At 33.4% G+C, this 72,089-nt stretch overlaps 3 protein-coding genes across 4 annotated transcripts; 1 reads left to right on the top strand and 2 right to left on the bottom strand.

Annotated features, from left to right (window-relative positions):
• Positions 1–26,940: 26,940 nt before the first annotated feature.
• On the bottom strand, positions 26,941–27,537 carry LOC139843021 (secreted RxLR effector protein 161-like). The gene is made up of 2 exons (XM_071833108.1): positions 27,178–27,537; positions 26,941–27,081 (listed from the first exon to the last, which is right to left on the bottom strand). The coding sequence occupies exons 1-2, from the start codon at positions 27,535–27,537 to the stop codon at positions 26,941–26,943; spliced, it is 501 nt and encodes a 166-aa protein (XP_071689209.1).
• Positions 27,538–29,901: 2,364 nt separating this feature from the next.
• LOC139904049 (beta-amyrin 28-monooxygenase-like) lies at positions 29,902–51,389 on the top strand. The gene is made up of 4 exons (XM_071885984.1): positions 29,902–30,108; positions 36,648–37,401; positions 50,732–50,928; positions 51,090–51,389. The coding sequence occupies exons 1-4, from the start codon at positions 29,902–29,904 to the stop codon at positions 51,387–51,389; spliced, it is 1,458 nt and encodes a 485-aa protein (XP_071742085.1).
• Positions 51,390–51,576: 187 nt separating this feature from the next.
• Positions 51,577–62,638, bottom strand: LOC139839806 (auxin response factor 19-like). Of its 2 annotated transcripts, none has more exons than XM_071829967.1 (13): positions 62,272–62,638; positions 62,061–62,179; positions 60,458–60,556; positions 60,290–60,346; positions 60,034–60,189; positions 59,517–59,601; positions 59,328–59,418; positions 59,061–59,225; positions 58,815–58,940; positions 58,311–58,386; positions 56,437–58,215; positions 55,981–56,171; positions 51,577–52,037 (listed from the first exon to the last, which is right to left on the bottom strand). In XM_071829967.1, the coding sequence occupies exons 1-13, from the start codon at positions 62,327–62,329 to the stop codon at positions 51,899–51,901; spliced, it is 3,141 nt and encodes a 1,046-aa protein (XP_071686068.1). In that variant the 5' UTR covers positions 62,330–62,638; the 3' UTR covers positions 51,577–51,898. The 2 variants fall into 2 exon arrangements, with proteins under 2 accessions (XP_071686068.1, XP_071686069.1); XM_071829968.1 differs by having other exon boundaries at positions 58,815–58,937.
• Between the last annotated feature and the right edge of the window lie 9,451 nt (positions 62,639–72,089).

The raw sequence follows: 72,089 nt of genomic DNA, 5'->3' as shown, positions 1-72,089 counted from the left end.
TATCTCCATCCCATTTTTCTGTTCGAAAATTCAAGGAACCTTTTGATCGTATCCTCATTAACAAACAACGGAAATCGCGTGAAACAATTCCAATCCCTCAAAGATTTTGAGGTTAAAAATTGTTTATTTCATGTATATAAATTGATTTGATAAGGAGTTAATTACATCTACCTTAAATTAATGCATATGATTATTAGGTAATTTGTGTAGCTACTCTTGAGAAAGATCACTAAGTTATTTGAAACTTGATTTTTGTATGCTTTTGAGTTTTGTAGGCTAAGAAAGCAGACAAGAATATGAAGGAAGTGACTCACAAAGTATATTTTGATGTCAAGATCGCTGGAAAACCTGCTGGTAATGAAAAACTTCTATTCTAGGTTCAACTCATTAAAAATGTTATGTATACGCGTACGTACAGATCTATGTTACTTTTATATGATATATAGTAGTGTTTGTGAGGAACGATATGCACAAATATCATTGCTTGAAAGAAGTGTACTAATGAATGCACACATGGTTTGAAACCTTTTGTGAGGTTATCAAAACGCCAACCAGTAGGTTATCTTGTGATGCTTCAAAAAAAGTATTCTCTAAGTAGTAGATTATTATAGTTTTTACTGATTAACTAAATCACCCAACAATATCATTGCCTCAATTTGCTATTTTAGACTTTGGAGACTTTTTCTGTTAGTTTTGTTGGAGCTGTTTAGTTGTTTTAGGAACTTAAATTTACTAATTTAGGATAGGGTTAGTATAGATAGTCTGATATTGAATAATGGACTTCAAGAAAATAGTACATTAGAGCTTATATGCAAGGCGCCTAAGGCACCTCTTTATGTCAAGTTTTCCCTAGAGTAACCACAAGGTGTTATGTTTAGTGCTTAAAGGCACCTAGCTCCCTGGCACATTTTTTTAAAACCAAGTCAACAAATCCTCCTAAGAATGCCTTTCGTTGTATAAAATTGTGTGCTATTTGAAACATTTATTAATAGATATTGTATGTACTTATTTCTCAGGAAGAATTATTTTCGGTCTCTTTGGAAAAACTGTACCAAAAATAGCAGGTATGATTCCGGCAGTATCTAATTATATTTTTTAATTTTTTATTCACTCACTTTTCTTTCCATGTTTAGTTGGGAACAGTTGGCTAGATTGCGAATTCTTACTGATATGAATTCTTTTTACTGCAGAAAACTTCAGAGCGTTGTACACTGGTATGCTGATATTAGTTCTAAATCTTTATATAACACCTGCTACAGAACAGTGTACAAACACGTAATCACCTGTGTTCATTTCTAATTTTCTTTTTGATTATCTCAGTGGAGAAAGGTGTTGGAAAGAGTGGAAAGCCTCTTCACTTCAAGGTGGTGATTTCACACTTGGAGATGGGAGAGGTGGAGAATCGATCAACGGAAAGAAGTTTACTGATGAGAATTTCAAGATCAAGCATACTGGACCAAGGTAAGGAATCGATTAATTTCCTTAATTCAGTGTTGGAGAACTCGGAATTACACGTAGAGTACTCGGTTGCTGGGACTACTTGAACTCTGATCCGCCGATTGACATAACTACGTCATCCTAACATAGACATCTTCTTTTTTCTTTTCCTTTTTTGATGTTGTTGTATCAAGATATATTATTTCACAATTTGGAAATGCACCTGTAAGTTTTTACTATAGTGTACAGCTACCGGTTACTAACTTCTCTAATACAACCCGTTTGTTCTTTTTACACTTTTTTTTTCTACTGTTAACTATACTGTTTTGACATGTTTGTTCATAAGCTATCCAATGTTATCAACAACTTCACAAGTTAGTCTTTTTAATTTTTATGTGTAGAGATCTTTTTGCACTTGAGATTATACTGTAAAAGTATACTCAAATGCCTTTATATCTACTACTCAGTGAAGCTACATAACCATCTGTAATTTTACTTTTTAATAGTGTTTTTAAATGAACATACCATGCTATCTTACAAAATTTTTAACATGTAATGCTCATCTTCGCTCATGCCTACTGAAAATATAAAAACATGTCCAACTCATTTATCAAAACTTATTAAGAGGCAACAAGATTTGACAACTACATTGCATAGTAGTTGAATGTGTTAGAAGTAGCTCATGTTAAAAAGTTGCAGTTTTGCTTGCTCAATTGGGTCACCGCTTATGATATATATGGTGTGTATAATGAACTGCATACTTGAAGCTTATATCATTTGTCATTTTATATATCACATATTATTACTTTGAATACAGATGCATTGCAGTTGGTCTTGTCATAACGCAAGTCGGTATGTTTATGACTTATTATGCAAATTGTCTATCTAGGACTTTGGAAATATGTTTTAACAAGTCGAAGGAGCCATTATTGACAAAGTCAATACTCTCATTGCATTGGTACTTCACCTTATAATTGAGCTACAAAACTTATTTGAGATACTCATAATAAGTTTTTTAACGCACGGGCTCAATGGATAAGCAGATGATAAGTAAATGTGGCAAAATGGGCGGGTTAACAGTTCAAATAGAGTTCAGGTTGAACAACGTTTGTTTTTGGTAGTAGTTGATGCAAAAACAAAGACATTAACCACTTTTTACACATCAAATTTACATGAAAATATTAGTGATTAATTAAGTTATCATTAGCATGTATTTGCGTGTTAAAATGGTGAACAAACTGCTGCTTTTTATCAAGTTTTGGGCTAAAGAAGGGATGCTTGAAGCTTAGATCATAAATGTTTCCAAAATAACTTTCCCCGGTAAGCACTTTTAGTTCCGTTGTATGGTAAACAGGAAACATTTACTGATAAACATTAATAAAACGTTAACTAAAGTTGTTTAAACGTTAACTAAACCTGTTTTATATGATTATCATTTTTACCATAATACCATAAGTTATTTTACCATATGCTTGTATTTTTTCTTATGCTCTTGATTGTCGAGTAAATTTAATTGAGATATGAAAGTTGAATGTTCTATTCTAATTTTCACTTTGCAATTTAGACTTTACATAGCCTGTTGTCATATTGCAGTTTACTCATTGGATACCTATATCTAACATGTATGACTTTTTTAAAACTATTGTGCACGGGCTCTTAAAATAATCGATAAAATTTACAAGGTTGTTACATGAAGTTTTGGGCACATGAAACAGACGCGACTTTTTGGTTGATCTACCATCCATATGCAAAGTTTTATGTTTATGGGTTTTGGTATAAACTTATTTGGCATTTGTATGATTTTTGAAAGTGGCACTCGGATGTACATTAATAATCCCTCCTAGGTTGTTTTTGGTCATTTTGTGGTTGTCATGTAATCATCATTTGTACTCTCTTTATCATATCATTAATTGATATAACATATACATTTTCAATTTGTTTGATTAAGAGTTGCCGTGCAACGCACGGGCTCTTAAAGGCTAGTTTATAATATGTTACTGTTTATGAGCGTGTCATAACTAAATAGATAACAGTCATGGGATAGGGATATGTTATGGGTTCGATCCTTAGGGATACTCCTGATTTCTTTAAACCAATTGAACACTAATAGTGGTGGTATATATTGACCATATAAGGAGGTTTTACCGGCCCGCTCAATGAAATAAACGCTCGATCACATGGCCGTATGGATTGTGGTTCGATGTTCCCTGGTTAGCAGTTCGGGTTTCTGCCCAAACGTATGCATGAGTAACAAATGAGAGTATTCGATTTCAAAATTGTCGTTCAAAAAAATATAGCGAATTAAGAGAACTTAATTTTCAATAATCATAAAAGGCAAAAATTTATATATAAAAAAAATGCAAAGAAAAGAATAAAGTTATGACGATGGAAATTATGAGGCTCGAGTAAGGCACCTGTGAAGAGGTTGTAAGAGCAAGTAATTATGAAAAGATAGAAGAACTTGAAAATTTTAAAAAAGTAAGGTCTTGAAACGTAATTATAAAATCAGAGGAAAAATCTATAGTATTATATATATATATATATATATATATATATATATATATATATATATATATATATATATATATATATATAATCATATAAAACTCTAAAATGATGATATCATCATTAAGCTAGTTATCCTTTAATTTTTATAATGATGATGTCATAATTATATATTAATATAATTAAAAAAATAATATAAAATCTTTTATAAAAGGAAATACTAATCTCTTCTAAATTGTAATTTTAATTTTCTAAAAAATTTTAAAAGGTATTTATTATTACTAATAATTATTATTATTATTAAAAATATAAAGACTCAACTTTGAGCGAACTTTATTTTTATTATTTACTTTTAATATAAAAATTATAATTATAATTATTATAATATTAATATTCAAATATGGATTCTTTTTACTAAATTAATTTTATTACATATGTATGCAAAAATACATGTCTCTATATATTTGTAAAAACAGCGACAAGTTTCTTAGTCAAACAAGTTATTAAAATAAATGACTTTAGCATTTACATTCACTTAATACCTAAAACATGTCATTAAAATGTTTCGTTTAAACAAACCCGTGATTTCAAGTGTCATTTCACTAGTATTTATATAAATCTCTAAAATGATGATGTCATAAATAAGAATTATTAAAGTTAAAAAAATTAAAAAATAAATAGAAAAAATCTAAGCCCCCCATGATAATGTCATTAAAATCATTAATTGTATTGAATTAAATATTATATATTAATTATATAATATATGAAGCGTTATGTATAACCTTATAATAAAACATCCCATGACCATATGTATAATATTTGAAGCATTATGTAAAACCTTATGGTAAAAACCCTCATAACCATACGTACAATATTGACGCATTATGTACAACCTTATAATAAAACACCCTCATGACCATATGTACAAACTTTAAAACAAATTGTACAATCTTTTACAAAACACCTCATGAACACATGTACAAACTTTGAAACATAGTGTACAACTTTCATATAATAATTGTATTTTAACTTTTAAAAATTTTTAAGAGGCATTTGTTAATACTAATTTTTATTATTAAAAATATAAATACTCATTTTTTAAAGAAAATTTTATTATTATTATTATTATTATTATTATTATTATTATTATATTATTATTATTATTCAAATATGGGTATCCTTTACGGGATTAATTACGTTACATATGTATGCGAAATACATGTCTCAATAAAATATTGTAATGTAGGCTTTTATAATAAGAAAATAGTAATTGTGATGAAAATTGGAAAAATGTGGTGGGAGAATAAATGTAGTTCATTTATTCTGACCAAATTAAGTATATCAATATGTTTGTAAAATCAATGACAAGTTTCTTAGTCAGAATCCTTGGTTCTACGGTTCATTAAACTAAATGACTTTAGTATTTACATTCACTTAATACCCAAAACACATAGTGATATGGCCAAGACGGACAGTTATATTTTAGTGTGCAGTGTCGTCAGGCCGCACGCTTTCAGTCGAGGTCTCCCAGCGGGGATGTACCCGTGTTTTAAATTTATAAGGTCGGGGCCTAAATCTACTACTCCTTAGGGTGAGTAAGGGAAGTATGACCTAGGGTCGTTTTTTAAGAAAGTCTACAGAATTGAACCTAAAACCTAATAAAAATAACTAACAAGAAGTAGTTGTGTTTCTATTTTGGGTTTTCTGACTTTCTAAAAGATAACATAAATATAGATAAGTAAAATTTGTATTTTAGATAAGGTTAAAGATGCACATGTTATGATTTCGTTGGTTACATTGCTGAGTTGCATAATGATGGCTCATAGATAGTTGATAACCCTTTACCCATTATATTGGTCCTAACGCCCCTGTCAGAAGACTGACATGTCACTGGGCATAATGTATGCGGTAGGCTTGAAGATTCTGAATGAGCAGCAATGCCTCTTCCCTCGACGCCAGAGTAACACAGCTACTTGTTAACATTAGACGGCTCTTTTATTATGAGCGACCTGATAAGGCAGCGTATTAATGTATCCACTTGATCCAAACTTTCTTAGACATAAGCTAAATTAGTGGGTATCCCTTATCCCAGAGACATGATATGTTTCCGATGCTTTCGTTAACGATTGGTTTATAAAGATCAGTTAGGTCCTTATTTAAAAGAAATCAACCATAAAGGAACGTCATGGACAGACAGTAGTCTCTATGTAAACGTTCGGTTATCCTAATGATTCCAATCCTTTATGGGTTTAAACAAACAGTTTCTATTACTAAAGAATCCCTCAGACAGAGTGCAATGTCTGAGACCGCGTTATGGTGCAATGTACACTTCAACAGTGAGGTCGTTTCCTTGGCCACACATAGCATAGGTATAGAGTACTACAATTGTTGTGCCTCCTCGATATACGTACTATGTTTACATGCGTAGTAACTACTCTAGCATAGCCTGTGGCCGGCCTTGTACTCCTAGTATCAATTAGGGTTTCCATTACGAAAGAACCTCTGTCGGAATCCGTAGGGTAGGTTGCCTTACTACAACCGTTGTGCCTCTGACAAACGCCCTATGTATCCGGCAGAAGTGTCTTACCAAGGGTTGACACAGATAGTGTACTCTGAATCGGGGTTCGCGACTTCCCAATCATAGAGCCGAAAACCACGTTCTATTAGTTGGAAAAGCGATTGAGTTTAATCATAATCGAAAAGCATCTCAAAAATATCTCATTACAAAATTTGTATATTCAGACAGCGTAACAACTACGTCACAACATGCACAAAATATAACTACTCGCTAATCATGGCAATAATATCATCTATCAAAGTAATAATAAATGACATTATAAAAAGATAGAGTCAAGATAAAAGTACCAGTATATTAATCGAGTTCTGAAAGTACAAAAGTGACAACTCCGACTCCAGACAGCTTCTTAGTATAATCTTCGGCGTTCGCCTCCGGGCACTTAATTTCTCTCTCGGAGGTGAGAAGGCATCGAAAGACTATTCTCGAACTAGACTCGAAAACTAACTAAATTTGAGAGTAAATTGAAGAGTGGAGAGTGTGTTGTAAATGGATACAAATGAGCCTATTTATACTAAAATCTGGCCTGGCAGGCCGTCTAAAGTCATTGCAGACCGTTTAATTAGGCCGTCCAATTGACGGTTGGGCCGTTTGATATGGTGGTGGCCCGTTTAATTAGCCCGTTTATATGGCAGGCCGTTTATTTTAGGGTTTTTCCAGGTGTTTGCCGTTTTCGCTCTAGATTCTTCGTTTTTGCTGATTCTTTTTGCATTGCCTTTATAATTACCAAATGTATCAATCAAGCAAATAGATGCGTATTTTGGCAATAAAGTAGATTACTTTGTTAAATATGGGTCTGATATCGGGGTAAAACATGACTTTTTAGCGGATATCACATAGTACTACGGAAAGTAACAAGCAGTCGTGCCAGTTCCCACCCCCGACGTAGGAATATAACCCCTCTGAGCTCGTTCATACCACTGGCCTATGTAGTCAACTTGCAGGTTCGTTAGCCTTATATCCGCGTTTGCTCTTGACTGTAGGGTTGTGCCGTGTATGGTATGATGCTGTTGCGGTGTGAACAACAAGTCCGACGGCGAAATATCCTGAATCCATCTAAATTTTCTGCATACCCTATCTAGGAGATGCATCTCAATCGTAGCCCAAAATAGAATAATGCCACGGTATGTCCACAAGTTAACATCGGCTCTACACTCAACGAGTAGATGGTTGATAATCGTTCCATACGGAAGCCAAAGAAACTTCAACAACATAATAAAATATTAGTTTATTTTAATATCTACATATAATTTATAAACTTTATATGTAGATTTATATATCCTCGTTATATACCTCATTAAGGCGTGTAAAGACCCGACTTTTTCGACTTATATTTTTGTGCTCTATACTTTCACGAATCTGCATATATGTGCGTACTGAGCTAGTTTATGCTCTGGGATCTTTATTCAGGATTAATTACTTTCGTTAATATCTTACAATGTGTTGTTAAGTGCGTAATCACTTAACTTGATCCTCGAATGCTTTTACGACCGTTAGTGTCACTTGTGGTTTGAAACGAGCTATGTACTTTGTACACGTTAAACTTTTATCATAATTAGAATATTATGACTACGTAAAACTAATTGTTATTTTCTAATAACAATTACTTGGCTTGATGGTTTCTTAAGTACGCTTAGTAATTTACTAATGCACACTAGTTGGTCTTATTGGACTTTTTACCTTAATGGACTTAGACCCACCCTACTCTAGTTAATGGACCATTAAATTAGCCCAACTTTAATGGATTTATGATCCATTAAAATGTAGGACAAAAACTCATTAAGATGAGCTAACATACTAGCATTTTTGTTAGCCATTACTACATATGTTGCATGGGATCCCAACAACAAGCACCACCTTTAGATCACCACCATGCAAAAAGCAAAGTTTGTCCCCCCCCCTATCCCCTAAACCCACGGCCAAACCCCCACCTCCACCACTATAAATACAAGCCTTATTCTTTCACTTCACACTTGATACCATTCTCATTTTACACACACTTGCTCTCTAATTTTCTCTCTAGTCTTTCTCACACTAAAATTGTAAGTTTTTAAATTTTCTTCTTCTTCTTCTTCTTCTTCTTCTTCTTCTTCTTCTTCTTCTTCTTCTTCTTCTTCTTCTTCTTCTTTTCTTCTTAATCACGACATCATCATCATCATCATCATAAGATCAAGATTTTTAGCTTTTTTGATCTTGTTATATCTTGTAGATTCAAACTTTGATTTGAATTCTTCAAGAACATGAAAGATCCAAGCTTTCTAGCTTTGAATCTTCATTACTTTTTTGGATCTAAGTTTTATAGCTTAAAACCACTTTATTTTATTAAAAGATCAAAACTTGTGTTTATGATCTTCATGCAACTTGTAGATCTAGCTTTTTGCTTTAAAGATCTTCAAGAACATTAAAGATCCAAGCTTTCTAGCTTAGGGTTTCATTATTTTATTTAGATCTAAGCTTTTTAGCTTATGATCTCATTACTTTTACTAGATCTTAGCTTCCTAGCTTATGGTCTCATTAATCTTGTAAAAATCCAAGCTTTCTAGCTTAGGGTTTCTTAACACTTGAGATCTAAGTTATTATTGTAGATCTCACTTACTTGGAACCTTTCTATGATTTTTGTGGTGATAAAGATCAAGTCTTCATCATCTCATATGATGAAGATGCATAAACGTGTATCAAAAGGACAAAGGTTGAAGCTTTATTGTGTTTATACAATAAAGAGACAACCTTGATGTTCAAAACTTGTAGAAAGTTAGCTTTTACATTTAGTTGTGTGTTGATGGTTAAAACTTGGTCATAATGATGCTAAAACATCAAAGAGTTGTACACATGAGGCTTATACGCAACAAGGATGAGAACCGTGATAAGCATCAAGCACCAAGAAACCCACCGAAGCACTTGTTTCTGTTTTTTGTGGTCTGATCAGACTCCTGGAACTTCTGGAAAGTTAATTTTCAGATAGTTCGGTTCGAGTAGATGACTTTTCATTTAAGACTCGCCAAAATCCGATATACGGTTTAGGATTCATAGCCTTCCAAAGTTTACTACGTCTTTGTAACGACGTGCTGAAATTTCTGACCTACTCGCGCTTTGACCGTCTTCACGGTCAAACGACATCGAGTTAGGATCTGATTTTTGGAGAGCGGTAAACGGAGCCTTGGCCACTGACCGCGCGTCATTTCAGTTTGTATAGAGGTCTTAACGACTGTACGAATTCAGCTATTCGTTTCGATCTCTATTTCTGTTGAAAACTTGCTTTACCTTCTACGAATGATGATGATGATGATACTTAAGACTTAACTTATTTACTTTTAAACCTTTGGGGACAATTTACTGACTTAGTAACCATTGACTTAGGTTGATAACCTTTTGGATCGACCAACTTACTTGTTTGGACCGACTTACTACTTGCTTACATTTGCTTATCGATTTTACCGCACATTCACTGTGAGTTATAGCTCCCTTTCTACTTTACTATTTTTGGGACTGAGAATACATGCACTTTTTATGTTTTACATACTAGACACGAGTACTTAAACTTTATATATGTGTGGGTGACATAACGGCACAAATATTCCCCTTAGCTCGATAACGTTTAACTATTGGTTTTTGAACCGGTAGACGCGAATCTTAGATATGGATCCATAGGGTTTGACATCCCCACTCGGGCTAGTCGCGCTAGCATTTAACGAGTGTTTAATACTTCGAGAACATACGCACTCGCCAAGTGTACTTTTAGGGGGTGATATTAATATTACTTTGTTAAGTTAGTTATCGGGTGCCCACGGATAAGCATATACTTTATCATACGGATTTGAGATACTTTTTTGAATACGAAATCTCGTGGTCTACATTACTTTTTTGTGCACATTAAAACTATAGCTCACCAACATTCGTGTTGACTTTTTAAGCATGTATTTCTCAGGTGCTTAGACGTTGTTGCTTCCGCTGTTAGACTTGCTGTATTAGTCTTGGTGCTATAGACTTGCTGTTACAGACTCGATGTGTTAGACTTCCGCTGTATTGTTTAGAGATGTCTCAATCATGGAACTTTTACTTTGCATTCACAACTTATGTTTCATTTGAACAATGGTTTTGTAATGACCTTTGTGTCATGTACTTATGTTAATGCTTTCTATTCGTAGAAGCATGTTATCCTTGTAAAACATTTGAAGTTGGTAAAGACGTCATCTTTTGTAAAACATTTGACGTTGGTAAAGACATCATCTTTTGTAAAACATTTGACGTTGGTAAAAACGTTACCTTTTCATGAATGTAAAAACTTGTTTTAAAACAGCATATAGTGTTGTAACCGTGTAAAGATCCTGTTGTTGATGATCCGTACACGTTGATTTTGTACGGGGCGTCACATTTGGTATCAGAGCATTGGTTGTAGGGAATTAGGTTGCATTAGTGTAGTGACCCGAACTTTTCCATATTTATATATATTAATTGAGATTGATATTTACATGATTAAATGTTTCCAACATGTTAAGCAATCAAACTTGTTAAGACTTGATTAATTGAAATATGTTTCATATAGACAATTGACCACCCAAGTTGACCGGCGATTCACGAACGTTAAAACTTGTAAAAATGACATGACGATATATATATGGATATACATATGGTTAACATGAGATTATGATAAGTAAGTATCTCCATAAGTATATTAACAATGAGTTATATACATATAAACAAGACTACTAACTTAAGGATTTCGAAACGAGACATATATGTAACGATTATAGTTGTAACGACATTTAAATGTATATATATCATATTAAGATATATTAATATATCATAATATCATGATAATATAATAATTTAACATCTCATTAGATATAATAAACAATGGGTTAACAACATTAATTGAGATCATTAACTTAAAGGTTTCAAAACAACACTTACATGTAACGACTAACGATGACTTAACGACTCAGTTAAAATGTATATACATGTAGTGTATTTAGATGTATTAAAATACTTTTGGAAGACTTCGAGACATATATCAAAACACTCATAATTAACGAAAATGGATACAGTTACTTTCCCATTCTTTTCTTTCACAAGAATTCTAGTCGTATTCTTACCCGTATTATACACAGCTTCAAAACGTACTTACTATGGGTATATACTAATAGGAACTAGCATGGGATTCCACTATTGATTATGTCATGTATGACTAATCAATTTTAACTTCTACCATGAGCTAGTCAACTAACTAGAACTCCTTTTAACCCCACTCACCACTCACCAATTACCACTCATCATTCACTCCATTTCACTTCTAATTCTCTTTCTAATTCTCTCTCAACACACACACACTATTATGAACGTATTTCTCCAGTAGTTAATCATCATCTTCATCAAAAATCACTTCAAGAATCAAGCTATAATCATCATAGGAAGAACACTTCAAAAATCCCTTCAAGTTTACTAATTTACTTCCAAGCTTTCTAATCCATTCCAAGTAATCATCTAAGATCAAGAAACCTTTGTTATATATAGTAGGTTATCTTTCTTATTCAAGGTAATATTCATATTCAAACTTTGATTCAATTTCTATAACTATAAACTATCTTAATTCGAGTAAAAATCTTACTTGAACTTGTTTTTGTGTCATGATCCTACTTCAAGAACTTTCAAGCCATCCAAGATCCTTTGAAGCTAGATCATTTCTTGTCACTTCCAGTAGGTTTACCTACTAAACTTGAGGTAGTAATGATGTTCGTAACATCATTTCAATTCATATATATAAAACTATCTTATTCGAAGGTTTAAACTCGTAATCACTAGAACATAGTTTAGTTAATTCTAAACTTGTTCGCAAACAAAAGTTAATCCTTCTAACTTGACTTTTAAAATTAACTAAACACATTTTATATATCTATATGATATGCTAACTTAATGATTTAAAACCTGGAAACACGAAAAACACCGTAAAACCGGATTTACGCCGTCGTAGTAACACCGCGGGCTGTTTTGGGTTAGTTAATTAAAAACTATGATAAACTTTGATTTAAAAGTTGTTATTCTGAGAAAATGATTTTTATTATGAACATGAAACTATATCCAAAAATTATGGTTAAACTCAAAGTGGAAGTATGTTTTCTAAAATGGTCATCTAGACGTCGTTCTTTCGACTGAAATGACTACCTTTACAAAAACGACTTGTAACTTATTTTTCCGACTATAAACCTATACTTTTTCTGTTTAGATTCATAAAATAGAGTTCAATATGAAACCATAGCAATTTGATTCACTCAAAACGGATTTAAAATGAAGAAGTTATGGGTAAAACAAGATTGGATAATTTTTCTCATTTTAGCTACGTGAAAATTGGTAACAAATCTATTCCAACCATAACTTAATCAACTTGTATTGTATATTATGTAATCTTGAGATACCATAGACATGTATACAATGTTTCGACCTATCATGTCGACACATCTATATATATTTCGGAACAACCATAGACACTCTATATGTGAATGTTGGAGTTAGCTATACAGGGTTGAGGTTGATTCCAAAATATATATAGTTTGAGTTGTGATCAATACTGAGATACGTATACACTGGGACGTGGATTGATTCAAGATAATATTTATCGATTTATTTCTGTACATCTAACTGTGGACAACTAGTTGTAGGTTACTAACGAGGACAGCTGACTTAATAAACTTAAAACATCAAAATATATTAAAAGTGTTGTAAATATATTTTGAACATACTTTGATATATATGTATATATTGTTATAGGTTCGTGAATCAACCAGTGGCCAAGTCTTACTTCCCGACGAAGTAAAAATCTGTGAAAGTGAGTTATAGTCCCACTTTTAAAATCTAATATTTTTGGGATGAGAATACATGCAGATTTTATAAATGATTTACAAAATAGACACAAGTACGTGAAACTACATTCTATGGTTGAATTATCGAAATCGAATATGCCCCTTTTTTTATTAAGTCTGGTAATCTAAGAATTAGGGAACAGACACCCTAATTGACGCGAATCCTAAAGATAGATCTATTGGGCCTAACAAACCCCATCCAAAGTACCGGATGCTTTAGTACTTCGAAATTTATATCATATCCGAAGGGTGTCCCGGAATGATGGGGATATTCTTATATATGCATCTTGTTAATGTCGGTTACCAGGTGTTCACCATATGAATGATTTTTATCTCTATGTATGGGATGTGTATTGAAATATGAAATCTTGTGGTCTATTATTATGATTTGATATATATAGGTTAAACCTATAACTCACCAACATTTTTGTTGACGTTTTAAGCATGTTTATTCTCAGGTGATTATTAAGAGCTTCCGCTGTCGCATACTTAAATAAGGACGAGATTTGGAGTCCATACTTGTATGATATTGTGTAAAAACTGCATTCAAGAAACTTATTTTGTTGTAACATATTTGTATTGTAAATCATTATGTAATGGTCGTGTGTAAACAGGATATTTTAGATTATCATTATTTGATAATCTACGTAAAGCTTTTTAAACCTTTATTTATGAAATAAAGGTTATGGTTTGTTTTAAAAATGAATGCAGTCTTTGAAAAACGTCTCATATAGAGGTCAAAACCTCGCAACAAAATCAATTAATATGGAACGTTTTTAATCAATAAGAACGGGACATTTCAATTAGTGTGTCTTGACCGAGTCGAGTAGGATTCACTAATAGGACTAATCTACAACTTGCTCGTTTATTTGTTTCTGCGAAACTGCTGCATGTTACTGTTATATATTACTGCATGTTACTGCTTATTACTACTACATGCTACTGGTTACCTGATACTACTGCATGACACTACTATCCACTACAGTTTTGTGTACTGCAATAGACTACCTAGGTTATTGTTGATGCTGTTTCTTGCTACATGTCTGCTATTCGCTGTACCGACTTGGGAAATTTATCTTTCCTAGTTCAGATTTTTTTTGAACCCTTTTCCCACTCGTCTAACCCTAAGAACTAGTAATGTAATACACCTGTTACTACCATTCCACCATTCCAAAGATTGAAACATTACTTCATGCAATCTAGAAAGAGTACCCCTCGGACTACACGCCCACTAAAGTTGATCCTCGGAGGAGGAGATGTGTGAGGATTTGTCGGAGTAACCGCACCTCGCCCCACCCCCCGAGCTCACCCTAATTAGCCATATACAATGTATAAACATTAGAAGGTTGTTCAGTTTCCGCAAGTTGACCCGTATCCCGTACGCTTTCATGACCGTCACTTATCTCTTTCATTCTTCACCACTACTCGACGATCTAACGACACTTCTGGACTTAGGTCCCTAACACTCTTAGGCATTGGAGAAGTCGGGAGGGCATCTCCTTTCACAAGGTCATAGTGTCTTCCACTGATGCTCAGCCATACCCAAAGACTTGGGAGTCGCCTCAAGACATATCGTAGTACTACTTACTACACGTACAACTCGACACGAGACCCAGATTAAATTTCTAGAAAGGAACCTAACGACATTACCTAAACCCAAACATTTTGAAGAAATTTCGAGACATTTAGGCATTGATGCATGACCTACAGAACCTACGCACCCACACCGAGAAGCCGTGAGATTAATTATGTAGATTTTGTTTTGAGATAGCATAAATAAAGCACCGTTAGATGAAATTGAGTAGAACTTGAAGTGATCACGTTAAATTGACCATATGGAGTGATATTGGAATAAACGTACGATTTAGTACAATATAATGACACCCGGCCAGCGTGATTATATTGAAGTAAATCATGCAGAAGTTCCAATATTACTACATAAGGAATATGAAGTGATTCAAAGAAAATTTTGGTAGGAACCACTTGAGTATACGCATTATGGTCTGTTAGAGGTAGGGAAAGAATAACCACGTAGTCCAGATACTGTACAAGAAGGGCCTTGATTGCAGAATTGATAACCCGAAAATTTGTTATAGATATAGCCACCCTGGACACTTAAGGAAAAAGTTCTCAAATAAGAAAAACTTTGGACTTACTTGCGGTAGAGCAATCGTTATCTCAGCTATGGAGACTCACATGGATCCTGATTTTAGTTAGGGTACGTTTCGTCTCAACGTTTTATTGTCTCAAAGTTGTTTAATACTAGAGCGATAGAAACCTTATATCTAAGAACCTTAGTGTTATGACTAATAAGCCATTAACAACCATGAGAGTTAAGTATTCTATAGGACAAGCTAATGGTAAGCTGGCAGAGATAGAGGAATAATTTAAGGTAGTACCTTAAAATTAACAGGTGGGTCATCTGGAGATGACCTCATGTCAAAAAAACTTGGAATTTTTAAAGTAGTAGTTAGAAAGGATTAGTTACCTACGCACAAGCAGATGTTATTTGAGAAGATTGATAGAATTTTTCACGGTAGTATAATAAGATTTGGTTAGAATGAACCTTAAGATTAACATAACACCCATCAATTTGGGAAGCTTGATGTAAAAGTTGGAATGGACTTTCGGATTAACCTAATACTTATCAAGTTAGGAAGCTTTGATGTAATAGTTGGAATGGACTGGCTTTCAAGGATAAAAGCGAAAGTTATTTATAGTGAGAAGATTATTCGTATACCTCGCGAGAATGGTGAGCCATTAATAGTTTACGGGGAGAGAAGTAGCCCGAAGCTGAACCTTATTAGTTGCATGAAGGCACAAAAGGTCATGAGAAAAGGGCGTTTTGCTATTTTGGCACATGTGAAGAAATTGGAGACTGAGGAGAATATTGCTCAAGAACGCTTGAACATTCTCGTCTCTCGATTCGAGGTTAAAGAGACCGGACTCCTATATTTCGCCGAAAGAATTTGGGTACCTAGTTATGGGGATTTACGAGGCCTTATTCTAGACGAGACCCATAAGTCACGGTATTCGATTCATCCCGGAGCTGGTAAGATGTACCACGATCTCAAAGAACAATATTGGTGGCCGAACCTTAAAAAGGATATTGCTACTTATGTTGGGAAGTGTCTGACTTGTTCCAAAGTCAAAGCCGAACACCAAAAGCCATCTGGGTTACTTCAACAACCCGAAATCCCACAATGGACATGGGAAGGAATAACAATGGATTTTATCACGAAGCTACCGAAAACAGTAGGCGGTTATGAAACTATCTGGGTTATTGTTGACCGTCTCACCAAAACTGCTCACTTTCTAACCATGAAAGAAACCGATAAAATGGACAAACTTGCACAATGATACATAAAGGAAATTGTATCCCGTCACTTCAGTGATTTAAATTCTATATTAAAGACTACCCAAGAATCTTATTTGATACTCATTCTTACGTGACTCTAAATCCTGACTTATTTCGAGAGATTTCTTATTTGATGATAATTACACCATCATCCTTCTTACTTAGATATTAGCCATATCAGTTCAAAATTTTTCAAAATCAATGGGTGGTTAATTCTCATCCTCATACTCTCCCGTTCGTACATCACTTATAAGCAACAGCTTTACACTTAAGCATTTTTGATCGAAGGACTTATGCCCTACTAATAGTCATCAACCACATTTAAATTCAACAGTTTTCATTACCTCGTGACATTGTTGCTCAAATATCACCCGAAATTTTTTAAAAAAAATAAAAAAATCTTTCACTCGATCCTCATCAATCTTTTTTCAACTTGTAACCTCCGAAATATGAAAATTTTGTTTGCCAAAATTTGACACATACTATTTTACTATGCGATCATCTCGAAGTTTTATAAAAATAAATTTATTCTATTGCCATTCATACAAATTTTAGAAATCGTATATGTTATATATAATAAAGTAAATAATTACTTATTTTTGCCTAGTACATATGAAATTTTACTTTCACTTTTACAAATCAATTCTTTTATTCAAAAGATATTTTACTTAGAATAGTACATGTTGTACATAACTCTAGTTTACTAAGAACTTCGTTTCTTTTCTTACATTGTCACCTTAACGATTTCTATAAAATTTTTGTTGCTTGTTATATAAAATTTTCCGTGTTATTCGTATCCAAGTCATCATGAAGACTTTACAACCGTTGAAATCGAGAGATTCATATGTGTATGTGTGTGTGTGATAAAGGCACTTACTGCCACGTCATGCAGAGCCTTCGGGCATCCACTAACACTTAAACCATTCAAGATTATTGCGTTACCCCAGGGATCTTATTTGCCACACCTGTTGGAACGATGCTCTTTCTTACATAACTCTAAGTCCTGAATTATTCCAGGGGATTCTCATTTAGTGATATTAACACCATCAATATTCTGACTTTAATATTAGTCATAACCTATTTGGCATTTTGCAAAGTCAAGAAGCGATTAACTTCTCATCCTCATGCTCTATCCTTCATACCTCACTTTTTAGCAACGGCTTCGCATGTGAACATTTTTGGCCCAAAGACTTATGTCATGATAATTATCAAAACTACATTTAATTCATTAGTTTTCATTACCTAGTAACATGTCACCCGATGATTCAAAGATTTTTCACTCGATCTTTTTCAACTGGTAACCCCTGAAATACGAAAAAAAAACTATGTTTATCAAAATTTTTACACGTCGTTTATTTGTGCGGTCCTCGCGAGATTTATGGAGAAATGAAAGTAATAAAATTTTTCTGTCACTTATGCGATTTATAAAATCATATATGTATGTATATAATTAAGTTAACAAGTTTACCTTTACTTATTTTGGTTAGTACATACTAAGTGATATCTTCAAATTCTTTAAAAATCGCTCCTTTATTGAGTTGTTTAACTTAAGTCAAATAGTTTTGTGCAAAATGGTACACGTTGTACATACTTCTAAATTTACTAGGAACTTCGTTCCGTTTATATTTTCACATCAAACGTTTAAAGGTTTTTCAAAACTTCCTTGGTTGATTTTATTAAAGGTTTTCGTATTAGACTACACCATGTATGGATCACACTTCTTCTCGCCCTCCGTTAGGGATGAAGCTTACCATTAAGATCTTTGTTAAAAACTCTCGAGCCACTTTGGATGGCAGTTTTATAAAATTTGTTAGGAAGTCTTTGCGCTCATAAAATGTTCCTTTTAAGGTTAGACATGGCAAAAACGCGGGCCGATAAATCAGTTTTCTGAGGTACACTCAATGGTCACCCTATTGTAGGAAAGGCACTAGGTGGGTTTCTACTCTCAATATTTCACGACTAATTATCCAGTATGATCTAGTATGTTGAGGTACAAGAAATCATTTTTGAGATTCTTTTCACTTGGAGTAAACCATTCTTTATGACCAAGGGTTCACGTATCTTCTCATCCGCGCATCCCCTTAAGTATAAGGATAAATTCAGATCAACTCACTCGTTGTACGAAGAGTTCACTCTCGTTCAAAGATCACACCTTTCGTGCGATTTTCTTTCGGAAATGTAATGTAAATTACTTTAAAAATCTATGAATCTTGTTATCCTCTTGGAAGGGACTGCTTAAAACATCTATAACACCAATGTGGTTACTCTATATATTTCTTCCTTCGTTAGTTGCAACTATATGTTGTTCTAGTCGATGTTAACCCTAACTTCAGCATGTAACTGAAGGCATATAGTTACATTATGGAAATGTGCTTTCATTCCATCCAAGGATAAGTTTACATGCAGTATGGTAAACTGGGGGATATCTTTCATTATTCGTTTAGACCGTCCTGAAGACAATATAAATAATTATGGCTTGCATTACATATAAGTTTGATTAGTCACTTCCAGCTAAAATTTCAACTCATTTATTCAAATCAAACGTTTCTTAAATATCGGGTTCTTTATGCCTATGGTCCCCTTCCGAAATTAAGGGGTTAGTAAAATCCGTGGCTAACACTAACCTGACATCAAATCGCATGGTTGTGATCACCATGTTTTCAATTCTATCTGTCAGCTTGTATTGCGACATAAGCGCTCAATATTTTAGATGAGTTTGGTAACATTCATGATGCATTTCATGCATCCAGCTTGCTGAAGATTCCTGTAAGGCTAAAAACATCATCTTTCCTTTTGTGGGTATATATTCAGATGACCATGTTAACAAGAAACAAAATCATTTGTTGATCTTAAGGTCAAGAGACTTAATTAATGGCATATACCTATTCTTACTTTTATACGCCCAAGTACCTTTCAAGGTAAATAGCTCACTTCTGAGCCTACAAGTCTCTCGGAATTTTGATACGCTCTTTCTTCTTCAAATTCGGTACCGTTGTTAGTCACTCCTCAAAATTTCGGGACGAAATTTTCTTTAACGGGTGGGTAATGTAATGACCCGACTTTTTCGACTTATATTTTTGTGCTCTATACTTTCACGAATCTGCATATATCTGTGTACTGAGCTAGTTTATGCTCTGGGATCTTTATTCAGGAATAATTACTTTTGTTAATATCTTACAATGTGTTGTTAAGTGTGTAATCACTTAACTTGATCCTCGAATGCTTTTACGACCGTTAGTGTCACTTGACGTTTGAAACGAGCTATGTACTTTGTACACGTTAAACTTTTGTCATAATTGGAATATTATGACTACGTAAAACTAATTGTTATTTTATAATAACAATTACTTGGCTTGATGGTTTCTTAAGTACGCTTAGTAATTTACTAATGCACACTAGTTGGTCTTATTGGACTTTTTACCTTAATGGACTTAGACCCACCCTACTCTAGTTAATGGACTATTAAATTAGCCCAACTTTAATGGATTTATGATCCATTAAGATGTAGGACAAAAACCCATTAAGATGCGCCAACATACTAGCATTTTTGTTAGCCATTACTACATATGTTGCATGGGATCCCAACAACAAGCACCACCTATAGATCACCACCATGCAAAAATCAAAGTTTGTCTCCCCCCTTATCCCCACCTCCACCACTATAAATACAAGCCTTATTCTTTCACTTCACACTTGATCTCATTCTCATTTTACACACACTTGCTCTCTAATTTTCTCTCTAGTCTTTCTCACACTAAAATTGTAAGTTTTTAAATTTTCTTCTTCTTCTTCTTCTTCTTCTTATTCTCTTCCTAATCACGACATCATCATCATCATAAGATCAAGATTTTTAGCTTTTTGATCTTGTTATATCTTGTAGATTCAAACTTTGATTTAAATCCTTCAAGAACATGAAAGATTCAAGCTTTCTAGCTTTGAATCTTCATTACTTTGTTGGATCTAAGTTTTATAGCTTAAGATCACTTTATTTTATTAAAAGATCAAAACTTGTGTTTATGATCTTCATGCAACTTGTAGATCTGGCTTTTTTGCTTTAAAGATCTTCAAGAACATTAAAGATCCAAGCTTTCTAGCTTAGGGTTTCATTATTTTGTTTAGATCTAAGCTTTTTAGCTTATGATCTCATTACTTTTACTAGATCTTAGCTTCCTAGCTTATGGTCTCATTAATCTTGTAAAAATCCAAGCTTTCTAGCTTAGGGTTTCTTAACACTTGAGATCTAAGTTATTATTGTAGATCTCACTTACTTGGAACCTTTCTATGATTTTTGTGGTGATAAAGATCAAGTCTTCATCATCTCATATGATGAAGATGCATAAACGTGTATCAAAAGGACAAAGGTTGAAGCTTTATTGTGTTTATACAATAAAGAGACAACCTTGATGTTCAAAACTTGTAGAAAGTTAGCTTTTACATTTAGTTGTGTGTTGATGGTTAAAACTTGGTCATAATGATGCTAAAACATCAAAGAGTTGTACACATGAGGCTTATACGCAACAAGGATGAGAACCGTGATAAGCATCAAGCACCAAGAAACCCACCGAAGCACTTGTTTCTGTTTTTTGTGGTCTGATCAGACTCCTGGAACTTCTGGAAAGTTAATTTTCAGATAGTTCGGTTCGAGTAGATGACTTTTCATTTAAGACTCGCCAAAATCCGATATACAGTTTAGGATTCATAGCCTTCCAAAGTTTACTACGTCTTTGTAACGACGTGCTGAAATTTCTGACCTACTCGCGCTTTGACCATCTTCACGGTCAAACGACATCGAGTTAGGATCTGATTTTCAGAGATCGGTAAGATAACTTACAAACGGAGCCTTGGACACTGACCGCGCATCATTTCAGTTTGTATAGAGGTCGTAACGACTGTACGAATTCAGCTATTCGTTTTGATCTCTATTTCTGTTGAAAAATTGCTTTACCTTCTACGAATGATGATGATGATGATACTTAAAACTTAACTTATTTACTTTTAAACCTTTGGGGACAATTTACTGACTTAGTAACCATTGACTTAGGTTGATAACCTTTTGGATCGATCAACTTACTTGTTTGGACCGACTTACTACTTGCTTACATTCGCGTATCGATTTTACCGCACATTCACTGTGAGTTATAGCTCCCTTTCTACTTTACTATTTTTGGGACTGAGAATACATGCACTTTTTATGTTTTACATACTAGACACGAGTACTTAAACTTTATATATGTGTGGGTGACATAACGGCACAAACATTCCCCTTAGCTCGGTAACGTTTAACTATTGGTTTTTGAACCGGTAGACGCGAATCTTAGATATGGATCCATAGGGTTTGACATCCCCACTCGGGCTAGTCGCGCTAGCATTTAACGGGTGTTTAATACTTCGAGAACATACGCACTCGCCAAGTGTACTTTTAGGGGGTGATTGTGATGATCGCTCCAAATCCATATGGACGAACACGTCATTCATCGATTTCATTGCGAGGTATTTGACCTCTATATGATACGTTTTGTAAACATTGCATTCTTTTGAAAAGGCACACCATAAATGAATATTTAAATCAAAGGTTTTCGACATCTGATGATTTCTACATATAGACAATCACCATAAATAATAGTTTACAATAGTAATTCCGTTGACAATGCAGTCAAAATAAGATACATGGTGATGATTTAGTGAATGCAACGTTTCCTTCATAAATATGCCATGTAAGACTCCATGCACATAGCTTATCTGACATATAAGCAAACAGCGGAAGACTTCTAGGGAACCTGAGAATAAACATGCTAACAAGTGTCAACACAAAGGTTGGTGAGTTCATAGTTTTAATGTTTTGCAAAATCTCTACATAAAGGTGGATCACAAGATTTCAGTTGTTTCATCCAGAAACGTTTATCAAAATATTCTACAAGATTGAGCACCCTGGTAGCTAAACTTTAACGTTATAATAAGTACCCCTGTTTTAATATACATGCAACCAACATGTACAATACACGCAAACCAACGTGTACTAAACTCAAATAGCATACGTCTGTTTTATAGTTCAGGCTAGGGTTTCTATACCTAGAACAGACGGGGATGTCAAGCCCTATGGATCCATATACTACTACTACGTCTGTTTTATAGTTCAGGCTAGGGTTTCTATACCTAGAACAGACGGGGATGTCAAGCCCTATGGATCCATATACTACTACTCGCGCCTACCAGTTCTTATAACTGGCAGTTACTAGTTACCAAAGCTAAGGGATTTTCGGTTCAAACTCAGTGTAGAATTTAGTATGTACTTGTATCCATTGTGTTTAAAATAAAGTGCATGTATTCTCAGCCCAAAAATATATATTGTAAAAGCATTTAAAAAGGGAGCAAATGAAACTCACCTTAGCAGCATATAAAGTCGTTCACCAAAATGTGACCGAAACTCGGATTACCAAATAACCGTAGATCTCAACCTAGAAAACATATGTTGGTCAATAAATGTTTATCAAACTAGGTCAGGTCATAGTGTATCATAATCCTAATGCTCGAGATCGACATACAAAAGTTATCCAAAGTCGTTTTAAAAAGTCAATTTTTACAATAGTTCAACAAAACGAGACGTACCTTATATAAGGATTCATTTACTCGGTTGGTAATATTCAAAAATCCAATTTATCAATCTTACAAACAAGTTGTTTAAATATTAATTGCAGATTCAAAAGCAATTCCAATTAACGTTAATCATAATTCAGTTGATCATAACTTTTAATTCGTTCACCGAAATTACGCGGTTTCTAAATGAAAAGTTATTGATTTTTCGCCAGCTTTCCAATGGCATGCATATCATATACCTTTTATCAGTAATATATGTATTTAATTCGTGATTCATCATAAACTGTTTAACTACAAAATTTAGCATACAAGCATGCATAAATATATATACTCGAGCACTAGACATGTATACACTGTTAATATAAAAAAAATAAGATATGAATGCTCACGTATCAATATTGTGATTCAATATTGCAGGAAAGTACGTAGACGTAACGGAGATGATAAACACTAGGTTTGACTTACGAATATTACCCATGAACATTACCCATAACCTCCATGGCAATAGCCCATAATTTCCTTAGCTCTAGCTTGCTCGAAAACTCGTTTTGAAATCATTTGGACATCACTCCGTCGTAATATTTTATGTATATTATTATTTTTGTATCGTAAAAATAATAATACTAATACTATTAATAATAAGATTAATAATAATAATAATAATAATAATAATAATAATAATAATAATAATATTATTATTATTATTATTATTATTATTAATAATAATATATAATATATATGTGTGTATCGAGAGATAGATAGATGATTACACTGGAACCAGAAGTCGAGCTTTTATAGCATGTCACCTGATTTCTCTGTCCATGCGATTGCATGGCTGTAGAGGGTTAATCCCATGCGATCGCATGGGATGCTTTTCCAGCCCATACTTGTTTGTTTACTAGTTGTCGACATATTTAAATATATTATATATAATATATATAATTTAAATTAATTAATTATATATTATATTATATTCTCGTGTATAGGTGACTTGTAATTTTTATTCCGATAAGTCGTACGTCGTCACTTGACTTATGTCCCGGTTCCGATTTTTCGAATGTCCATTCGTACGCTGAGAAAACTGGCTCTTTACGTTTCGTGACTCGTACCTTTGTTAAAATATAGTCTTAAATTATCAATAAACTATATCACTCAAAGTGTATCTTAAACTTTCGAGTGTTTTGGTCATTTACTTCTATAAATCATCGTCTCGTAGTATATACATATACATTTTCATTTTGAAATAGTGTTTTACTGTAGCAAAGTTACTGTAGCAAAGTTTTTTTTACTGTAGTAAATAGTGATTTTCGAAAACACTGTAGCTTTTCGGATACTGTAGCAATTCGAAAATACCGTAGCAAATTAGCGTTTTACTGGTTCATCTTAAACGTTTTAGTTAACTTATCTAAATATCAATCGAATCAATAATCGAATGTTACTATCGTTTACTAAATAACTTGAAATCATATATATATATGCACATTAAGTTATAAATATATTGTTCGTAAATCTTCGAGAACAGTCAAAGAATAATTGATTACATGAATATAGTTCCAAAACTTTGAGACTCAACATTACAGACTTTGCTTATCGTGTCGAAAACATTAAATCATTTAAAGATAAAGTTTAAATTTGGTCAGAACTTTTCGGGTCATCACAGTGATATTTATATTACTTTGTTAAGTTAGTTACCGGGTGCCCACGGATAAGCATATACTTTATCATACGGATTTGAGATACTGTTTTGAATACGAAATCTCGTGGTCTACATTACTTTGTTGCGCACATTAATACTATAGCTCACCAACATTCGTGTTGACTTTTTAAGCATGTATTTCTCAGGTGCTTAGACGTTGCTTCCGCTGTTAGACTTGCTGTATTAGTCTTGGTGCTATAGACTTGCTGTTACAGACTAGCTGTGTTAGACTTCCGCTGCATTGTTTAGAGATGTCTCAATCATGAAACTTTTACTTTACATTCACAACTTATGTTTCATTTGAACAATGGTTTTGTAATGACCTTTGTGTCACGTACTTATGTTAATGCTTTCTATTCGTAGAAGCACATTATCCTTGTAAAACATTTGACGTTGGTAAAGACGTCATCTTTTGTAAAACATTTGTCGTTGGTAAAGACGTCATCTTTTGTAAAACATTTGACATTGGTAAAAACGTTACCTTTTCATGAATGCAAAAACTTGTTTTAAAACAGCATATAGTGTTGTAACCGTATAAAGATCCTGTTGTTGATGATCCATACACGTTGATTTTGTACGGGGCATCACAGGGCGTATCCCCAACAATGCTGAGCGACACGTACTCAATACATGTGTGGGTGTATGTTCGAAGCTCTTTGGTCCATACCACCTACATTAATGAAAGTAACTTATAGAGTTACAAATAATCAAAAGAACTAGAAGTATATAAATTACAAATAATATACCTCACACCATACGGTCTATCCAAAGGAGCATTGGATGTAAAGACTATATCGCGCAAAAGACGTGGCGCAAGACTAGGAATTCTTTCATACCACTAATGTTGTACTAAAAGGATCGTACCATTTATGCCTGACTGGTCTGTCTTTTCAGCTGTACAACACAAATTTCTATATACATGTGCGAGCACCGCACTACCCTAACTCAAACATTCAAAGTTGATGAGGTGATACACATAGTTTAACAGAGCACTGGTGGAATTACCGTCAGAGAATAGAAAGGAAGACAAGACAGCTAACAAATAAACTCTAGCCCGTTGTTGGTGAGATCTATTAGTCTCACCAACGGCCTTATTCAACTCCCGCATAAAGTAGATATTAAGATGTGTCCTGATTTTATTTTATTAGGAGGAACATCAATCCCTAAATATAGGTCAGCAAAATCAGACCATTGAACCGGCGTCTTGTTGTGCCATACACCAGACACAACATCTCCATTTATTGGTAAACCCCATAAAATTTGAACATCTTGCAACATTATCGTTGCTTCTCCTATGCAAAACATATATACGAATATAAATAATATATATACGAATATATATATATGCTAAAAACATTTTACCAATAGGGAAGTGGAAGTTATGAGTCTCCGGCCGCCACCGTTCAACCAACGCTGAAATAAGAGCGTGATCCAATAGTTGGTATCCTATTTTGAAAACCTACCCTAAACCCGTTTGTTGAATATAACGGTAAACCCTTGCGTCTATAAACTCGTCTGCAGCTGCCAGACCTTCCATATAATGCCATAAACCCCGATCCGATCGTCTTGGTTTTTTCAGATCTATCAGGAACACCAACATCTTGAACAGCACCCATAAAAACCTTGTACACTCTGTGAGTTCCTTAGGATTGCAAAAATAATAGTGATTCATCGAGCGGAGTTGCTCGAAGTTGGGCGGGATCCATTGCAAAATGGTGTGTGTGTTTTAAAAAAGTGTATGAAATTGATTGAGTGATGCAAACCGGTGAAGCAGAGGTCGGATTATATAATGATACAAACTGGATTTTCATTCGCCGATTTGTACATGTGGCATATTTTGGTTCGCATCATTTATGTCACGGATTGAGGGAATAAATGATAAGGCGGTTGGTGCGAAAACTGTTCCAGTCAAACAGGCATTTCATTTGCCTTTTTGACAGAGAATCAAACTCCGGACGCTCAAACTGGACCTGTACTCATCAAATAATGCAAACGGGAGACCCTTAGTGAAGATGTCGGCAAACTGATATCTGAACGGAACATGTAAGACCCGAACCTGTCCCTGAACAACTAGATCGCGAACAAAGTGAATATCAATCTCAATGTGCTCGGTCCGCTGATGTTAAACTGGATTGGAAGAGAGGTAGACAGAGCTCACATTAACACAATATACTAGAGTTGCTAAGGTGAGTGGACAATGTAGCTTTCGAAGAAGATTACGAACCCAACAAGTCTTAGCAACTGCATTGGCAACCCCACGATACTCTGCTTCTGCACTGGAGAGAGAGGGCGTGAGTTGCCGCTTAGACGACCAAGAGAGGAGGTTGTTGCCGAGAAAAACGCAGTAGCCAGATGTTGATCGTCTAGTAGTGGGGCAGCCCGCCCAATCAGCGTCAAAGTAAGAAACTAATGTGTTGGAAGAAGATGCATATAACTGGAGACCAAGGTTAGTGGTTCCCTGAATGTACCGAATGATCCTTTTGAGGGCGTGCATGTGTTGCTCTCGTGGATCATGCATGAAGAGACATACCTATTGAACTGCGTAAGAAATATCTGGTCGAATAAACGTGAGATACTGTAATGCTCCAGCAAGGCTCCGATAAAGAGTCGGGTCCTTGACAGGAGGGCCGTGACAAGTAAGATAATCGATATATTGGATGAATCCCAAATAGTACATTAGGGTTTAGATGTTTAAATAGTAACAACATGTTTTTATACTTGATTAGACCACTCACTACGCAAATGTTAATTGTTGTAGTGTTGCTGACATGACATTGTTGTGTGATGGAGGAGGCGATATGGTAAAATGTTGTGTTGTGATGTTGTAAGTGTTGTGAGTGATGTGGTAAAATATACGGAGGAATTGATATTTAGGTAAATAAAAAAGATAGCCAACCAAAACAAAACCACGCTCGTTGTTGAGCCCGTGGGGCGCCCCTACTACAACCACAATGGATACCACCATAAGGCAGAGGCGGAACATAGATTAACCCAAGGTGGGTATCCGTCCACCCTGAATTTTACTGAACAAAAATTTTTACACTAAAAAGAAAAATTTACTAAAAAATAAGGTTTTTTTTAGTGTTCGTCTCTGCTGAATATGAAAGATTTAAAAAAAAATTACACCCACCCCACCTGTATCCGAGTTCAAGTTCTGCTGCTGCCATAAGGGGTAAAAATCTGTCGTTATCATTGTTGTGGCACAACATTGGATTTCATTGTGCCCCATAGTGACTAGCCTTGATATGGTTGATTCTTTGTTGTACGAGGTTGTAAATTTTACTATATACTGTAATATTTTTCATACAAACTCATCATTGTTGGTTTATACTACCTCATTTCCAAATTAAGTGTTCATGTTTCCTTTTCTGAACATCTCAAAATATATGTCAAACTTTTAAGATAAGTGTATTCACAATTCGACAATAACTATCATGATTTGTTTTTAATGTTATCAATAAATTTATAAAGATAAGCTATTTTCTACGTTGTATTTATTGTAAAGTTGTTGACAATCATACGTTAATATAAGTTGAACTCGAGTCGAGTTTGAATATGATAGTACAAACAAGCACAGGCCGAGCTTCATATGTTAAGCTTGAACCGAGCTAGATTAGAGAACTGGCATGAGTGTCTTAGGGGGTGTGCACGTGGAGTAATCGCACTGGACTCGAAAATTTCAAATAGCTCAAAATTTTGAAAGACCCATATATTATTCTTTTAATGATCGAAAGAAAAAAAACATCAATTTTAAAACACTTTTTCACAATTAAAATAAAATCTTGAGATGAAAAAAATGGATATGCTCAAATCACGTTTATTAAGGATGCATTAATTAAGTTTTAAATCATGTAATGATTTAATTATTAAGAGTCGTAACAAATTAACGTTAATAACTATTGATAACAATATATTAGATAGTATTGACTCCAAGAGTTTCACCTACTTGACTCATTTACACCCTAAAAGACTTTGTACAACTTTATTATTTTATTTTATAACACTCAAGTGGAATTCCTAACTGTGTCTTGCATAGTTTTTTTCTGGATCTTCGTTGTATCATTATTTAGGATTGGAAGATTCCTTAATTTGTTTTGGTTGTTTTTCCAGTTTGATGTGAGCGAGTTGCTCTTGGTGCTGTTTGGCTGGTTGTTGGGTGTGTCCTTCAACCACATGTTCTTCGTTGTATCATTATTTTATTCATTTATATACTCATTTACCAAAAAAATAAAAAAATTTGGAACGATATATATATATATATATATATATATATATATATATATATATATATATATATATATATATATATATATATATATATATATAATCAAGAGGGAATCACTTTTTGAGAGGAATTTGGGGAAGTAAATTTCTTTTTTTGAAATTTTTTTCAGGCATTAAGATCACATGAAAATATGAACATTTAAAAAGGACACTTTTTGATGAATGTTATTATTTTGGTGAGAAAACACTCGAAGAAAAAAAATGAAAACATGCATCATGAGTAATATTATTCTTCTTAGTTTTTTATTAAAATAACATTACTCATGATAAATGTTATCAATTATTTCTTCGATCGTTTTTCAGCATAAATAGTAACATTCATCACAAAATGTCTTTTTTGAATGTTTATATTTTCACCTAAACTTGATGTCTGAAAAAAAAATTCGAAAAAAAGAAAAAATTTTACTTCCCGCCAGTTTCCCTCAAAAAAGTGATATATATATATATATATATATATATATATATATATATATATATATATATATATATATATATATATATATATATAGTAGGCATACTCCCTATTTATGTACTAGTACTTGTTTTGTATAACTCACATAATTGATCGTAAACAATTAACTTGTCACAAAGTTAGAAAATGGATATCTTGTATACTTCTGCTTCTCTTCTATCCCTTGTTCTTGTCATTTACTTTTACATTCATTTTTTCGTCTATCGTTCGAAGCCATTCAATGATCAAAAATTACTCCCGCGTGGTAATAAAGGGTGGCCGGTAATTGGAGAGAATTACGAGTTTCTTGCTGCCGGATGGAAAGGTCATCCTGAAAAGTGTTGGAAATTTAGTGTAATTGAGGGATTTAATCTATACTTGTAAATGGGTTAGGAGGTACGGAGTGTATACCCATTAAGTGATAGATTACCCGGACCCGAAAGTGGTTTTCCATTATCACAAATTTGAGTGATTACGGAAGTATTATTCCTGCACTAGGTGAAACATCTCCATCGTGGAAATAAAACAAACAACTTTATGAAAATGATTTGTTTTAGATTTGAAAAGGAAATTGAATTTTATGGAAAAGATTTAATCGATTTCCATGATTTGGTTGTGGGAAATAAAACAAACAACTTTATGAAAAGGATTTGTTTTAGATTTGAAAAGGAAATTGATTTTTATGAAAAGGATTTAATCGATTTCCTTGATTTGGTTGTTGGAAATAAAACAAACAACTTTATGAAAAGGATTTGTTTTAGATTTGAAAAGGAAATTAGTTAGTGAAACATCTCCATCGTGGAATAATACTTGTTTTTGGGTGCCTATAAATAAGGACTATCATTCATGAGAAAAAATAGATACAAAAAAAATACCTTAATACTCTTATGCAAAAGAGTTCTTGTTTACTGCCAATAACAAGAACTAATCTCTGTCTTATCCCAAAGTGATATTCGTGTAACCCAGGCAATAAGGGTCGAATAATTACTTTCGGAAAGTGATACCACGATTCAGTGATTTATCCGGCTATCGATTATTTTACCCTACACGAAATTTCAATAACACCTCCAACAATCGAAAGTAATTATTTGTTATAATCGATGGCAGCTACGATGAAACACATGACGGCGAATTTCTCTAAACTTGATAAGTTTGAGGGAATTGATTTTAGGAGATGGCAAAAGAAGATGCACTTCTTTCTGAGCAGCATGAGTGTGGTGTACGTACTCAGCACACCAATTCCTGAAGATCATGGTGATGATGCCACTGTTGAACAAATTCGAAAAAGGTTCAAGTGGGAGAACGATGACTACATCGCTAGAGGTTTAATCCCCAATGGTATGGCTGATTCCCTTTTTGATATTTACCTAAATGTTGAATCTGCTAAAGAACTATGGGACTGTTTAGAAACCAAGTATATGTCTGAGGATGCTTCTAGTAAAAAGTTCCTTGTGAGTAATTTTAATAATTACAAGATGGTCGATTCTAGACCGGTCTTGGAACAATACAATGAGCTCATTCGTATACTTGGTCAATTCACACAACATAAGATGAACATGGATGAGTCTATTCAAGTCTCAAGCATAATTGATAAACTACCTCCATCTTGGAAAGAATTTAAACATTCTTTGAAACATAAGAAGGAGGAGTTAACTCTTGTTGAGTTGGGTAGTCATCTGCGTATTGAGGAATCCCTCAGGTTGCAGGATAATGACAAGCTAAAGAGCAACGAAGTTGCTGGTACGTCTGTTGTCAATATGGTGGAACATAAAAAGTTCACTAGTAATAATGACAAAAAGGGGAAACGTAAACATCAAGGTAATAACAAAGTTGATCCTAATAAGAAGTCTAAATTGACTTGTTGGAAGTATGGTAAATCTGGACACTTGAAGAGGTATTGCAAGGTTATTTTTGGCACTAACAATGCTAAGGGATCTAGCACAAATGGTTCGGGCAATGGTTCGAACAACCAAGCCCCGAAAGGTCAGAATATATTTAATAATTCAATTGAGAATTATTATGTTTCGTATATATCTGAGATTTGTTTTGTGCAGTATGATGATGTTGCATGGTGGGTTGACTCTGGAGCTACTATTCATGTATGTAAGGATAGATGTTGGTTCAAGACTTACGAGTCGATGACTGATGGATCAATTCTTCATATGGGAAATGAGTCAACAGCCTCTATTCATGGACGTGGTCGTGTGGATTTAAGTTTTAGTTCTGAAAAGATTGTTTCTTTGTTTAATGTTTTGCATGTACCACAAATTAGGAAAAATTTGGTTTCAAGTAGTATGTTGAATAATTGTGGTTACAAGCAAGTTATTGAATCTGACAAGTTTGTTCTATCTAAAAATGGTTTATTTGTTGGATTTGGTTATTTGAGTAATGGAATGTTTAGACTAAACATTGAACATGTAAGTGTTGATATTGCTTGTATGTCTACTACTAGCATAAATAATTCTATTCTTTGGCATGCTAGACTAGGACATGTACACTTTAAAAGAATGCAAGATATGTCTAAAGATGGATTAATACCGGCCTTTGATATGAACAATGAAAAGTGTAAAACGTGTATGTTGACAAAGATCACTAAGAAACCTTTTCAAAATATACATCGTGATACTGAGATTTTGGAATTAATACATAGTGATTTATGTGATTTGCATGTAACTCCTACTTTAGGGAACAAGAAATATTTTGTGACTTTTATTGATGATGCTTCTAGGTTTTGCTATGTTTATTTGTTACATACTAAGAATGAAGCATTAGATAAATTTAAAATATTTAAAACTGAAGTAGAATTACAATAAAAGGCATTGATTAAAAGACTTAGAACGGATAGGGGAGGTGAATACATTGACCAATTGTATTTCCAATCCGTTGGTATTATCCATGAGACCACAGCTCCTTATACTCCACAACAAAATGGTATGTCTGAGAGGAAGAATAGGGTCCTCGAAGAGATGGTTAATTCCATGTTATCCTATTCGGGTTTAAGTAAGGGATTTTGGGGAGAAGCTATATTAACAGCTTGTTATTTGCTTAATAGAGTTCCTAACAAAAGGAACAAGATTACACCTTATGAACTTTGGAATAAAAGAAAACCTAACTTGAACTATCTTCGGGTATGGGGTTGTAGGGCTGTTGTAAGACTGCCTGATCCTAATAAGAAAAGTTTGGGTGAAAGAGGTATAGATTGCATATTTATTGGATATGTTGAACATTCCAAGGCGTATAGGTTCTATGTTATAGAGCCTAATGAGTTTGTCTCAATTAATTCTGTGATTGAATCAAGGGATGCAATCTTTGATGAAAATCGATTTTCATCTATACCTAGACCAAAGGATATGATTCCAAGTAACAATGGAATCAATAAGGATTGTAATGATGAAGTCTCTGAAAAGGCTGTTGATTAGTCACTTGAGATTCGAAAAAGTAAAAGAAAAGGGAAACCTAAATCATTTGGACCTGATTTTCAGTTATACTTAATTGAAGGTTCTAGGGATGATGTTTCTACCCAATATTCGTATTGTTTCAATGTTGATGATGATCCTAAAACATATGATGAAGCAATGAGGTCTCAGGATGTTGCATTCTGGAAAGAGGCAATTAATGATGAAATGAATTCTATCATGGGCAATAACACTTGGGTGTTAGCTGATCTACCTCCTGGTTGTAAACCTTTGGGTTGCAAATGGATCTTCAAAAAGAAGATGAAGGTAGATGGAACTATTGAAAAGTTCAAGGCAAGGTTAGTCATTCAAGGCTTTAGACAAAAGTCTGGAATTGACTATTTTGATACTTATGCTCCCGTGGCACGTATCACTACCATTAGACTGTTGATTGCTTTGGCTACAATTCACAATCTGGTTATTCACCAGATGGATGTGAAGACAGCATTCTTGAATGGTGAATTGGATGAGGAGGTTTATATGAACCAACCTCATGGCTTTGTCATGCCAGGTAATGAAGGCAAGGTGTGCAAACTTGTGAAGTCCTTATATGGTTTGAAACAAGCACCTAAGCAATGGCATCAGAAATTTGATAAAGTGGTTTTATCTAGTGGTTTTAAATTAAACCAAGCAGATAAATGTGTATATAGCAAATTTGATGATTCTGGTAAAGGAGTTATAATTTGTCTATATGTTGATGACATGTTAATCTTTGGGACTGACCAAAGTCAGGTTGATTTTACAAAAGAATTTTTGTCATCAAAATTCTCCATGAAAGATATGGGGGAGGCTGACGTTATCCTTGGCATTAGGATCAAACGTGAAAGCAAAGGAATTTTGATTTGTCAATCTCATTATGTTGAGAAGGTGTTGAAAAAGTTCAATTGCTTTGAATGTACTCCTGTGAGTACCCCTATTGATCCAAGTGAGAAGCTTATGCCTAATCAAGGTGAAGCTGTATCACAACTTGAGTATTCTCAGGTGATTGGCTGTTTGATGTACGCCATGACTTGTACAAGGCCGGATATTGCTTTTGTTGTGGGAAAACTGAGTAGATATACTAGTAATCCTAGTTCTCATCAATGGCAAGCAATTAGGCGAGTACTGAAGTACTTGAAGAAAACTATGGACTATAGTTTATCTTATAATGGGTTTCCTTCGGTAATAGAAGGATATTCTGATGCGAGTTGGATAACCAATATTGAAGATCATTCTTCAACGAGTGGTTGGGTGTTCTTGCTTGGGGGAGGTGCTATTTCATGGGCTTCTAAGAAGCAGACATGTATTACCAACTCAACGATGAAATCTGAGTTTGTTGCTTTAGCTGCTGCTGGTAAAGAAGCAGAATGGCTTAGAAACTTGATCCATGAGATACCATTATGGCCTAAACCTATAGCACTCATGTCTATCCATTGTGATAGTGCTGCGACATTGGCAAAGGCTTATAGCCAGATGTACAATGGAAAGTCTAGACACTTAGGTGTCAGACATAGCATGATTCATGAACTCATCATGAATGGGGTGATTTCTATAGTGTTCTTGAGGTCACAACAGAATTTAGCTGATCACTTTACGAAGGGATTGGCAAGAGACTTGGTTGACAAGTCTGCTGTGGGGATGGGTTTAAAGTCCACATAAATGTCTAATTATAAGATACCCAATTCCCTTCCAATGAAAATTAGAAGTTGAATTCAATGCGGAAGGCTTATACTTAGAAATTTGGAGTACATAAATTTTATATCATCCCAAGGAAAGGTATGTACTCGAACCTGCTGAAGGTGAGGTTGAAGTCTAGCTTCTTAACAGTTCATTTGAAAAAGTGCAAGAGTAGGTGCATGACTGAAGTGAACTACCTATGTGAATGTGAAGTTTTGCCGCTTCAACAAAGCTTGGACTTTTAGCTTTGGATACATTCATGAAAGGATATGGACACATGCAGTGGCGGAGCCACATGTAGTTTACTGGGGTCAGTTGACACCATTGAAATTTTATAGGGCCTGTAGTTTTATATTTGATACGCTTGAAGTTTTTAATTATTGTGAAACTTTGACCCCAGCCCTTTTCTAATTAAATAAAAGATCCCATTAAGATACTCTCTATTATTTACTGCAATGTTCTTTTAGTGGCTGAAAATGGGTTTGGAAATTGAAGCAGATAAAAAACAAAGTCCAAATTGCTTATTCATATTAGTATCAGGTCTATTATTTATTATTTAACATAGTATTACGTATTAAAACAAACCGTTGCTATTGGGAAGTAGTAGATATTTTTTAGTTGTATAATAATTATAATAAAATTTTGATAACGGTAGTCGTTGACGCGTTTTAAACAGTTATACATAGCATTTACGAATTAATTTATGGATGATAGTTACATGAATCTATAACCGTTTAAAGCGTGCTAAAAACACTAAAGGTTGTTGACACCATCCATCGGAAATCCTGGCTTTGCCACTGGACACATGGCTTGTAAAGTGTCAGGATAGCTTTAGAGTATTTGAAAACTTATGTGTATATTATTTTCAGTTATTCAAATGGGTTGAAGGGTTCAATTCTTAGAACACCCTGATTCTCGAATATTTGGAATGTGTAATGTACTAAGGTGAAAATTCAATCTTCAAGATATTTTCATTTATGCATGAGTTTTTGTTTTAATTTGTTTAATTCTCATGAAACGAATTGCACTAAATTGGGGAGGATTGTTGGAAATTTAGTGTAATTGAGGGATTTAATCTACACTTGTAAATGGTTTAGGAGGTACGGAGTGTACACCCATTAAGTGATAGATTACCCGGACCCGAAAGTAGTTTTCCATTATCACAAATTTGAGTGATTACGAAAGTATTATTCCTGCACTAGGTGAAACATCTCCATCGTGGAAATAAAACAAACAACTTTATGAAAATAATTTGTTTTAGATTTGAAAAGGAAATTGAATTTTATGAAAAGGATTTAATCGATTTCCTTGATTTGGTTGTTGGAAATAAAACAAACAACTTTATGAAAAGGATTTGTTTTAGATTTGAAAAGGAAATTGAATTTTATGAAAAGGATTTAATCGATTTCCTTGATTTGGTTGTTGGAAATAAAACAAACAACTTTATGAAAAGGATTTGTTTTAGATTTGAAAAGGAAATTAGTTAGTGAAACATCTCCATCGTAGAATAATACTTGTTTTTGGGTGTCTATAAATAAGGACTATCATTCATGAGAAAAAATATATACAAAAAAAACACCTTAATACTCTTATGCAAAAGAGTTCTTGTTTACTGCCAATAACAAGAACTAATCTCTGTCTTATCCCAAAGTGATATTCGTGTAACCCAGGCAATAAGGGTCGAATAATTACTTTCGAAAAGTGATACCACGATTCAGTGATTTATCCGGCTATCGATTATTTTACCCTACACGAAATTTCAATAAAACCTCCAACAAAAAGTTCATATACGATCGCATGTCTATATTTTCATCTATAGTTTTTAGAACTTCTCTACTGTTAGAGGACGTTGCGGTTCTATGTGGTTCTCAAGGTAATAAGTTCGTTTTCTCAAATGAGAACAAGAATATGCAAGCTTGGTTACCAGCTTCGGTACTCAAAATCTTTCCAGCTTCCCCGGATACTTATAAGGCAGAAAATACTAAGTTTCGAAAATTCCTTGTCAACACTCTTAAGAAGAAAGCATTGCAACAATTTGTCCCCATTATGGATAATGTTACGCAACGATATTTTGAAACTGAATGGAATGGGAAGAAAGAAATTATGGCATATGAACTAGCAAAAACCTTTGCTTTTGGACTTGCATGCAAGATCTTTCTTAGTATTGATGATCCTGAACTGATCGGATATTTATCCGGCTCATTTGAGAACATCATTACAGGGCTTTTTTCAATGCCAATTGATTTACCTATGACACCGTATAGAAAAGCAATCAATGCAGTCAAGGTTATACGAAAAGAACTTGTAGTCATAGCAAAACAAAGGGAAATTGATTTAGATGAAGGGAAAGCAACACCAACCCAAGACATATTGTCACATATGATTCTTCTTAACGAGGAAAATGGCGAGTTCCCAGGGAAATATGAACTTATTGCTGACAAGATCCAAGGGTTGTTGATGGGAGGCCATGATACTTTGAGCTCTGTTTGTTCTTCACTAGTAAAATTTCTTGCTGAGTTGCCTGAGATCTATAATGTAGTGACCCGAACTTTTCCATGTTTATATATATTAATTGAGATTGATATTTACATGATTAAATGTTTCCAACATGTTAAGCAATCAAACTTGTTAAGACTTGATTAATTGAAATATGTTTCATATAGACAATTGACCACCCAAGTTGACCGGTGATTCACGAACGTTAAAACTTGTAAAAACTATATGATGACATATATATGGATATATATATAGTTAACATGATACTATGATAAGTAAACATATCATTAAGTATATTAACAATGAACTACATATGTAAAAACAAGACTACTAACTTAATGATTTTTAAACGAGACATATATGTAACGATTATCGTTGTAAAGACATTTAATGTATATATATCATATTAAGAGATATTCATACATGATAATATCATGATAATATAATAATTTAAAATCTCATTTGATATTATAAACATTGGATTAACAACATTTAACAAGATCGTTAACCTAAAGGTTTCAAAACAACACTTACATGTAACGACTAACGATGACTTAACGACTCAGTTAAAATGTATATACATGTAGTGTTTTAATATGTATTTATACACTTTTGAAAGACTTCAATACACTTATCAAAATACTTCTACTTAACAAAAATTCTTACAATTACATCCTCGTTCAGTTTCATCAACAATTCTACTCGTATGCACCCGTATTCGTACTCGTACAATACACAGCTTTTAGATGTATGTACTATTGGTATATACACTCCAATGATCAGCTCTTAGCAGCCCATGTGAGTCACCTAACACATGTGGGAACCATCATTTGGCAACTAGCATGAAATATCTCATAAAATTACAAAAATATGAGTAATCATTCATGACTTATTTACATGAAAACAAAATTACATATCCTTTATATCTAATCCATACACCAACGACCAAAAACACCTACAAACACTTTAATTATTCAATTTTATTCATCTAATTTTTCTCTCTCAAGTTCTATCTTCAAGTTCTAAGTGTTCTTCATATATTCTACAAGTTCTAGTTACATAAAATCAAGAATACTTTCAAGTTTGCTAGCTCACTTTCAATCTTGTAAGGTGATCATCCAACCTCAAGAAATATTTGTTTCTTACAGTAGGTTATCATTCTAATACAAGGTAATAATCATATTCAAACTTTGGTTCAATTTCTATAACTATAACAATATTATTTCAAGTGATGATCTTACTTGAACTTGTTTTCGTGTCATGATTCTGCTTCAAGAACTTCGAGCCATCCAAGGATCCGTTGAAGCTAGATCCATTTTTCTATTTTCTAGTAGGTTTATCCAAGGAACTTAAGGTAGTAATGATGTTCATAACATCATTCGATTCATACATATAAAGCTATCTTATTCGAAGGTTTAAACTTGTAATCACTAGAACATAGTTTAGTTAATTCTAAACTTGTTCGCAAACAAAAGTTAATCCTTCTAACTTGACTTTTAAAATCAACTAAACACATGTTCTATATCTATATGATATGCTAACTTAATGATTTAAAACATGGAAACACGAAAAACACCGTAAAACCGGATTTACGCCGTCGTAGTAACACCGCGGGCTGTTTTGGGTTAGTTAATTAAAAACTATGATAAACTTTGATTTAAAAGTTGTTATTCTGAGAAAATGATTTTTATTATGAACATGAAACTATATCCAAAAATTATGGTTAAACTCAAAGTGGAAGTATGTTTTCCAAAATGGTCATCTAGACGTCGTTCTTTCGACTGAAATGACTACCTTTACAAAAACGACTTGTAACTTATTTTTTCGACTATAAACCTATACTTTTTCTGTTTAGATTCATAAAATAGAATTCAATATGAAACCATAGCAATTTGATTCACTCAAAACGGATTTAAAATGAAGAAGTTATGGGTAAAACAAGATTGGATAATTTTTCTCATTTTAGCTACTTGAAAATTGGTAACAAATCTATTCCAACCATAACTTAATCAACTTGTATTGTATATTATGTAATCTTGAGATACCATAGACACGTATACAATGTTTCGACCTATCATGTCGACACATCTATATATATTTCGAAACAACTATAGACACTCTATATGTGAATGTTGGAGTTAGCTATACAGGGTTGAGGTTGATTCCAAAATATATATATAGTTTGAGTTGTGATCAATACTGAGATACATATACACTGGGTCGTGGATTGATTCAAGATAATATTTATCGATTTATTTCTGTACATCTAACTGTGGACAACTAGTTGTAGGTTACTAACGAGGACAGCAGACTTAATAAGCTTAAAACATCAAAATATATTAAAAGTGTTGTAAATATATTTTGAACATACTTTGATATATATGTATATATTGTTATAGGTTCGTGATTCAACCAGTGGCCAAGTCTTACTTTCCGACGAAGTAAAAATCTGTGAAAGTGAGTTATAGTCCCACTTTTAAAATCTAATATTTTTGGGATGAGAATACATGCAGGTTTTATAAATGATTTACAAAATAGACACAAGTACGTGAAACTACATTCTATGGTTGAATTATCGAAATCGAATATGCCCCTTTTTATTAAGTCTGGTAATCTAAGAATTAGGGAACAGACACCCTAATTGACGCGAATCCTAAAGATAGATCTATTGGGCCTAACAAACCCCATCCAAAGTACCGGATGCTTTAGTACTTCAAAATTTATATCATATACGAAGGGTGTCCCGGAATGATGGGGATATTCTTATATATGCATCTTGTTAATGTCGGTTACCAGGTGTTCACCATATGAATGATTTTTATCTCTATGTATGGGATGTGTATTGAATTATGAAATCTTGTGGTCTATTATTATGATTTGATATATATAGGTTAAACCTAAAACTCACCAACATTTTTGTTGACGTTTTAAGCATGTTTATTCTCAGGTGATTATTAAGAGCTTCCGCTGTCGCATACTTAAATAAGGACGAGATTTGGAGTCCATGCTTGTATGATATTGTGTAAAAACTGCATTCAAGAAACTTATTTTGTTGTAACATATTTGTATTGTAAACCATTATGTAATGGTCGTGTGTAAACAGGATATTTTAGATTATCATTATTTGATAATCTACGTAAAGCTTTTTAAACCTTTATTGATGAAATAAAGGTTATGGTTTGTTTTAAAATGAATGCAGTCTTTGAAAAACGTCTCATATAGAGGTCAAAACCTCGCAACGAAATCAATTAATATGGAACGTTTTTAATCAATAAGAACGGGACATTTCAGTTGGTATCAGAGCGTTGGTCTTAGAGAACCAGAAAATTTGCATTAGTGTGTCTTATCGAGTTTGTTAGGATGCATTAGTGAGTCTGGCCTTCGACCGTGTTTTCTTTAAAAATGATTGCTTAACATTTTTGTTGGAAACTATATATTATTAACATGTATATATTATGTGATATATTAATCTCTTAACATGTTTGATATTGTGTGATAGATGTTTACCTCTAGCACAAATCCCATTGAATCACCTAATAATAACGAAGAGTCGAATATATATTGGACTGATTCACAAGTTCCCGAAGAAGAACCGGAAGAAGAATCAGAACCGGAAGAAGAATCAGAACCGGAAGAGGAGGAACCGGAGGAGGAAATAGAACCGGTGGGGGAAATAATAAAACGGTTAAGTAAAAGAAAATCCTCAACCAACCGACCAAGGTTAATTATGGTCAATGGTGTTTCCGCCAAGGAAGCAAAATATTGGGAGGATTACCAATTCTCTAATGAATCGGATTCCGATGAGAATTCCGATGATGTTATAGAAATTACCCCAACTGAATTTAAAAAGGCAAAACAAAATAATAAGGGAAAGGGCATAAAAATAGAGAAATCTAATTCCAACCCCGATGAACTTTATATGTATCGTCAATCCCCGAAGCCCTTAAGTTGTAACAATGACCCGGGAACCTCTAAACCACCAGGTTTTTCTAAACCAATGTGGAAAACGACGGCTCGTATTAGGGGAACATCATATATCCCTAGAAACTTGTCAAAACGAACCAAAACCGAAGAAGAAGAAGAAACGAGCGAGTCGGAATAAGATAGTTGTATTCGTGTGGTGTAATATATGTAATATAGTGTGCTTATGCTTTATGATATATGTAAAAATTGCTTGTATTAATAAGTATTTTTTTTTATGAATCTAACTCTTGTCTATTTTACAGTATAAAAACACAAAATGGATAGATAACCCAATATTTTAAGAGACCTACCCGGAGACATGATTGATGAAATCTTGTCTAGAGTCGGTCAGAATTCTTTGGCACAACTATTTACGGTGAAATTAGTTTGTAAGACATTCGAAGAACGTTCCAAGAATGTCTTGGTTTATAAGAGACTTTCGTTTGAAAGATGGGGGATATCACATTGGGAAACCCATAAGTTACGATGTGTTTACTTTGACGCATATATTGCGGGGAACCCAAATGCTATTTTACGCAACGGGTTAAGAAATTATTTTGACGCAATGTATCCGAATATAGGACTTCATGATTTAGAAAAAGCGGCTAACATGCAACATAAAGAAGCATGCTATGCTTACGGGTTAGTAATGTTCGCTTCTCACCAAGGTGAGAAAAAGAACATCGGGCTACAACTATTAAACAAAACGTTCCCACAAGTGACGGAGTCGGTAATTGGGGTAAGAAATGAGGTTTTTAGATTGTTACGGGACTGTTGGACATTACGTAACCCTCGTCCCTTTGACGACGTTACAACACGCTGTCTTATCAATGGCCATAACGGTTATGTTCCACAAGACCAAGGATGGGAAGTAATCCTAGTAAAACCAGAATGCATGAATTGTTTCTGGACGTATGAATTACGTGTCTTTATTGCCTTTGCTGAACGACTTGTGTACTAGCTAGAATTATCTTCACAACCATCTTGTATCAAATTTATTGTGTGCTATATTTCATGCTATATGTAAAATAAGCGGTATTGTAAGTTTGTAAAATATTGTGTAAAAGTTTGAACGCGAAATATTATTATAATCAGTTTTTCATATAGAATTGTAGTAGTTGAATTGTATATTAGCTACTAAGTATGAACTTAACGGGTAGGTACTACCCGAATTTAAACTTATAAAACGCTAATATGAAGAAAAAGCTTTTATAAATGAGTTCATATTATGCTACGAAATACTATTAACTACTCTTAATATTCTGTATGATTAACTTGTTCCATTTGACTATTTTGAAGGAAATGCCACCGAATACTCGACACACCGTGAATATGAATGAAGAGAAATTCCGCACTTTTCTAGCTTCAAACATAGCCGCAGTACAGGCTGCGCTACATACCAACAATAACCTTGGATCTAGCAGTACAGGAAATCGTGTAGGATGCACCTACAAAGAATTCACTGCCTGTAAACCTTTGGAATTTGATGGAACCGAAGGACCGATCGGATTGAAACGGTGGACCGAGAAGGTCGAATCAGTGTTTGCCATAAGTAAGTGTACTGAAGAGGACAAAGTAAAGTACGCTACGCATACCTTCACAGGTTCTGCGTTAACATGGTGGAATACCTCTCTAGAGCAAGTGGGACAAGACGATGCGTACGCACTACCGTGGTCAGCATTCAAGCACTTGATGAACGAGAAGTACCATCCCAGAACTGAGGTCAATAAGCTCAAGACAGAACTTAGAGGGTTACGAACCCAAGGATTTGATATTACCACGTACGAAAGACGATTCACAGAATTGTGCCTATTGTGTCCGGGAGCGTTCGAAGATGAGGAAGAGAAGATCGACGCGTTTGTGAAAGGATTACCGGAAAGAATCCAAGAAGATATAAGTTCACACGAGCCCGCCTCCATACAACAGGCATGTAGAATGGCTCACAAACTAGTGAACCAGATTGAGGAAAGAATTAAAGAACATACGGCTGAAGAGGCCAATGTGAAGCAAGTCAAAAGAAAGTGGGAGGAAAACGGTGATAAGAATCACCAATACAACAACAACAGCAATTACAATAATAATCGCAACAATTATCCCAACAATCGTAACATCAATCGCAACTACAACAAACGGCCCAACAACAACAACAACAACAACAACAACAACAACAACAACAACAACAACAACAACAACAACAACAACAACAACAACAATAACAGCAGCAACTACAACAATCATCCCAACAACAATAACAACCGCAACAACAACAACAATCAGAAGCAGCTATGCCAAAGGTGTGAAAAGTATCACTCGGGGTTCTGCACCAAATTTTGCAACAAGTGTAAAAGAAATGGTCATAGCGCGGCGAAGTGTGAGGTCTACGGACCAGGGGTTAACAGAACGAAAGGAACAAATGGTGTCGGAACGAGTAATGGCGGAGCAAGTAGTGTCGGAGCAAGTTATGCCAATGTAGTTTGTTATAAATGTGAAAAACCGGGCCACATTATTAGAAATTGCCCGAACCAGGAGAACACGAATGGACAAGGCCGCGGAAGAGTTTTTAATATTAATGCGGTAGAGGCACAGGAAGACCCGGAGCTTTTTACGGGTACGTTTCTTATTGACAATAAATCTGCTTACATTTTATTTGATTCGGGTGCGGATAGAAGCTATATGAGTAGAAATTTTTGTGCTAAATTAAGTTGTCCATTGACGCCGTTGGATAGTAAATTTTTACTCGAATTAGCAAACGGTAAATTAATTTCAGCAGATAATATATGCCGGAATCGAGAAATTAAACTGGGTAGCGAAATATTTAAGATTGATTTGATACCAGTAGAGTTAGGGAGTTTTAATGTAATAGTTGGCATGGACTGGCTGAAGAAGATGAAAGCAGAGATCGTATGTTATAAAAATGCAATTCGCATTGTACGAGAAGAAGGAGAACCCTTAATGGTGTACGGAGAAAAGGGCAACATGAAGCTACATCTTATTAGTAATTTGAAGGCACAAAAACTAATAAGAAAAGGTTGCTATGCTGTTCTAGCACACGTCGAGAAAGTACAAACTGAAGAAAAGAGCATCAATGATGTTCCTGTCGCAAAAGAATTTCCCGATGTATTTCCGAAAGAATTACCGGGACTACTTCCACATCGATCTGTTGAATTTCAAATAGATCTTGTACCAGGAGCTGCACCAATAGCTCGTGCTCCTTATAGACTCGCACCCAGCGAGATGAAAGAACTGCAAAGCCAACTACAAGAACTATTAGAACGTGGTTTCATTTGACCAAGCACATCACCATGGGGAGCTCCTGTTTTGTTTGTCAAGAAGAAGGATGGTACATTTAGGTTGTGTATTGACTACAGAGAGTTGAACAAACTTACCATCAAAAACCGTTATCCACTGCCGAGAATTGACGACTTATTTGATCAACTACAAGGCTCGTCGGTTTATTCGAAAGATCGATTTACGTTCTGGATATCATCAAATGCGAGTAAAGGAGGATGATATTCCAAAAACTGCTTTTAGGACGCGTTATGGTCATTACGAGTTTATGGTTATGCCGTTTGGATTGACTAACACACCAGCTGTGTTCATGGACCTTATGAACCGAGTGTGTGGGCCATATCTTGACAAGTTTGTCATTGTTTTCATCGATGACATACTTATTTACTCAAAGAATGATCAAGAGCACGAAGAACATTTGAGAAAAGTGCTAGAAGTATTGAAGAAAGAAAAATTGTACGCTAAGTTTTCAAAGTGTGCATTTTGGTTGGAAGAAGTTCAATTCCTCGGTCACATAGTGAACAAAGAAGGTATCCAGGTGGACCCGACAAAGATCGAAACCTTTGAAAAGTGGGAAACCCCAAAAATTCCGAAGCATATACGTCAATTTTTATTATTGGCTGGTTACTACAGAAGATTCATTCAAGATTTCTCCAAAATAGCAAAACCCTTGACTGCATTAACGCATAAAGGGAAGAAATTTGAATGGAAGGATGAACAAGAGAAGGCGTTTCAATTATTGAAGAAAAAGCTAACTACGGCACCTATATAGTCATTGCCTGAAAGGAACGATGATTTTGTGATTTATTGTGACGCATCAAAGCAAGGTCTCGGTTGTGTATTAATGCAACGGACGAAGGTTTTTGCTTATGCGTCTAGATAATTGAAGATTCACTAGCAAAATTATACGACGCATGATTTGAAATTAGGCGCGGTTGTTTTTGCATTAAAGACTTGGAGGCACTACTTATATAGGGTCAAAAGTATTATATATACCGACCACAAAAGTCTTCAACACATATTTAATCAGAAACAACTGAATATGAGGCAGCGTAGGTGGATTGAATTGTTGAATGATTACGACTTTGAGATTCGTTACCACCCGGGGAAGGCAAATGTGATAGCCGACGCCTTGAGCAGAAAGGACAGAGAACCCATTCGAGTAAAATCCATGAATATAATGATTCACACTAACCTTACTACTCAAATAAAGGAGGCGCAACAAGGTGTTTTAAAAGAGGGAAATTTAAAGGATGAAATACCCAAAGGATTGGAGAAGCATCTTAATATTCGGGATGACGGAACCCGGTATAGGGCTGAAAGAATTTGGGTACCAAAATTTGGAGATATGAGAGAAATGGTACTTAGAGAAGCTCATAAAACCAGATACTCAATACATCCTGGAACGGGGAAGATGTACAAGGATCTTAAGAAACATTTTTGGTGGCCAGGTATGAAAGCCAATATTGCTAAATATGTAGGAGAATGTTTGACGTGTTCTAAGGTCAAAGCTGAACATCAGAAACCATCAGGTCTACTACAACAACCTGAAATCCCGGAATGGAAATGGGAAAACATTACTATGGATTTCATTACTAAATTGCCAAGGACTGCAAGTGGTTATGATACTATTTGGGTAATAGTTGATCGTCTCACCAAGTCAGCACACTTTCTGCCAATAAGAGAAGATGACAAGATGGAGAAGTTAGCATGACTGTATTTGAAGGAAGTCGTCTCCAGACATGGAATACCAATCTCAATTATCTCTGATAGGGATGGCAGATTTATTTCAAGATTCTGGCAGACATTACAGAAAGCATTGGGAAATCGTCTAGACATGAGTACTGCCTATCATCCACAAACTGATGGGCAGAGTGAAAGGACGATACAAACGCTTGAAGACATGCTACGAGCTTGTGTTATTGATTTCGAAAACAGTTGGGATCGACATCTACCGTTAGCAGAATTTTCCTTCAACAACAGCTACCATTCAAGCATTGAGATGGCGCCGTTTGAAGCACTTTATGGTAGAAAGTGCAGGTCTCCGATTTGTTGGAGTGAAGTGGGGGATAAACAGATTACGGGTCCGGAGATAATACAAGAAACTACCGAGAAAATCATCCAAATTCAACAAAGATTGAAAATCGCCCAGAGTCGACAAAAGAGCTACGCGGACAGTAAAAGAAAAGATATAGAGTTTGAAATTGGAGAAATGCTCATGCTTAAGGTTTCACCTTGGAAAGGCGTTGTTCGATTTGGTAAACGGGGGAAACTAAATCCAAGGTACATTGGACCATTCAAGATTATAGATCGTGTCGGACCAGTAGCTTACCAACTGGAGCTACCTCAACAACTCGCGGCTGTACATAACACTTTCCACGTCTCAAATTTGAAGAAATGTTTTGCTAAAGAAGATCTCACTATTCCGTTGGACGAAATCCAAATCAATGAAAAACTTCAATTCATTGAAGAACCCGTCGAAATAATGGATCGTGAGGTTAAGAGACTTAAACAAAAAAAGATACCGATTGTTAAGGTTCGATGGAATGCTCGTAGAGGACCCGAGTTCACCTGGGAGCGTGAAGATCAGATGAAGAAGAAATACCCGCATCTATTTCTAGAAGATTCGTCAACACCTTCAACAGCTTAAAATTTCGGGACGAAATTTATTTAACGGGTAGGTACTGCAGTGACCCGAACTTTTCCATGTTTATATATATTAATTGAGATTGATATTTACATGATTAAATGTTTCCAACATGTTAAGCAATCAAACTTGTTAAGACTTGATTAATTGAAATATGTTTCATATAGACAATTGACCACCCAAGTTGACCGGTGATTCACGAACGTTAAAACTTGTAAAAACTATATGATGACATATATATGGATATATATATAGTTAACATGATACTATGATAAGTAAACATATCATTAAGTATATTAACAATGAACTACATATGTAAAAACAAGACTACTAACTTAATGATTTTTAAACGAGACATATATGTAACGATTATCGTTGTAAAGACATTTAATGTATATATATCATATTAAGAGATATTCATACATGATAATATCATGATAATATAATAATTTAAAATCTCATTTGATATTATAAACATTGGATTAACAACATTTAACAAGATCGTTAACCTAAAGGTTTCAAAACAACACTTACATGTAACGACTAACGATGACTTAACGACTCAGTTAAAATGTATATACATGTAGTGTTTTAATATGTATTTATACACTTTTGAAAGACTTCAATACACTTATCAAAATACTTCTACTTAACAAAAATGCTTACAATTACATCCTCGTTCAGTTTCATCAACAATTCTACTCGTATGCACCCGTATTCGTACTCGTACAATACACAGCTTTTAGATGTATGTACTATTGGTATATACACTCCAATGATCAGCTCTTAGCAGCCCATGTGAGTCACCTAACACATGTGGGAACCATCATTTGGCAACTAGCATGAAATATCTCATAAAATTACAAAAATATGAGTAATCATTCATGACTTATTTACATGAAAACAAAATTACATATCCTTTATATCTAATCCATACACCAACGACCAAAAACACCTACAAACACTTTAATTATTCAATTTTCTTCATCTAATTTATCTCTCTCAAGTTCTATCTTCAAGTTCTAAGTGTTCTTCATATATTCTACAAGTTCTAGTTACATAAAATCAAGAATACTTTCAAGTTTGCTAGCTCACTTCCAATCTTGTAAGGTGATCATCCAACCTCAAGAAATCTTTGTTTCTTACAGTAGGTTATCATTCTAATACAAGGTAATAATCATATTCAAACTTTGGTTCAATTTCTATAACTATAACAATCTTATTTCAAGTGATGATCTTACTTGAACTTGTTTTCGTGTCATGATTCTGCTTCAAGAACTTCGAGCCATCCAAGGATCCGTTGAAGCTAGATCCATTTTTCTATTTTCCAGTAGGTTTATCCAAGGAACTTAAGGTAGTAATGATGTTCATAACATCATTCGATTCATACATATAAAGCTATCTTATTCGAAGGTTTAAACTTGTAATCACTAGAACATAGTTTAGTTAATTCTAAACTTGTTCGCAAACAAAAGTTAATCCTTCTAACTTGACTTTTAAAATCAACTAAACACATGTTCTATATCTATATGATATGCTAACTTAATGATTAAAAACATGAAAACACGAAAAACACCGTAAAACCGGATTTACGCCGTCGTAGTAACACCGCGGGCTGTTTTGGGTTAGTTAATTAAAAACTATGATAAACTTTGATTTAAAAGTTGTTATTCTGAGAAAATAATTTTTATTATGAACATGAAACTATATCCAAAAATTATGGTTAAACTCAAAGTGGAATTATGTTTTCTAAAATGGTCATCTAGACGTCGTTCTTTCGACTGAAATGACTACCTTTACAAAAACGACTTGTAACTTATTTTTCCGACTATAAACCTATACTTTTTCTGTTTAGATTCATAAAATTGAGTTCAATATGAAACCATAGCAATTTGATTCACTCAAAACGGATTTAAAATGAAGAAGTTATGGGTAAAACAAGATTGGATAATTTTTCTCATTTTAGCTACGTGAAAATTGGTAACAAATCTATTCCAACCATAACTTAATCAACTTGTATTGTATATTATGTAATCTTGAGATACCATAGACACGTATACAATGTTTCGACCTATCATGTCGACACATCTATATATATTTCGGAACAACCATAGACACTCTATATGTGAATGTTGGAGTTAGCTATACAGGGTTGAGGTTGATTCGAAAATATATATAGTTTGAGTTGTGATCAATACTGAGATACGTATACACTGGGTCGTGGATTGATTCAAGATAATATTTATCAATTTATTTATGTACATCTAACTGTGGACAACTAGTTGTAGGTTACTAACGAGGACAGCTGACTTAATAAGCTTAAAACATCAAAATATATTAAAAGTGTTGTAAATATATTTTGAACATACTTTGATATATATGTATATATTGTTATAGGTTCTTGATTCAACCAGTGGCCAAGTCTTACTTTCCGACGAAGTAAAAATCTGTGAAAGTGAGTTATAGTCCCACTTTTAAAATCTAATATTTTTGGGATGAGAATACATGCAGGTTTTATAAATGATTTACAAAATAGACACAAGTACGTGAAACTACATTCTATGGTTGAATTATCGAAATCGAATATGCCCCTTTTTATTAAGTCTGGTAATCTAAGAATTAGGGAATAGACACCCTAATTGACGCGAATCCTAAAGATAGATCTATTGGGCCTAACAAACCCCATCCAAAGTACCGGATGCTTTAGTACTTCGAAATTTATATCATATCCGAAGGGTGTCCCGGAATGATGAGGATATTCTTATATATGCATCTTGTTAATGTCGGTTACCAGGTGTTCACCATATGAATGATTTTTATCTCTATGTATGGGATGTGTATTGAATTATGAAATCTTGTGGTCTATTATTATGATTTGATATATATAGGTTAAACCTAAAACTCACCAACATTTTTGTTGACGTTTTAAGCATGTTTATTCTCAGGTGATTATTAAGAGCTTCCGCTGTCGCATACTTTAATAAGGACGAGATTTGGAGTCCATGCTTGTATGATATTGTGTAAAAACTGCATTCAAGAAACTTATTTTGTTGTAACATATTTGTATTGTAAACCATTATGTAATGGTCGTGTGTAAACAGGATATTTTAGATTATCATTATTTGATAATCTACGTAAAGCTTTTTAAACCTTTATTGATGAAATAAAGGTTATGGTTTGTTTTAAAATGAATGCAGTCTTTGAAAAACGTCTCATATAGAGGTCAAAACCTCGCAACGAAATCAATTAATATGGAACGTTTTTAATCAATAAGAACGAGACATTTCATATAATGGAGTCTACAACGGTATGAACATAATCTAGCTAATATGTTTATGTTTATGTTTATGCTTACGCAGAACGCCCTTATATATATATATATATATATATATATATATATATATATATATATATATATATATATATATATATATATATATATATATATTGTATAATATAATATACGATGAACGTATATATGTAGAACAAATTGAAATTGCAAAGTCTAAAGCACCTGGAGAACCGTTGGTGTTGAATGATCTATCGAAAATGAAATACTCATGGAAAGTTGCATGCGAGGTTCTAAGATTATCCCCAATGGGCCAAGGTTATAGACAAGTCATTACCGATATCATGTACAATGGCTACCATATCCCCAAGGGCTGGAAGGTACGTAATTAATCACATATGACTTTTCTTATACAATGGCTACTACATCCCCAAGGGCTACTATATCCCCAAAGGGCCAAGGTTCCATCATTAATTAATTAAGTTGTAGAGAGTATGTTTCTTATGCTCTTTTTTTATTCTCATGGTATTGTTTATTATAGATTTATTGGACTGCAGCCTCGACCCACAAAAACCCAGAGTACTTTCCAGAACCCGAAAAATTTGACCCATCAAGATTCGAAGGCAACGGTCCCGAACCTTATACCTTTGTGCCGTTCGGAGGAGGAGCTCATCTGTGTCCTGGAAAAGAGTACGCTCGACTAGCAATACTTGTGTTCATGCATCATCTAGTAACAAAATTCAAATGGGAGAAAACATTTGCGGATGAACAAATTGTTTACAACCCAATGCCCAAACCGGACAAGGGTCTTCCTATTCGTATTTACCCTCATATATCTTAAATGTGCCTCTGTATATATTTCTACTGTCACGTTTCCCTACGTGGCACCGATAACGTTTAACTATGGTCAACTGTAAACGAATCATTTATGTAATAAACTTTTCTTTTGTTATTGTTTGCACAATCTTATAACTTTCAAAAGGAATCTGTTTGCTTGATACATACACTATAAACTTTGAAATGTTGATACTGTATAACATGATGATAGAATTATGGTAGTACAATTTAACCATCTAAAATGGAACTGATATAAATTCTCTCATTATAGGGGGATCAAAGCAAGTATACACTTTTATATGTACATATGGATGATGATATTTTGTACTAATCAAAGCATAAATTATCTGTAATACTCATGGTGTCTAGACGATATATGTTTAATACTGCTCTTTCCAGTCTATAATTTGTTGCTAAATAACTCGTGATCCAATAAACTAGGAACACAAATTCATGGCTAGCTAGGTACGACGAACTTCCTATAGGTTAAAAGTTGTAGATAGCATAGCATCTTTACACTTTTTCGCCACCTGAACTGCTGCAAGTTTGATTTTGTAGACCACTATTCCCACCAAAATCTCCATCCAAACTCATCTGTTGGACTTCTTGAGGAGACAAGATCTTAATGCACCGTACACAGTTTACAAACTCCCTGAAATTCATATATGGAAGCCCTAATTAGACATTGATATATAACGAGTGAGATTTGAGTTTGCGCGTTTTTGTGGGAAGTTTTAGCGATAAATTTGTACACGCAGATTATATATATATATATATATATATATATATATATAGGGGCAGGATCAATGGGTAAGTAACCAAGCGGGGAGAAGCAATTTTTTTTTCCATTTTTTTGGAATTTTTATTTTCCGGCAACAAGATCACACGAAAATATGAACATTTAGAAAAGACACTTCGTGATGAATGTTATTATTTAGGCGGGCAAACGATCGACAAAAATAACATTCAAGATAATATTGTTCGTGAAGAATGTGAACGTATTTTTTTTCATGTTTTGTGAAGTAAAATTTAGTCCGATTTAGAGTTTAGGGTTTAAGGTTTGGTGTTTTGGGTTTATTTCAACACCAAACCCTAAACCCTAAACTCTAAACGGTTCGTGTTAAAAACTCAATCTAAATCCTAAACCCTAAATATCTAAACCCTAATATCTAAACCCTAATATCCAAACCCTAATATCTAAAACCCCAAAATACGCTCGAAAAACACGATAATTGTTATATATTACTTCTTCGAGCGTTTTCCCGCCAAAATAAAAACATTTATCACAAAGTGTCTTTATTAAATGTTCTTATTTTCATCCAATCTATAATATTCGGGAACAAAGTTTTTTCAAAAAACGGAAAAAAAAAAAAACAAATTAAATTTTCCCCCCGATATATATATATATATATATATATATATATATATATATATATATATATATATATATATATATATATATATATATATATATATATAGTGGTATGATCAAGGGGGAAGTAATCAATCGGGGGGAAGCGGGGGGGAAGCAAATTCTTTTTTTTTTCGTTTTTTGAAAAAACTTTGTTCACGAACATTATAGATTAGATATATATATATATATATATATATATATATATATATATATAGGGGCAGGATCAATGGGTAAGTAACCAATCGGGGGGAAGCGGGGAGAAGCAATTTTTTTTTCCATTTTTTTGGAATTTTTATTTTCCGGCATCAAGATCACACGAAAATATGAACATTTAGAAAAGACACTTCGTGATGAATGTTATTATTTAGGCGGGCAAACGATCGACAAAAATAACATTCAAGATAATATTGTTCGTGAAGAATGTGAACGTATTTTTTTTCATGTTTTGTGAAGTAAAATTTAGCCCGATTTAGAGTTTAGGGTTTAAGGTTTGGTGTTTTGGGTTTATTCCAACACCAAACCCTAAACCCTAAACTCTAAACCGTTCGTGTTAAAAACTCAATCTAAATCCTAAATCTAAACCCTAAACCCTAAATTTCTAAACCCTAATATCTAAACCCTAATATCTAAACCCTAATATCCAAACCCTAATATCTAAAACCCCAAAATACGCTCGAAAAACACGATAATTGTTATATATTACTTCTTCGAGCGTTTTCCCGCCAAAATAAAAACATTTATCACAAAGTGTCTTTATTAAATGTTCTTATTTTCATCCAATCTATAATGTTCGTGAACAAAGTTTTTTCAAAAAACGGAAAAAAAAAAAAATTTAAATTAAATTTTCCCCCCGATATATATATATATATATATATATATATATATATATATATATATATATATATAGTGGTAGGATCAAGGGGGAAGTAATCAATCGGGGGGAAGCGGGGGGAAGCAAATTCTTTTTTTTTTTTTTCGTTTTTTGAAAAAAACTTTGTTCACGAACATTATAGATTAGATGAAAATATGAACATTTAATAAAGACATCTTGTGATAAATGTTTTTATTTTGGCAGGAAAACGCTCGAAGAATTAATATATTACAATTATCGTGTTTTTCGAGCGTATTTTGAGGTTTTAGATATTAGGGTTTAGATATTACGGTTTAGAAATTTAGGGTTTAGATTTAGGGTTTAGATTTAGGATTTAGATTGAGTTTTTAACACGAACGATTTAGAGTTTAGGGATTAAACCCAAAACACTAAACCCTAAACTCTAAATCGAGCTAAATTTTGACAAAAAGTACTTCACAAAACATGAAGAAAAAAACGTTAACATTCTTCACGATCAATATTATCTTGAATGTTATTTTTGTCGATCGTTTTCCCGCCTAAATAAGAACATTCATCACGAAGCGTCTTTTTTAAATGTTCATATTTTCGTGTGATCTTGATGTCTGAAAAAAAAATTCCAAAAAAACGAAAAAAGAAAAAAAAATTGCTTCCCCCCGCTTCCCCCGATTGGTTACTTCCCCATTGTTCCTGCCCTTATATATATATATATATATATATATATATATATATATATATATATATATATATATATATATATATATATATATATATATAGTCAAAAGTTCAAACGAGAATCACAAAAAGGGCGAAAACTTTTAATTTACAAAGATTTTAACATTAGAGTAAATTGAATTACCGATAAATGTAAAGTAAGAATGAACATAAAATAGTTTGAATAAGAAAAAACTTATATTTTACCTATATAATCAAATATATAGTTTCTCGTTCACATGTGCATATCTGTTTGTGAACATGTGAATAAATTCGTATAATTAACAATTTAACATGTAATTTGTGATAATGAACATAAGGTTTGTTAATGACATGAACATTAATTAACATTTTCATGTAATTTGTTGCATTTAAATGCATAAAAACTATGAAATCAAAAGGTTCTTGCAGTTCTCGTTTGAACCTGCCCAATAGCCAAAGGTTCAATACAGAACTTTTATAATGTGCACCATTGTGCACAAATACAAAACTTTTTTAATGTGCATAAGTGTATTTCTATGCACATTAGTTGGTTCTGCGCGCGCGCGCGCACACACACACACACATAGGGGCAGGATCAATGGGGAAGTAACCAATCGGGGGGAAGCAAATATTTTTTTTTTCGTTTTTTTTGAATTTTTTTTCCGGCATCAAGATCACACGAAAATATGAACATTTAGAAAAGACACGAAAATATGAACATTTAGAAAAGACACTTCGTGATGAATGTTATTATTTTGGCGGGAAAACGATCAGCAAAAATAACATTCAAGATAATATTGTTCGTGAAGAATGTTAACGTTTTTTTTTTCATGTTTTGTGAAGTAAAATTTAGCCCGATTTAGAGTTTAGACCGTTCGTGTTAAAAACTCAATCTAAACCCTAAATTTCTAAACCCTAATATCTAAACCCTATAAACCCTAATATCTAAACCCTAATATCTAAACCCCAATAGCTAAAACCTCAACATACGCTCGAAAAACACGATAATTGTTATATATTACTTCTTCGAGCATTTTCCCGCCAAAATAAAAACATTTATCACAAAGTGTCTCTACTAAATGTTCATATTTTCATCCCATCTATAATGTTCGTGAACAAAGTTTTTTCAAAAAACGAAAAAAAAAAAAAAAAAAAGTTTTTGCTTCCCCCCGCTTCCCCTCGATTGGTTACTTCCCTCTTGATCCTACCACTATATATATATATATATATATATATATATATATATATATATATATATATACACACACACACACACACACACTCTCTTCAAAAACTGGGTACCAATTTGCATCCATGGGTTTGTAGGGAAAAAAAATTGTAAAAAAAGAAAAGAATATAGTAGTTGCTACCGTCATGCTCAAGTCGACAAGACGTCATGCTGAAGTCGGATGACGTCATGCTGAAGTCAGCATGGCATGCTGAATTCGGGATGACGTCATGCTGAAGTCGGCATGACGTCAGCAACTACTGTTCATCAGCTGTTCAGTTTTAGTATTATATGGGTCATATAAAATGGAAGATGTTGATTGCAATGTTGATTCTTGTTAGAGGTGGAAAAATGGGTTGAATCCGAACTATATCAGCACAAATTAATTATATAGATTATGAACTTACTCCCAAGGGTCATCACCAACAAGTAGAACGTCATTCTCATGATCCACGTAGACAAGTTTCCAACCAATTCTTTGACGATCCTCTAATTGACCCTCGATACCAAACCTTCGAGCAAGGTCTTGTTTGAGATCGTCATACCCTGAATATGCAGTTATATCGATAGATCTTCCAACTGCACCTCGTTTGTAGACCTACATTAACCAAAATAAAATATTTAACTTCTGAAACCCACAGTATACTAAACAGTAGAAGAGTTACAAGCAATAGTGTGCCAAACACCATCACAAATTATTAGTTTTGCAAAATGATTAGTTTGTCAGATAAAAGAAGAGTTTCGGTAACTTTTGACGATTTCTTTGTTTAGCCCGTTAGAATAGAACACGGCCCAAGTCGACCAAAACATAAGTAAATGGGTTGGAACTACCACAACTAGTACGATTATAGGTAACATCAAACCTTGGTATAAGTCCTCAATCTTTGAAATTGTTGAGGTTGAGGGGGTGGGGCCCAGACACCATTATTCAATAAGCTTCCATCGTTTATGGTCGAGTCAATGGAGTTGAAAGTCATATCTGGAACACCAAACGACTGAGATACTATGGATGAAGAGAGTTCCGGTTGAGTATCCTTAACGGGGTTTTCATAACCTGACATTAAGCCGCCACCTGAGCTGAGATTATTCTGGAAATCTTTATCACATTCAATCATTCCTTTTGCGATCAAAGGGTCAGGAATCATTGACGATATTTCCAAACGGTTGTCCACGTTTACACCAAAAGTCCCATCTTGAATTGTATCTCTAAATGGCAATGTTTGTGAGTTGAAGAACATATTACTTGAGTTATGAGGTTGCAAATGAACATCATTCTGGGAATGGCAAATTGAAGTTGCAGATGATGAACTGTCCAAATAATCTATCTGGGTCCCACCAAGATTATGCAAGTATGTCTGTGGTGCTAAAAAGCCTTGATTTTGAATCTTTGAAATGTTTACTGAAGGTTTCACATCAGCTTTTTGCTGCAATTCTTTACCAAAATTGCCATGTGCAGTTACAGTTTCCAATCCACTGGTATTATTAATCAAATGATCGCCCACCATTGTTGTATTTTGATAAGATCGACTGTTGATCATAGATGGGACCGTGTTCTGGCTGTTATTAGTTGACGGTGATGTAGAACATGATGGACCATCATCACTCCCGGTTCCCGTCAATAAACTGCTACCATTTGTTGAAAGCTGATTGGTTGTTGGTGTTGAGGTGGGCCCTGTCATGTGCCCTGACATTTCATGGTGATGTTGAAGCTTTGGTTGCTGAGAAAGATTGGTTAACCGAAAACTCGGCTCGTCGTTATTTCGCATAATCTGTTGTGGTAGTGATGTGATGGGTGCTTGAGAGGGCAATTCCGTCATTTGACTATTTGATATTGACCTTGTAAAGCCTTGTTCTTGGGGATGTTGTTGCCCTTGCGCTAAAAATGATTGTTGATGCGGATGAAGCTTCGGTAAATGTTGAGCCTGGTTTTCTGAAATCTGTAACTTTTGATTACTTTGTTGATCTGGAAACTGAGATGGCAACTGGATTCTCTGTTGACCTTGACCTTGACTTTGACTTTGACTTTGACTGACCGTCATCATCTGCTGCTGTTGAAGTTGTTGTTGCTGCTGTTGTAATTGAAGAATATTTTGAGAGTGAATCTGGGACTGAATGTGGTTTTGAGGCAACGTTTGATTGATCAGATTTTGTCTAGCTGTTTGCTGGGTCAAGTCGGTCAATTGTTGTGGTTGCATCATCATGGCTAATGGGTTAGTAGTGGTTGGTTGAGGTTGCTTTTGTAGGTGATCGAGTTGTGAGATCGATCGTTGACTATTGAACTGTAGGTTATTTTGAGTAATCATTTGTTGTCCACCATAATTTTGCAGAACCGAACCTGCCAATGGGTTCAAGTAATTCGGTTGGATTTGATTAGCCATAGACGGATTCTGCTGCATGTTCATCCATTGGACTAAACTTAGTCCTGGATCCTTCATCGACATATCTTCACCGAGCCACGGCATTGTTCTCTTAAATAGGCTGTCAAGATCTGCGGTTTCCTCACCTAGCATACCTTGTCTTGGACGTTTCGATTGGTAAAACGGTGGGGTCGGGCAGATAAAAAAGGGAGTGGTAACTGGTTCAATCTCCCATATCGAGACACGATTACGCCTTTCCCCAGCGGTAGCTTCGTCCCAACCAACCTAATCAATAAAAATGATTACGACGGTCAACAATCAAGACTTTAGTTGACTCGGAATATTCAAACACAAGTAACAGCTTAGTTGACTCGAAATACCTGTAGGTTACGCCATTGTGAGTTTTTCCATCTCGCAGCATCTAGATCACTGATACCCGTAATCGTACCCATATACCTTAAGTAATTGTTAAATGAAATTTCGACAATTAATATAAATTTAAGAAAAAACCGAACATAAAATCACCAGTAGTTATATTAAAAAGACAAAATTACACGGCTCGTCTATGTGGTTTGTATGAGATTTCACTCCGAGTCCCTAAACATTTTATTTGCACTCCCCGTCCTCGTGGTTTCAATTCTTTGCACGGATCGTCCCTCCGGCTGACTATCGTTAAAATTCTCCGTTAACTTCAGTCATGTGCCAGCCACATGAGGGTAAAATAGTCTTTTTTTAATCTTTGGCGATCCGTGCAAAGAATTGAAACCACGAGGGCGAGGAGTGCAAAAACCCATGTTTAGGGACTCAGAGTGCAATTTCATACAACCACAGGGAAGAGCCGTGTAATTTTGTCTATTAAAAGTATCAAAATTGAGCTATATTACCTTCGTGTACCCGACTCTTCAGTCTCGAACATCATCCGGAAGCGCATACCAAGAGATATTTGGTTGCTGCAGACTGCTTTGTAGTACTTGGCTAATGGAATTACAAACTCAGAGGGACTAGCCCTGCTTTTAGAAACCAAAAATCCGAAAATGTTTATTATGGGTCAACTCAAGTGATTTGTAATGACGATAACGGTCAAATACATGATTTTGAAACTTAATGCAATTTGATATTGTAATATTGACCTTGGATTATAAAATACAGTGAAAGGACTGTTGTTTGCAGCTGCATGGGCAGCAGCAGCTAATATTCCGATGTGCATGCTATCACTCGACAAAACTGATGATGATAAGTTTGCTGGTTGTCTATTAGCTCGTCTAATACCTAATAAAAGTTGTTGCTTTTCGTCCCTGCAAGCGATTATAGATTAAAAACCCGAGTGTGTTAGATCCGGATATCAAAGCGATTATACATCAAAAATTGCGTAAGTTTCAATGTGGTCATGAGATTACCTTATAAACAAGACCGAGTCTCCTGCAAAAAGCCTTTTCCCACTAACAAAGAGACTCCAACCGGTTGTAAGCAAGTGACGTTTTGGTTGCCCTGAATATTTTAAAAACAGTTTATTAATTGTTTAATATTTTGGAATACATATGTTTATAATGGAGCATTTTGCTATGATAGAAGCAAGATGAACTTACCACGATAGATATGACGAAATGTCCATACATTGTCATGTAAATCTCTGGCCACAAGTTCTTGTGCAGGTGGTTGCATCGAAAAATCCTAAGGAAATGTAAACAAAAGATGTTTGTCATTACACTGCAACAAAATTTCCTACCTTTTAATTTTGATCACTTTAAAACCGTCTTGCTAAAGATGTCAAATCGACCAAATTAATTTTAAATGAGTGGCTTTTCGGGTTATGAATTATCTCGAACAGGTCAAACAACGCAAAATATAATGGGTCGAACGGGTAGAAAGCAAATGCAATTGTATTTTTACTTCATAAAAACATTTTATTAGAGAATATAAATCTTTGTAATCATATCTGACACGAATTATCTATAAAAAATAAGAACTTTGGAAATAAAAGGATTTGTGTTAAGTTGTTAACCCATCCCACTTCAGTCAGAATGTATAAAATGTTTTTTCACCCACAAAATACAACAAACGAAAGAACAATCAAAACCAAAAAAAAAAAAAACTTGAACTCACAAGAGGTGGGAAGATTTTTTCAGCTGCTCGACGAGGAACAGAAAATCCGCCATGAGTGCTTGTATCACTAGCTGTCAAAGTTTTACAGAAAAACTCGGTTTGTGGTTTGTGTGCTTTCATCATCAGATCCGACCTCAATAATGCTTCTCTATCAAACTATATATAAAATAAAATAAATGAAACCACACTATAATATGATCAGAATCGACAATTGTGACCAATGAATTACACACAATTCAAGTTATGCAGTCCATACCGAAGGAACGGGTTGCAACGTCATCTGCGCATATACTTCATCTGTTTCTGTATCAGCCTGAAATATAGAGTAATTTTTTAATGAAGTTATGAAATTAGATTTGTTTGAAAAGACATTTCCAAAAATAACTAGGGTTTTAAATAGCATAAGGATCTAAAACTGTCATACATGCAATGTGATGCTATGAAGGATGCATAACAGTTTCGACTGAAGATTGGGATAGTTTGGAATTTGAGCATCCACATCCTTCTTCATAGATGCAGCAACCTGAAAACGTATGTTATAATTAAATATCATTAGATATATCATATTATTAAAACAACTAAAAGATTGGTCTACTATTGCATAATCTTTTAAATCCCAAAACTGAGTCAAGTGAAAAAAAGGTAAATTATGGGTTCAATATTGGACAGCCATCAAAATGTGCCCTAAATTTCCTAGCTAAATTTTGTATCTAATTGGTTGAATTAATCTAGCATAAGGTATTTATGTTCATGCCTATGTAACAACCATGTATTTTTATCTACGATATTTCAAAAGGCAGTTTGTGACAAGAGAGGGCATTTAGGTAATTTGAGCTAGAAGATGATGCTGACTCTGCAGATATTGATATTGAGAAGGAAATGGCAAGTGGGTCCTTAAATAAAGGGCATATCATTTTAATATAAAATTTCTGCAGTATTTTGCATCATAAAGGCCAAAAACATGGCCATTAGTTGAACAACCTATGGTATAGTAAAGACTAAAGAGATGTTGCAGAGAAGAAAGTTCCTATCTTTATCAGACATCACCATATCACATGTGCATGTTCTGCAGATCTACCATTAATTTCATCTCATTTCTTTTCTATATACTTTTTATTTTATACCCGTTTTGTAACGAATATATAAAATTAAAATATATATCATATATCCACATAGAAGTGGAGAATAAATTATTTTGTTTATATATATATATATATGTATCGGTGAATATTCAATCAATTCTATACTATTTTGTACTCAATATTCATTTGATGACATTTTTTTTCAATATTTGTACTCCGTATTAATCTTGTCCTAAATTCTCTTAAAACTATACTTTTCTCCCAATAACTGTTTCAATCATTTTACATTACATGTCTACTAGTCTATTAGCGGTGTACTTAACACAAAAACCTAAATATATATATACATATATTACATAGTGACTAAATTAATCCTAACTTTTAATTGACAAAGTGATGCAAGTTTCCAAAATTTATATTCCATAGTACATACCAAATATTCTTTTTCATGTGATAATATTATTTTAGCAACTCCATTACCAACTATGAACTGCCCACATTTACCAAATATTCCAAAACTGATATCAATCCTGTTTTACTTTCTTTTTATAGCCTTTCATACTTGTACACTACAACTTTTTAACCGAAGTTTCACCAAATCACCAAAAATTACTCCATTTAACACAGTTATACACCACGCATCAATAGTTGTACATTAATTGAATTTGCCATACGTACTAAACAAAATTAAGAAATTTGTTCATGTATTCGGTGCACGTTAGCCCAAATATTACACTAATATTTGATATTCAATTTAACATTTTATGTTATGTTATTAATCTAATATATTCTAATATCTAATATATAATATCAATCTAATACTCATTTTCCTATTTATCATCTAATACTATACTATCAATTATTAATTCAATGTTAAAAATAAAACAAATTGAAAACATTAAGAAATTTAAAATTAGAAATTAGAAAATAAAATCGAATAAATACCTGTTCGCTGTGGCCCTGGGGGAAATAAACAACGTGTGTACCGGCCGCCGGTAAGTTGACCAAAGGTCCGGCGCACGCTTGCCATAACTCCGGATTAATTAACCGAATTTTTTCTCCACCTAATTTTCACAAATTAATTAAAATACTAAATAAAAAGTACTAACTTTTAGCATTTGTTAAACATTAATTAATCACTTAATTGTTATGTTACCTTCACCGTGATTCGCGGTAGGTAAACTCGATCCGGAATTGTTCGCCGGAATCTTCATTACTAGATGCAATTCAATCGCCGGCCAACCTTGTTTTTTCAATTTGACCGGGGAGACACCTACCGCCGGAGACTCATCGGAGCTTAAAAAACAAGATCAAAAAAAGGTTTCGCCGGAGATACTTGTCGGAAACCAAAAAAGAACACCGGAAAATGCGGAAAAGGGGACAAATTGAAAACCAGAGAACTTTAATAAAGGAAAATTGTCTTTAAGTACTACACAGACCAAATGCTGTATGTATCTGAATCTATTTATTTCTTTTTTATATGTTTAAATAAATTGTTTGAGCAAATTTTTTTTTTTTTTTCTGTTTGTAATTTATAATTGTGTGTGTGTGTGTGTGTGTCTGAAAGCAATCTTTCTCTCTCTACAAAATGGTGGGGAAGACTTGCTAGAGAAAGGGGAAAGGGGGTTGACCACTTGAGGTTATTTTAGTAATTTTAGGAGAGTTAAGCATTTAATTAAAGTATTCACTTCATAATGTAATACGAAGAATTAAGTAATTCATTATTATGTGCTCCGTAATAAATGTTACAAAAAGTGGAGTACAAGTACTACTTTGAAATTATTATACTTTAATTATGGAAGATCGTTTAAGAATAACTTTTCGTTATAGTTGGAATGATTATCAACAAGCATGTGATTAGATGCGCGCTAATGCGGGCTGATAAAATTCTCTTTGATACAATATTATTAACAAGTTAAGGTGCCCGCGCTTCGCAGCAAAATTTTAAAGCAGGCCCTAATAGAAAACTAAGTGGTTGGAAAAAAAAAAAAACAATGTGTATGAAAGGTGGCTCAAACCATTTAGCGTTTTTTAAAAGGCATCGGTTTTGTGAGTAGTTAGTTACGTTGTGTCCGTAAAATTATTTTAAGTTTAACTGTATTGTTGGAAAAATTTAACTCGCGGCGAGCGAGAAAATATGGTCCGTTGTAGATTTTGATGGAGTTTATTTAAGATTTTTTATGAAAATTCTGATTAAGGACTGATTTGTATTTTGACCAAAGCTGGGGGGTCGTTTATGAAAATTCTGGTTAAGGGTCAATTTGTACTTTTGACTAAAGTTGGAGAATTATTTTGAAAAAGTGGATTTTACCAATAAAATATTGTTAGGAATAGTAAATTGATATTCTATTGAATATATATTAGTTATAACAAATTATATTTGAAAATATTTAAAATAGGTCATTGCGTGAAATTTACCTTCTTTTTTTTTTACTAACTAGTTATCGAACCCTGGCTTCGCGCCGGGGGTTCGGTTTTCAATGTATTTTATTGCGTTCAGTAAAATTATTTTGTGGCTAACGATGATGTCGTTGAAGCGCAACTCGAGTCGAACTAAAAGGTATAACCCGTGATAGATTTAAATGTTATTTTAAATTAACAATATATGTGCATCTCCGCGTTTCGCTATGGAATTGTCGACTTTTAAAAATTTAACGCAAAATCAACGTTTATGAAAAGTACCCCAAATATTTAGCGTTTTTTAAAAAGCGTCCGTTTTGCGTATAGCTAATGACATTGTGTTCCTAAAATTATTTCGAGTTTAACGATGGTGTCGGAAAAATTTAACTCGTTGCGAGCGAGAAGATATGTCCCGTTGAATATTTGAGTGGAGTTTATTTAAGATTTTTTTATGAAAATGGTTAATTGACACTTTACCTCCCTGTTTGGGGGTCGATTTGAATTTTTCAAAAAAGTGTAGGGGGTGTTGTTGGTAAAATGAAATTTAGTTAAAATTAAAAATTAAAAAAAAAAGGTAAAAAGTCAAAAATACCCCTAATTACTAAATGACTACAATTTAATTCCCCTTCTCTCGAAATTACCAATATAACTAATAGACAAAAAATTTGTCTTATTTTTTATGAATATTACTATTCAATTTCTCATTTTTTACAAATCAGCCTCCTAACTTTCATTAAAATACAAATCGAACCCTCTACTTTATATATATATTATAAATTATTATTTATCCCATCACTAACATCAAAAACACCCACCATGCTTTACCGGCTTCTACACTGCGCTCAAACAATAGAACCCACATAAGCCACTAATGTGCTACAACTTTTTTTTTTTTTTGTCTCCAACGATAAAAGAAGCAACTTTCTTAAAAGGAACAACCGTTCAATGCTACCAAAAGATGTCGGAAAATATATTTTTTTTTACAAAATAGATCAACTAACTTTAACGCTAAAAGAAGCAACTTTCACAAAAGGAACAACCCTTCAATGTTTGATGTCGAAAAAATTCTTTTTTACAAAATAGATCTACAAAAGAAAAGACTTTTTTTTAACTCGCATTCAAAACGGAGCCCCCGGCGCGAAGCGAGGGCTCCACAACTAGTTAATTCTAATCTTACATCGCTCGCCTACGTACAATAATCGAGATCACTGCAATGAAGTCTTATTAATATTTTAATTTTAATAGTTACAGTACTAAAATAAATAATATGTTATCCTCCAAGCTTATCCAACTCATTCATGGTTTTCTTGCCAAACTAATCCACATGGCTGGTGGTGGTATTTATGATAATTACTTCACTATCACATCACTTTTTTCAATACGTCTTAGAGATTAAATTTAAATGTAAACAATACTTAATAGGGTAATGACTCGAAAAGGTAATTTAAGTTATCCAATTTGATAATCAAAGTAACTCTACCCTCATTTTGATTAAGTCCGAAAAGGATTTCGATTTTTAGTTTGGCACAAAAAAGGAATACGATTTAAAAAGTGTGAAATTGAGGTAATCATCATCAAATCTATTAACGATCGTTAGTTAAAAATACACGATTGGTTCCTGAAGTTTCTTAAAAATACACGATTAATTTCCAAATTCGTTTTTAGGTTTTCAGTTTAATATAAGTTGGTTTTATTAAATTAGCATTTAATATTTAACGTTTTATTAATAATTATGTTTTGTTAATGTTTTCTAGTTTGATTTGCTAGTAGGGAATCAGATATAAGTTGTCCGATTATAAGGAATTATTAGTTACAATAGTTTATTAATTGGGTGATGATATTTTCAATAACATTTTTGATAAATCCACTCACTTTATGTATTGACATATTGTCTTGTACAATCTGTCAATACATAAAGTGAGTGACTTATCAAAAATGTTGTTAGATATATCACTACCTTATTTTAAGGTAATTTAAGGTAGTTGATTGGTTAAATATTACTGTTGAAGGTAGTTGATTTGTTAAGGACTTATCTTCTGTGCACTGTTATTTTTTTTTCGTAGCAAAATAAACTATATACTAGTACTAAATTGTGGGAATGAAGATGATAAAGAGGACGATGTGTGCAATTTTTAAGAAACTTCGGTGACCAATCGTGTATTTTTAACTAATGATCGTTAATGAATTTGACGATGATTACATCAATTTCACACCTTTTCAAATTGTAGTCCTTTTCTGTACCAAATTAAAAATCGAAATCAATTTCGGTCTTAAGCTAATTGAGGTTACCTTAATTGTTAAATTGGATAACTTTTAACCACTTAGATTATTTTTTCGGGTCATTTGCCCTATTTTATATGACCGTGATTAACGTCGAAAAGAAACTATTAGTTGTGACGCATTTGATCTGCGGACTAATATTATTTCTTTTGAATTTTGTTTATAAATCAATATGTTGAATGATGAATGATGATTCCAGACAAATAAAAAAAAACTTCACAAATAGTCAAAACATGTCTTAACTCTTAGTTGTATGTGTCATGTAATGAGGTATTGAAAATAAGATAAAATTTTGTTTTAATTGCCAAATTTATAAGGTTTAGTATTAGTATACAAAGTATTGAAACTCAGAACAAAAAAATGCTCAAACTCAAATTATTGTACCACTCTAAAAGGTTGGTTACATTAACTTTGCGGTCTCTAATTTACTATGTAAGCATTCAATATTCATTATTCAAGATGTTGAGATCTTGATATTATCACAAGTGTTAAGTTCAAACCTTACTAAGACCACTCTCAACCATGACAGTCCGTTATGGGATCACTGACTGCCACATCAGCGCCACATCAGCACCTCCTTCCCATCACTAAATTACTAACATTCATGACGGCCGTCATCATCATAATTTTTATTTTTTTTCTTAAACTTATATAATAACTTATATATAAAATTAAAATTCCTACAAATTAAACTTTTATTAATAAAAACAATATATTACAAATTCCTAAAAATAAAAAACAAAACATTACAAATTCCTAAAAATAAAACCATTACAAATTCCTAAAAATAAAAAAAAAATTACAAATTCCTAAAAATACAAAAAAAAAAAAAAAAAAACATTAGAAATTCCTAAAAAAAAAACTACACGCAATATTAAAAAAAAGACATTAAACGTGTTTAATATGAGCCGATCGTATCGTCACTCACGTACCCCTGGTTGGTGTGCGGGTAGTCAGGCTGAGGACGACGGCAAAATTGTCGGTCTCAAATACCAATACAATACAACTCGATTCGGTTGCATTTGAGTTTGGCTCGCCCGACAATTCTTTCCCATTCTAGCTCGGTCGTGAGGAACTCGAACTTATCGGTCTCGGGATCAAGGTACGCGAAATCCGAGGCCTCAAAGTCGACGTGTTCGCGTATGTAGTCGAACAAACGGCCCGTGTCCCAGTAAGTGATATCGAGATTCTCGAACGATTTACACTGCCCGTTTTCATAAACCTTCCAGTCTCCGCTCAACAACCCCCCGTGCCAAATATCCATCGAACAAGTTAAACGTGCCATGATCGAGTTTATCAAACTGAAACTGAATAAAATTGTTGTGTGTGTATGCAGTGTGTGTATATGAAACTTGAAGTGTGTGTATACATGCATATCAGTTCATGGGTATATATATAGAGATTAAATTGTTACTGTAATGTATACGTTAACATGCAAACATTCAAATTTAAACTCAAACATTCAAATTCCAAACGTTAACATGCAAAATTCGCAGCTTTTTCCCGTCCTTGGTTCAATCATCGAGTGAAAAATTGAAGGGCGGTCACCAACGGAGGATCAACGGCGGCCGTGCTAATATCGGCGCCGTTGGTGAAAACTCTCAACGGCGGCCTCAACGGTGGACCGTTGAGAGTGGTCTAAAACTCCTTATATTCTATGATGACCAGGGTAAAAGATGAAAGCAATCATGGGATAATTCACTTAAATCATTAAAAATACTTTTGCTCTCCAAGTAACCTGAACATAAAATATCATATTTGTTTTATTTTAACACGAAACTAAATAAAAAGTCAAGTATGTATGCGGAGTATAATGGTAAGTTAGATCTCAATTTGACATTATGCTTGTTAATTGTTCCATAGTTTACGTAAAATGAAAATGACATTAAAAATACACACATAATCGTAAAGTTCAAACTTAATGACGTAGTACAACTTTACAACCTATTGACTTAAAATAACGTTACAGCATACTTACATTTATTTTAATAGAAATTAAAAATTAAAAATAATTTATAAATTCTGATCTTTGTATTTAGATGTACAGTTAAAGGTATAAAATTATATATATATTATTTTGTATATATCTGTTATGACAATTTGCCTAGCGCACCCACACCAGCGGAAGCGTGGATATAATTGTTTGAGGCAAACTTGCGAGAAATAATAGAATGCAAAATAAAGTAACTGATAACACGACGATTTAACGTGGTTCGGCAAAACCGTGCCTACATCCACCCCAAGAGTCTCCTTTATTCTTATAATATAAAAGTACCCGGTACAAGAAAAAGTACACTATGAGTTAAACCCAAACCCCTTAGATTTTAGTATAAAATCTAAGTTTCTCGTACACTCTTTTACACTCCTTACAAGAATAAAACTCTCAACCTCACAAAGAAAGGTTTCCGTTGATATTACCGATCAACTCCCTATCTACTTTGTGATACCCTCACAAATAAACACACTCCGTTGATAAACCCTATCAACTATCTCTTTTGGATCACTTGATCCCACTCTTGGATGATCTTCTCATCTCTTCATGCTATGTATTTATAGATCAACATATACATGTGAAAACTATATGTGAAACCAATAACCAACTTGAAGTCCAGACACGGTCGAAGTCCAGACTCACTAATGCATCCTAACAACTTATCAGTTAGACACACTAATGCAGACATGGTTCGCTAAGACCACCGCTCTGATACCAACTGAAAGGACCCGTCCTAATCCACCCGGACGAAGTCCATATCGATTATAAACGATTCATAACAGTTGATTACATCGCGAGGTACATGACCTCTATATGATACATTTTTACAAACATTCCATTCGTTTTTGAAAAGACAATCTTCCATTACATCGAAAGTTGACGACATGCATGCCATCTCATAATATATCCAACTATAATTGACTTAATAATAATCTTGATGAACTCAACGACTCGAATGCAACGTCTTTTGAAATATGTCATGAATGACTCCAAGTAATATCTCTAGAATGAGCAAATGCACAGCGGAAGGTTTCTTTAATACCTGAGAATAAACATGCTTTAAAGTGTCAACCAAAAGGTTGGTGAGTTCATTAGTTTAACATAAGTAATCATTTCATAATTTCAATAGACCACAAGATTTCATATTTCCATTTCTCATAAGCATACGTCCCATACATAGAGACAAAAATATCATTCATATGGATTGAACACCTGGTAACCGACATTCACAATGTGTATATAAGAATATCCCCATCATTTCGGGATCCTCCTTCGGACATGATATAAATTTCGAAGTACTAAAGCATCCGGTACTTTGGATGGGGCTTGTTGGGCCCGATAGATCTATCTTTAGAGTTCGCGTCAATTAGGGTGTCTGTTCCCTAATTCTTAGATTACCAGACTTAATAAAAAGGGGCATATTCAATTTCGATCATTCAATCATATAATGTAGTTTCGATTACTTGTGTCTATTTCGTAAAACATTTATAAAAATTTCGCATGTATTCTCAGCCCAAAAATATAAAGGGTAAAAAGGCAAATGAAACTCACCTAATGTATTTTGTAGTAAAAATACATATAACGACATTGAACAAACGTATGGTTGGCCTCGAATTCACGAACCTATATTATTCATATATATATTAAAACATATAATCGTAATTGAGCAATTATATATATATTGGGTTATTAATAATATACTTTTTATTTAGATAAGTTTAATATATTTAGTGATAACAAAATAATAATTTTAGTAAGAATGATAATAATAATAATAATAATAATAATAATAATAATAATAATAATAATAATAATAATAATAATAATAATAATAATAATAATAAATTTAATAATACTAATGATTATATTAATGATATTAATGCTACTATATATAATAATACCTATGTTACTGATAATAATAATAATAATAATAATAATAATAATAATAATAATAATAATAATAATAATAATAATAATAATAATAATAATAATACTAAAAGTGATACTAATTCTAATATTAATCATGGTATTTATGTTCTCCTGATAATACATATATTAGTTGTTAAAACAATTATAATAATAACAATGATAATAATAATAATTCTAAAGATAACATTTCTATTACTAAGACTAATAATGATAATACTAGTAATAACGATATTGTTAATAATGATACCTATGTTAATAATAATAATACTGACTATAATTTTACTACTAATGGTAATAGTTTTAATAATAATAATACTATTATTAATGATAGTAATATTACTTTTCATCATGATAGTGATAATAATAAATAAACATAGCAATTGTTATAATAATAACTATAAGTGTAACTAAAAATAATAATAATGATAATTACTACTTTATTAGTTATGATAATTATAATAACCTTAATAATAATAATAATATTAATAATAATAATAATGATCATAACAACAATAATAATAATAATCATTAAATTAGGAAACTACCTCATTAAGCCATATAAAAAAAAAACTGTCCCGAGTCGGGCTCGAACCCACGACCTCACGTCTACCCGAAAACACCCTAGACCACTGCTCCATCGATGCTCTTTCTGATATTTATCCCACACCCAAACATATAAACTGTGACTAGTGTTCATCTTCTTCCTCATCAAATTGGAACTCGATCAATACTTATAGATTAAATACAATCAACAACTTAAAAGTTTAGATTTAAAAACGTAAACAAAACAAGTTTTAGCTAATTATGATATCATTGTTTTAAAAGAAAAATAAAAATAAAAAATAAAGCTGCTGAGCAGCGACGGTAACACAGAGAGAGAAAAAAATTTGATTTCGACATTGCAACGTTTTTAGACTTCGAAATCTTCATAAACTATCTTTCAAATCGACAATGGAATACACGAGAATCTTCAATTGCATCAGAATCGTAACCTATTACTCGAATTTGTTCATAGAAAATCATTTGGCTTTTTGATATCAAAACTTTGACTTGAAAATTCTTATTCGATATTAGAAATTGATGGATGAAACTTTGCAGAAACATTGAGTGTGAGAATCCTAACAAAACTCCATTAACACTTTTTGAAGATTCATATAAATTGTGTTCATGCTTAAAAAGGTTTAACGACAGAGGAAAAAAAATACAGGGTTTTCTTTAATATCAAGTTTATTAATTTGCAGTATATAATATATGTAATTACTTGGGTAATATGACAGTAACAGTTTAGGATTTGATTTGTACCAACTGATATGGAAAGGTATGCTCACGGGTTGAAGAAAAAACAAAAAAAAAATAAAGCAGATGTTGAAAGAAAAAAAATAAGATCCCACTACTATCTTTATATTTACATTATATATTATATAATAAATAATAATAATAATTATATTAATAACAATTTATTTAACAATAAATAGTAATACAGTTAAATATATTAATAGTAATATTTTTAATATTAATAACCAGTATTATTAATAGCATTCATGATAAATATAACAAGTTGTATTATTTTAATAAAAATAATACTATTAGTATTACTAGTGATAATGAAAAAAAAAAAATGGTAGTCATGATTTTTAAATAAAGTGATAATAATAATAATAATGTCAATAATATTAATTTTACTCGTACATATCAGGTTTTACATATTCATATATATATTTTATTAATTATTCAAATATTCATATTAGTGTTTATAATGTAACTAGTGTTAATAATATTAACATAACGATTCTATTCAAACTTGTAATTCAAATTATTATAATTTATGAATTTCATCCTAGTCACTTATTATATAATATATATTATATAATAACTTATATTAAATATTTAATATTTATGATTTACAATACATATAATATTATTTATGTTCATAATTCATGTATATAAATATATATATATTCTACTAGCAACTTATTTGTTCTATATTTTATTTTTACATTAATAATTCCAATTGTTTGGAGTTCATTTTATTAATTCGTATTAATATCTATGTATACTTGTAATTTAGATTTATATCTATATATTTATTTACAAACAATTGTTCGTGAATCGTCGAGAATGGTCAAAAGGTAATTGATTATATAAACACATGATGTTATGCGAGGTGTATATAAAATAGTTATTAGTTTTAGCAGGAAACACTATTAAATACGATACAATTTTACACAAGATATTTATTTATTTATAGAATGGATATACTTAAACCTTGCTACAACACTTATAGGCAGTGTACCTAATCGTACAGTAGTGTAGTTTTTAGTAATTCCGGTTCGTTCCACAGGGAAATCTTTAAACAAAGCTCAACGCTATAT

Source organism: Rutidosis leptorrhynchoides, chromosome 4, assembly GCF_046630445.1.
Source record: "Rutidosis leptorrhynchoides isolate AG116_Rl617_1_P2 chromosome 4, CSIRO_AGI_Rlap_v1, whole genome shotgun sequence".
Classification (NCBI taxonomy): domain Eukaryota; kingdom Viridiplantae; phylum Streptophyta; class Magnoliopsida; order Asterales; family Asteraceae; genus Rutidosis; species Rutidosis leptorrhynchoides.
Note: the sequence above shows the minus strand (reverse complement) of the source record. Positions and strands in the feature narration are given on the sequence as shown.

What these genes read in the sequence shown, in the direction of transcription:
- LOC139843021 (XM_071833108.1), bottom strand. Translation starts at nt 27,537, where the DNA reads ATGCATGATCCACGAGAGCAACACATGCACGCCCTCAAAAGGATCATT. An exon ending in CTCTAGTATATTGTGTTAAT is followed by an intron (nt 27,082 to 27,177) that starts GTGAGCTCTGTC and finishes CTAGTTGTTCAG; the next exon opens with GGACAGGTTCGGGTCTTACA.
- LOC139839806 (XM_071829967.1), bottom strand. Translation starts at nt 62,329, where the DNA reads ATGAAGATTCCGGCGAACAATTCCGGATCGAGTTTACCTACCGCGAAT. An exon ending in AAAAAATCTTCCCACCTCTT is followed by an intron (nt 59,602 to 60,033) that starts GTGAGTTCAAGT and finishes ACATTTCCTTAG; the next exon opens with GATTTTTCGATGCAACCACC. An exon ending in CACAATGGCGTAACCTACAG is followed by an intron (nt 58,216 to 58,310) that starts GTATTTCGAGTC and finishes TTTATTGATTAG; the next exon opens with GTTGGTTGGGACGAAGCTAC.
- LOC139904049 (XM_071885984.1), top strand. Translation starts at nt 29,902, where the DNA reads ATGGATATCTTGTATACTTCTGCTTCTCTTCTATCCCTTGTTCTTGTC. An exon ending in GTTGCCTGAGATCTATAATG is followed by an intron (nt 37,402 to 50,731) that starts TAGTGACCCGAA and finishes TATACGATGAAC; the next exon opens with GTATATATGTAGAACAAATT. An exon ending in ATATCCCCAAGGGCTGGAAG is followed by an intron (nt 50,929 to 51,089) that starts GTACGTAATTAA and finishes TGTTTATTATAG; the next exon opens with ATTTATTGGACTGCAGCCTC.